This window comes from Eleginops maclovinus, chromosome 20, assembly GCF_036324505.1.
Source record: "Eleginops maclovinus isolate JMC-PN-2008 ecotype Puerto Natales chromosome 20, JC_Emac_rtc_rv5, whole genome shotgun sequence".
Classification (NCBI taxonomy): Eukaryota; Metazoa; Chordata; class Actinopteri; order Perciformes; family Eleginopidae; genus Eleginops; species Eleginops maclovinus.
In genome coordinates this window covers 27,552,877-27,622,340 of record NC_086368.1, presented here as the reverse complement: position 1 = coordinate 27,622,340, position 69,464 = coordinate 27,552,877, and the positions used below count along the sequence as shown (strand labels likewise).

Here is a 69,464-nt window from a genome sequence, read left to right as displayed (position 1 = left end):
AAAAAAGCCAACAATTCTAATGGCTAGGAATAGTTTTGTACTTATTTTTGGCCATGATGTAGTGAGACAGGTGGGTTTCCAGTCAGAGACGGAAGAGTTCTTCCTCATTGCCCTTTATTTACTATAAAATGTGTTGAGTTCAGTCCCTTCCTTCATCAGAAAACAATCGTTAAAAACAAGCTAGATATTCTCTCCTCAAAGCCAACAAAACCCATGAAAGAAACTTTAGTTTTATATTCCAGATCCTCAAATATAAATCACCAGCTCTGTTCTTAGAGACTGATTAAGTATCATATAAAACTGCTTTTGGTTTAGGGTCAGGGTTAATGTAGGTGACATCAAACATGACTCAGGAATAAGCCTTTACCTGCAAGATCTGTCAATAAGAAAGTAACTATAGCCTGTTTAAGCGATGTTCTCCACATTTGAAAAGGAGTGCATGTACAGTATGTGCTTATTGTAGTAGGAAATCTATGTGTGCTGCATGTGTGACTGACTGCGTGTCTCTTCTCCAGGTCCAGATCTGTAAGCGCAGTGTGGAGGTGATGGATGCGGTGCGTCGTGGAGCCCAGCTGGCGATAGACGAGTGTCAGTTCCAGTTTCGCAACCGTCGATGGAACTGCTCCACGCTGGAGACCATGCCGGTGTTTGGCAAAATTGTCACGCAGGGTAAGATTATAGACAGCAGTGATTCTGGTCCACCAACTCCACACAGACTTCAACAGAGACACTGAGCTTGATGAACCACTACAGCGGACTGACCAATACTTTACTTCCTGCATGCATTTACTAAATCGGACCCACATTTTTTGGATATCACAGAGCTGATTTGAAATGGATTTAGGAGTAGTGCAGTGCTGATATTTCTGTAGGCCGACCCTGGAAGGTAGCATCGTAAAGGCTCCTTCAGCAATAAGCCTATGGGATTTATATGTACACGTTAGCAGGATACACTTCACACATTAACACAACTTTTATCATTTTTGAAGCTTAAAATCATTCGGCAGAAGTAAAAAGTTTTTGTCAGGCTTTAAACAAACTACATCACAGCTGCATATCAGCGCCGCGAAGCTAACGGCATATTCGTGGTCTGCATATTAACATTAAGATGTTTGATTTAGTCAATTGTAAACAACTATTGTCACATAGAAACTTGAATTAATTGACGTATTTTATGTCGCAGAAAAAAACGTTGAAATCTTATTTCAGTTGTCCAACCACAGAAGACTTCCAGATCAGGGACTGGAATTGGAAACACTAACTCATTTCCAAGTTTTAGTATTCATTCCTGCATCACTTTTGTTTCTATTCAATTTTGAAAGATTGTGATATTTTTGAGCTGCTTTCCATTTGTATTGACTTCACAGGCTCATACATGTCTGGGCCTCTTCCGTGAGACTTTAAACAACCTTTATCTGTAGCTCTTCTTTTGCCATACAGAAGGAGAAACTCTTTACATAATGTCACAATATGTCTGTGTGTGTGTCTGTGTGTGTGTCTGTGTATGTTTAGGCACCCGTGAGGCAGCCTTTGTGTATGCCATCTCAGCAGCCAGTGTGGCGTTTGCGGTAACGAGGGCCTGCAGCAGCGGAGAGCTGGAAAAATGTGGCTGTGACCACAATGTACATGGAGTCAGTCCAGAGGGTAGGTTAGCTTTCTGATTCACACAAACACGCATACACACAATCATGCAAAATAAATAAAGTAGGTCCGACTGATCCAGCGTATCTGAATGCAATCATTTGAAAGATTTAACATTAAGTTTGTTTTAATTGATTATGTTGTCTTAAAGCCACCTCTTTAACATTAATGGATATCACGCTTTGCTACACAGAACCACCAATAAAGAAGCCCTGGAGTCCATGTTAAATAGTGCAGTGCTGTAAAAATGTTTTAAGTGCCATAAATGTAACCGCTTCCCGTATTTCCACAGGGTTCCAGTGGTCGGGCTGCAGCGATAACATTGCATATGGAGTGGCCTTCTCCCAGTCATTTGTGGACGTGAGGGAGAGGAGTAAAGGCCAGTCCGCCAACCGGGCTCTCATGAACCTGCACAACAACGAGGCCGGCAGGAAGGTAAATCATGGCAATTGACATACATTTTAAACAAGTCCAATTAAAGAACACTGGACTCATTTTAGGATGGAGAACCCAACATTTTGAAGGTGCAAATTGTAAGATTTAGCATAATCCAAAGTAAAAACATTACAATACAATAAGGGAAGATGATCAACATCTGCATAATAATAGAATAGATAATAAATAGAAAGGCAATTCTAGAAAGTACTTAACAGAAAGTCTTAAATATTTTTGTGCAAATAAGGTTTAAGTCTTTTGAGAGGAGTCCAAGTAAAGTCTTACATTATTCAAGACATGTCCAAGTGTTGTGTAACTCAAATTTCGAGACAATTCATATTTCGAAGTGAAGTTGAATTTTCAAGTTATTTAAGAATTCGAGTCATAATAAACAAGTCAGAGTTGAGTCTCAAATGAATCAAGACAACTCAAAGGTAAATCTCAAGTAATTCAAGAGCTCCAGTCAAGTCTCAAGTCACATAAGATGAGTCTTCAAAATATATTACACAGCAAATATTTTAGGACGGAGAACCCAACATTTTTGAAAGTGCAAATTGTAAGATTAAGCAAAATCCAAAATAAAAACATTAGTAAAATAAAGCAAGATGATCAATATCTGCATAATCCAAGGCAATTCTAGAAAGTCAATAACAGAAACTCTTAAATATTTTTTGCAAATAAGGTTTAAGTCTTTTGAGAGGAGTCCAAATCAGTTCTTGTGTTATTAAGGACAAGTCCAAGTGTTGTGTAACTCAAATTTCGAAGTTGAATTTTCAAGTAATTTAAGAATTCATATGAAACAAGTTGGAGTTGAGTCTCAGATCTCCAAGGTAGGTCTCAAGTAATTCAAGAGCTCCAATCAAGCCTCAAGTCTCATAAGACAAGTCTTCAAAATATATTACAAAATGTGAAATTTCACAGTAGTGAATTCAAAATCAAATCCCACCCCTTCATTTTTTGTGACACAAATCTGCCTTGAGTCCAAGTCTCAAGTCTTGGGAGTAGTAGAGAATATTGTTGACAGAAGTTGGCCACTATGGATAGATTCAAATCATGAAGTTCTTTCTACTAACTAAAGGTTCTCTGCTATCCTTGCAGGCCATCCTGTCCCACATGCGTGTGGAGTGCAAATGTCACGGCGTGTCCGGCTCCTGCGAGGTGAAGACCTGCTGGAAAGCCATGCCGCCCTTCCGCAAAGTGGGCAACGTCATCAAGGAGAAGTTTGACGGTGCCACTGAGGTGGAGCTGCGCAAGGTTGGCACCACCAAGGTCCTGGTGCCTCGAAACTCCCAGTTCAAACCGCACACAGACGAAGATCTGGTCTACCTGGAACCCAGTCCGGACTTCTGCGTACACGATCCCCACACGCCGGGTATGCTGGGCACGGTCGGGCGGCAGTGCAACCGAACGTCAAAGGCCATCGACGGCTGCGAGTTGATGTGCTGCAGCCGGGGCTTCCAGACGCAGGAGGTGGAGGTGGTGGACAGGTGCAGCTGTAAGTTCCACTGGTGCTGTTACGTCAAATGCAAACAGTGCCGCAAAATGGTGGAGATGCACACTTGCCGGTGATGGGAGCGGGGGGCAAAGAGAACAAAACAAAAACGCCCCACACTCTGAGGAAAGAGAGGGATCAAGGAGGACTGTTGAACCTCCCTCTTCTCCTGCTTGAAACCACCCCACCCTCCCACTACTGGAAACAGACTTTGTGGTCGTCCTATTCATGTTACGCCACCTTAACGGATAGATTATGCATGGGATTTGCTCCAGAGCTCCAGAGGCAGTTCTTCTCAAGTAGAGAGCATCTTTTACTTCCTGTCTCCCTCCCTCATGTGCTTTGTCATTGATTGCTTCTTATTTTTTGTATTGTTTAACTTATTTGTTGAGACTGAGGAGATGGACGGGAGCGTGGACCTAAGAAGGAGGAGATAATAAGGGATGAACTGGACCCATGGGTGGGGTTAAAGGGTTAGGGTTGGGGTCAAGAGGAGGGTTGTTTTTGCCCTCTATCCTTGCTGCTTCTGCTGCTGCTGCTTCGGGGACTCACTTGGGAGTGCTGGATGTCAAAAAGGGAGACGCCAAGTCTGTCAGAGGACGGACTTGACCAACAAAGGGACAAACGTGTCGTAACTTTCTGTGATTTGCTTCTTGTGTGTACATGGCTGTGTCGCGCTGAGGTTCGGTTGCTTGTGAGTCATTTATTTTGCCCCCTGCAATGCCCTGATGCTGCTCCACTCACGCAAAGACACTCACACTAACACTCTCACACACAAACACACACACACACACACACACACACACACACACACACACACCACACACACACACACACACACACACACACACACACACACACACACACACACACACTCACTGTCTTTCTATCAGGACGATGGGCAGGTAAAAGCCACTGTCAGCTATGTAGACCTGTAGCACTGGCAGGTGATAGCTGTTAGAAACACACACACACACACACACACACACACACACACACACACACACACACACACACACACACACACACACACACACACACACACACACACACACACACACACAGCAAACATTGCTCCAAATCAACACCTGTATTCATGCTGCAACCAGAGACCTTGTGTCATAAACATTTTCCAGATCACATTTTAAATGACACAGTCCCATTTCAGAACATGATTTTGGGACATTTTAGCTCGTTCCGATTGATGTTGATCTTGGCCTCCTCCTGCACGTTGCCATAAGCCAAAAGCTAGTTGGCTGAATGCAAACAGTAAACAGAATCATGCATGCACCAGTCAATGTAAACACACCCGGATACACAAAGGGGTCTGCCAAGCATGTTCACCTCGCATGATGACTGAAGCACTTTCTCTCCAAGCGCACATAGAGCCCTCACCCCTCAGCAACCAACATCTGACCGCATACTCAAGTATACCTGATCCTCTCTCACACACACACACACACACACACACACACACACACACACACACACACACACACACACACACACACACACACACACACACACACACACACACACACACACACACACACACACCTTTCCCATGCCACTGTCAGGACTGTGTTGTTGTCTTGTACTACCACCATAAAGCCAAGCTTTCCTATAATAACGTGCTATCATTATAGAGACATACTGTAGATCTGTAAAGACTTATACACTGAAGAAGACTATACTGCCTATGAATGTATGTTAATAATGAATATATGCTGTGTCAAAATGACTTTTGTTGCTTCTTTCTAACGATACTACGTGTGTGTGTGTGTGTGTGTGTGTGTGTGTGTGTGTGTGTGTGTGTGTGTGTGTGTGTGTGTGTGTGTGTGTGTGTGTGTGTGTGTGTGTGTGTGTGTGTGAGAGAGAGAAAGAATGCCACCAAAACAATGTTGCCCAGAAGGAAAGAAAGAGAGGATAGAAAGATGGAAAGTGAGAAAGGGCAGATTCATATTTCACCACCAAGCCCTGACACACACACACACACACACACACACACACACACACACACACACACACACACACACACACACACACACACACACACACACACACACACACACAGAGAGAGACAGAGAGAGAGAGAGACCAGCTGACAGACATACACATATTTCAATAAAATCGTCCATTTCCCGTGTCTTTCAGCTGCGTTATTATGTGGCCACAGCGTGCACCCTGCAGTATTGTGTGGTGTGTGTGTGTGTGTGTGTGTGTGTGTGTGTGTGTGTGTGTGTGTGTGTGTGTGTGTGTGTGTGTGTGTGTGTGTGTGTGTGTGTGTGTGTGTGTGTGTGTGTGTGTGTGTGTGTGAGATTCTCTAAGCCACCAGGGTCAATTCCATGCACCCCTTGACACCTATAAACACAATTTATGCACCATATATCACTGCGTACAGTACATCAACCAGAGATAAGTGGATGTGTTTCCCGCGGTCCTGGGAACCTGGCTTTTTGGAAAGCACCAAAGCGGCCGCTCGGGTTTCAGCAACTGCCTCAATGTGTCCGCGCTGAAGAGGGAACAGAGGCAGGAACACCGGGCTCGAACAGGGATTACAGCGAAATGCAGACCACATGGCACAAGCTTTTTCCCTCCTTCTGTCTCTATCAATATCAAACCGCCCCCCGCCTGCTCCGGCTTTTCGCCCTTTCTCCTGCCATATCTTTGACTCACGCTGGTTCCAGTGCGCTCCCCCTCCTACGGAAAAGTGTAACCCTAACCATTCGGGTCTGCGACGGAGGGGATCTGTCCTTCATTAAGCCACCATGATGGCCTACATGAGGTGGGTGGTGGTGGTGGTGGCGGTGGCCACACTGATTAGGAATGTCTGCGGGCTTGTGTGTGTGTGTGTGTGTGTGTGTGTGTGTGTGTGTGTGTGTGTGTGTGTGTGTGTGTGTGTGTGTGTGTGTGTGTGTGTGTGTGTGTGTGTGTGTGTGTGTGTGTGCTCAGTCTGTCAGACAGCCAGATGTACAGGCAGTCAGAGAGCGCTAATGCCTTTCGTGGTTTGCTGCGGTTGTGGCGAAGACAAGAGGCTGACAGTAGGGTTTTACCACTGTGTGTGTGTGTGTGTGTGTGTGTGTGTGTGTGTGTGTGTGTGTGTGTGTGTGTGTGTGTGTGTGTGTGTGTGTGTGTGTGTGTGTGTGTGTGTGTGTGTGTGTGTGTGTGTGTGTGTCAAAATTAAGATGCTGGTACACGTGTCTGTAAAACTAGTCTGACTTATTTACATGCTAATGTGAAGCATCCCAACCAAGTACACTTAAGAGTGCTTAACAAGCAAGGGTTAACCTCTAGACACCACTAAGACATAGCTTAGCATTAGATGTCCTTTTCTTTGACATGTTTTTCCTCGAGTAGAGAAAAATACAAGAAATGACCGTGTTTATTTGAAGGTTTTTATACACATTTGGCTTTTAAACAGAGAAGTATTGAATTCATAGGAAATGAAATACAGTAAGAGGTTGGCTGCTGCATGATCTGGTAAGACCGTTAGCTTATGGTGGACAACGTTAGCTAACATTAGCAAACCATATTTAGAAATTGCTGTGTAATTGACATCACTTTTTGCTACCTGTGCTTCTAGTACGGTCCCCACTGGTTAGCAAAAGTGACATTATCAAACTTAATAAATATGTAAATTGGAAATAGACAGATATCTAGACCTATCGACCTACAGCAGACTATTGAATCGACTTAAGTTCACCAATGAGATTTGGCATGAAGTCTTCTGGAACAAACTTGGTCTCGCTTCAGCTCTCTTCAGCAATGGTGTAACCGTTTGGCTTTAAAGAAGGTTGCTAAGTGGTCCGTCCTGTAAATGAGTTTCGACTTTTGGTGAAGCTTTTCCTGGGAATTTAAATCAAAGAGATTCTGCAGATAACCACACAAAGTTGAACCCATTTTTATTCAGTAAGTTAACAAAAACATGGCTCGTAAAAGAGGCAAAGCAAGGACTGATTACTTGGGAGAGTAATCGGAATCACACAGACTGTATACTGCATAATAAAAATCCAGTAAAATAAATGTAATAAGTACAATTTGAAGGATACTTTGTCCAGCATTCCTTGTCCACAACCCACAGAAGCACAGGTACTTCTCTGGGAAGACTTGAAGGTATGCGATAAGGATGGTGTGATTTCCCCCTCTCACATAAATCTTCCAGACGATCCTTCTCCCAGACAGCCGGCTAATAGTTCAAATTACACCTCAGGTACCTCTGCATACCTCAGGTTAAAGGTTTTCTGATGTTGTCTCTCTTTCTGTGTCAGTGTGTGTTGTGTGTGTGAAGGGTTAACCGTGCAGATTGGCTGGATATTAATGCCACTCGCTCAGGAGAAGGCTGGCTTTAGCCCAGGGCCCGGCCCTCCCAGGCCTCTCTCAAACTCCCAGATCTCTTCAGCATACTTCTCATATTAAAAGAAAACAAGTTACACAAATGAGACAGATGGTTCTTGTTTGTGATGACAGTTGCAATTCTTTCTCTCCTCCAGCACCTCCTCCCCTCTCTCCCTCTCGCGGCTTTCTTCTGGTAGCCTTTGACCTGAAACAGCCGTGTTGTACAATAGGAGCTCGTTGGCATCAAGACATGGACAACAGGCCTCCACATCTACCACTGCGTTGGGCAAACTGCGTCCTCCAGTGTTAAATTTCCATTCAATCCTTTACCCATCTCTACATAAGAATTAGTATCTTCTATGAATTGCTTTCTTATCCTAAGATTCTGCACAAAATATGTTGGCAGCACAAATAACAATACGGTAAAGGACATGAACCGTGGTCCTTCACACTCCTAACTTCTGTTTCTGCAGATTCCTGATGCTCCAAGGGTGACTAGCTAACACTGATAAGCTGCATATGAACGAGCTGACAAGGAATACTTTAGCAGATGTGGTAAAGATGGTTGATCATTGACTGATTTGAAGTCGTTGTTGTGGAGGGAGGGGTGACACAACCCACAGGAGAGGTGGATAAAGGGGGTTTGCGGTTGACTTTGAAGAGGGATGTAGGTGACCCACAGCTTACCGTCTACATTCCTCAACCGATAGACCCCTGTGGGCCATTGAAAGACTGACAGAGACGCAGATACTCACTCATATGAAAACTGTAGACCGTCCCTCGATGGGATAACACCAGCCGACAGCCTTCCTCACTTCCTACCCTACTACTTTTTCCACCTTTGGAGGGAACACACCCATCTTCAAACTCATCCTTCCTTTTGAATTCCTCTACATATTTGCAAGCTTTTGTAAGAATCATTGGCTGCATGCCATAGAGCACCAGCATGCATAACGTTTTCTAGACTAGAAGAGCAACTAAAGGGCACGGAATCACGATTTCTCCTCTGGAAGGATCGTGTTTTCTTTACCGAAAAGATAGCTGAATGGCACTTTACCAGGTTTTTCTCTGCCAAAAGGGAACCTAAAGGGGATTTCATCATGTATTCTGTACTGGAAGAGTACCTTAAGGTCACTTTATCAGGTATTGGAAGGCATCTGAAGGGCACTGCACTATTTCTTCTACCATAGGAGCATCCAAGAGGGCACTTTTGCTGTGTTGTTTTCAAACATGGGGTCTTAGTCTTATAAATTAAACTGCAAATTTAATGACAGGAGGATTTCAGACTTGCTCATAAGCAAAGGGTTGACATGGACTTGAAAGGACCTGAAAAACCAGGGTTAAAATGGTTCATTTTCTGAAATATTTACAGTGAAATTCAACCAGTTCTTTATCCATCTGTACAAACTCAATTAGCTTTTTAGTCCCGAGGTTGCTCACTCAATATTTCATCCCATCATGGACAGATCAGATAAGAGTGGATCAGTCAGGAGGAGTGAAAGTGTCAACACACACACACACACACACACACACACACACACACACGGTGGATCAGGCTGTTGATGAGGGCTGTAGCTGCCACCGCTTCATCTCTCGATGCTGGTATAGAGGATAAATGTGAGCTCACCTGTCCTCACATAACAACACCCACTCTCGATCGATGGTTATAACCATGCGTCTGTCATCGGGGGGATTTCAGCTGAAGTGCAAAGAACTTTCCCTTAACACCTGGACACCGAACACACACACACCTGAACATGTGTAGGTGTGTGTTTATGCGGGTGAAAGGGGCTGGAGCGTGAGTGTTACATGTATCTATTAGCCAACAGCACCCTGCCGTTTCAAAGTAATCCTTGCAGTGTCCAGCAGTACTGGACGGTCGCCTGGTTGTCAGGTACTTGAAAGACATCATGAGCAGAATGAGGCTGGGAAGATAAAGGTCTTTGTAACAGCAGACACACAATGCAACCACAACTACAATACTAGTATGTGTTTGCAACCTTGAACATGTTTTGCCATGGTTTTGTTTGGGCAAAAGGATCTTTCTAAATGTCGATTTTCTTTTTCATTTCCGATTTTTTTTTCAAAATGATCAAATTTTTCCTACAATTCTGATTTTTTTTCTAAATGTCGACACTTTTTGTCTCCCAGTCTTTTTCCTTTTAATTTTCCTTGAATCATCACTTCTAACAGATCTGACTTCAGATTTCTGACTTTTTTCTAAATGTCGACTTTCATAAATGTCCCAATACTTTCTGATTATTCTGACTCCTTTTTCACGTGGCCTTAATCAGCTTCTTTTTAAAAACACACTTTTTGTCTCCCAATGTCTTTTCTTTTTGGTTTTCTTTTCAAACTTCTGCTAATTTCACAGTTGTGAGTTCTAACAGTATTCGTGATTATTACATTTGGGCGATTGGCCTATAAGGGAGGCCTCAAAGGACCGACTATTGGAGCTATTGCTGCTACATGTCATTGGAAAAGGAGTGGTATTAATGGAACATTGACTCTCCTATTGTAAGCTTTAGTCTGACAACATTAGGGAGAAGGACCATCATCTCCCGCCTTGGAAAACTTTGAAAATGTTTCAGATAACGCTTTTCATATTTTGGATAACACTAAACTATGATTTTTTTAATGGGTTAGTACACAGGTAGATAACAGGGGATTTTTTATGTGGCATCCTATGAAAGGAAAAAACAAAGGACTTGTTTCGTAATTGGCCAAGCTTTCTCCAAGTAGCTTGAACCACGTATAAAACATTAGAGAAAAAACATTGCAATGATGTTCTCTATCATTGAACATTGAGCAGAACTGGTGAAATATCATTGCTTGAATCATATATCATCCCAAAGGACGTTTTTATAGGAGTATATCACAAAGCTTAGACCTTTTCTAAAACTACGATAATTGCTAGTATTTTTCCATTTTTTTTTTCTGTTACTTGAAAACATTGTGTGTAATAAGTAAGACAGCTTAGAGGACAGGACACTTTCCCCACATGATTACTGAACAAACGTTTTATTCCTTTTCCACCTCCTGCTACCTGATGGAGAGCATGGTAGACCGGGCCAAACCTGCCCCTCTTCCCCACAGCCAACATCGACAGTAAAACCACGTTGTGTTTCATGTGTTGGCACAATCTTTGGACACTGGAACTGTCAAAAGCTTAGCAAAGGCACGGCTAGGCAGGCTGCGTCCTCTCTCCGGCAGGAAGATTTATTTTCCTGCACATGCCCTCACGCAGTATAGAGCTGCATCTGAACGCTGATTTACCGCCGGGCTAAGTCAGTTTCTGTGCAGATCATCATAAAATTGTCTCATAAAAGTGGGTGCAGCTCACTCACAGCCAGCTCTGAGTGTGTTTCAGTTTTCTCAAGTGTCCAGTATCTCTTTTCCACTAATATAAGTGATGTTCTTTGTATTTGGTTTAGCTTTAAAACTAACTGAAGAACCAGTTTACTTTTCCACTGACCAGAGCCCGGGAGGAGCAACGCCGTCAAGTCACCGTTCACGTTTTCCTGCAACACCAGCAGCCAGATTGAATCCCAGGGACAACATCTCCAACTTTATACTCCTCTCCAGAGTGACGTGGCAAAAAGAATCCTGCTATGGTTGTCAATCACTGGAGAGGTACGCAATCTTCCATTGGCGTTCAGCTTATCTTTTCCCAACACCATCTCTCGCTTGAAAGTAGTAATGTCTGTTCACGCTGCTAACGTCCCCTGATCCTCATTTTGTATTTCATTTTTTAAACAACGTAGTTTTAAGACACAACACACTTTACACAAACGTACATCAAAAATGTGAAAAACAGAGGCAAAGACAAGACAGGTTAAATTTGAAGAAATTCAATTTAAATGTATAATAAAACAATTAAAGGCATAAATTGAAATACAATAAATGATAAAAGCAACAACAATTGGGCAGTATTATCCTAAGAAGTGTTGTATTTTCTTTTCACTTTTAACTGACAATGTCTGGCAACATAGCGCCCATAAGCAAAGGATGGTCTAATCTGTTTCAGCCCATAAAGTAATGAAGTATTTTTGTAGGCCGACCCTGAAGTTAGCATCGCAAGGGTAGCCTCCTCAAATAGACATTGTTGGATTTTGGTATATTGCAGAAAATACGCTTTGTGGCCAACACACGTTTATGATGATAATCACATTTTCTTCAGCAGGATAACCCCCCCAACCCCCCCCCCCCCCACACACACACACACACATTGTGAAGCTTAAATGTGATTGGCAGAAGTAAAAAGCTAATGTTTAAAACAAACTACATCACAGTACCATTGCTGCGCACCACGAGCGCTAAGCTAAAGGCTAATGTTGAGCGAGATGACGATGAATAATATATTTAGTCACCTGACTTCTCTCTAACCACAAACACATTCAAAAACCATTGCCTTTGAGACTGAGGGAACCGGAAGTGGTCAATTGCTAAGTGATCTCCAGGTTTTAGGACTCATTACTGCACCACTCGGTTACATAGATGATGTTAGCCTAGCCATTGAAGCCTTTTTGACTAGTCAATAAGAAGATTACCTGGAATACAACAAGAGAAAGGTTTATGCTGCCCTTCAAAATACCATAAAGATAGCAAATGGGTAGTCATTGAAAGTATGAGTAATAGTCAATAAAATGACAAAGGTATGGCTGGTTGATATTGCACAATCTTTAGAGTGTGTGTGTGGTCGAGTTCTCACTATTCGATCTCTGCGCTAGTAATTCTGCAACAACTCTGGCTATGAACTGTTCTTGTTGAGGTTAATCACCCCAGCCTCTAACGTATGCATTTCTAAGTTCTCAGTGCCGGTCAAGCAACTTTATTGCCCGACTTCAACCAATTTTTGAGGCCGATAGCTCTGCTGCAGTGTACACACAAAATACACCGGCTCGGTTGAACCACCTCCTTGGAAGGCTGGTACTGTTGGGTCATCAAATCCCCACCTCTACCTGCTCATCCCACACACAGCCTGAACTCTGATTGGTCGATCCCAGAGGACAAAACATTTAGACTTATTTGTCAAATATGATGAAGACCAGGTGGTATCTCGCTGAGGACATAGAGGGCTGAATACCGTGTGTGTGTGTGTGTGTGTGTGTGTGTGTGTGTGTGTGTGTGTGTGTGTGTGTGTGTGTGTGTGTGTATTTCAGCAGAGAGGAATGCCCTTCGTTCAGCCTGTGTGATAATTAATGGCTGTCAGCGTCTCTTTAGCGGAAGAAGGCGCTGACAGACAGCACTCCAGAAACGCAGGGAATGTGTGAACGCCTCATGGGGGGGGGGTCTGGTTCAGATGATCCAGGTCACCAAACCTGGGATATCACCCTCATTTGCTGCCACTGGAGGAATGCCTGCAGATCTGGGTAAGCTGGGTGAAAGTGACACTGATCGCTCAACACCAACATTACAGAAACACACTTTTACTGAATCAGTGAACCAACCCTGAGGGGGAAAGGAAAAGCAATGGCAAGGGAAACACTGTTACGGCCATACAGACTTAAACAGATCCCTAATTTATATCCAGTACTGTCATATTCCAAATGCCAAAAAATGTGAATTAACACATGTCTGTCTGATAACATCTCACAACAACCAGAGAAATGATTTTCTTTTTCAATAATAGGACGTAGGACTGGGCAAAATATTAATAACATATTGACATTGTGATAGGAGACTTGATGTCGTCTTAGATCGTAATATTAAAGGTGCTGTCTTCGCTCTAATGCAGCCTTTAAAACCAGTAAAAGTGAAGTCATTTTCTGAATGAACGAGACTGATCTTGCTTTTGTGTAATTTGCTTTTACTCATGTGGAATTACCAATAGTCTACATTATTTGAGTATGTGATATTTGATGTTCTATGTATTGTCCAGCCCTTTGAAGATGTACCAGGATAGTAACTCCTTTTTCTATTCCTTCTTAAATCCCAAACTTGCTAAAGCACAAATGTGCATCAATTGATGATCAGTTATATCTTGCACATCCTGGTGATGCTCGTTAAGAGGGTCAAGGTGGTATAATGACACCAATACAATTAATTACATACATGATACATTATTTTTATATCAACATAAGCAAGCAGTTTGAATCTTAAAAAAATGAAAGGTTAATTTACAGGGTTCACTCTTAAACCGCTTGATGATCAATATTCGCTTTAGCAGGTTTGGGTTTAAGGACTCTGTTCAAGCAGAGTTTAATGCAGATCAAAACACTCTGTATGTATGGACCTCTGTGAACAATTCTGCCCCTTTAAAGTCTATCAGTTTAATTAAGAACACACTTATGTTTTCATTATTTTTCACACCATAGTAACTGCTCTCGGCTGTTGTTTCATATACGTTTTACGTCTCCTGATTGGTGATTTGGTTTCTTCTTGCCTCTTGGCTCTGGTGACAACAATCCACATTTCGATATCTAACTATCATGTTTTTAAGTAGAAACAAAACTACTTCAGTGAAGGGACAGAGACACCACCATCAGGACTGATAACGTTCTGGTGGACAGCACCCCCTGCTGGAGGAACACCTAATGACCGGCTCCTCCGGCTCTGATGCGAATACAAACTGGATGCTGTGCCACGTATTGCTTATTAAATGTTTCATGCCAGCAAAACATGAAAGGCACATGAATCAGTTAATAAACTAACTTATCGTATCAACCATTTAAAACAACAACTCTTCTTCATTTGATCCAATGGATGAATGAATGGTCCAATCCAACTGAGGTTTGTAGCTCTGGTAGAGGTTTTGTTGATGAACACAGCATTACAATATCCTACAGAAACTTTACAGTCAAGATGGTCGGAATACATTTGTGTTTGTAGCTATGGTTATTCTATTGTTCGGCAGTCACAATATAAAAAAGAATGGCAAGGGAAACATGGTAAAGGCAATTAAGGTATAAGTTTAATATTTTTTTAAAGAATGCATATACAAAGAACAAAGACTTTAGACAGAGCATTTGGTTTCTGCACCAAAACAACAACAGGTTATAATAATTATACTGACTTTGGGCTGGAAATGAACCCAACTCTAAGCCACCAGTTAAAGAAAAAACAAGGACCACCCAATCACAAACAATCTTGAACCAAAACAGTCTCTCTGCCGTTGGAGGTTTTCTTTTTCTTTTTATTAACTGAACCAATCAGAGCGTGTTCTTGGTATACCTGGCAGGTAAAGAGTTCATATGACCCTTAAAAATGTAAAAAGGAGTGAAAGTAACCTTTTTTTTAATATATTTATATATATAATAAAAAATAAAAACAGCACAAACAGAAAATAATGAAGAAAAAAACAATATTTTGGTAAAAACACCTGGAGCCTACATCAACATCGTGTGCCATCTTACATTATAATTACATCTGTTAAAACTAGCATGTAGAAACAAAGATCCAGGGCTCAGCAGCCACGTACAGGTCGAGCGGGTACAGGAGAGAAGGCGCCGAAATCTGACGGAAATTCATTCATCTAATCTGGATCTGCTGATGTCAAACGTGTGTCTCTGCTGTACCCGCTCTAAGTGTACGGGGATGACCCTCCCTTGGTCCCTGGCATCGCATGAAGAACACACCGCTCGTTCCGCTAACACTGTTTGAGTTCCCTGCATCTAAAAAAAAATAAAAATAAAAAGGCTAATTCCTTTAGTGGAACCATTTCTACCGGATGCCTTTTAGCTCTTCACGTGGTTACGACTCTCCTTCAGAAAAACAGAACTGGATACTAAATGGCAATATGTTACATTTCTCTGGATGTGGAGTTGTATTGCCGCTTGTTTCCTTTAGTGGTTAAGAGCGCGTCTTTCCAGAACATGGAATAAATATCTTGTCTAGTGAAAAAAAGAAGGGGGGGGGGGGTATTGGCAAACAAAACACTACTTTGTTAGCATTTCTATTGGTGGTGCTGTTGTCAGCAGTGTGATCAGCACCCAATCAGACAGCTGGGATGGGCTAGGGGGGGGGGCTTTATTTCTATATATCCATGGAACCCTTTACATTGGCTGAAGATGTCTAAATGACTTCTAAAAGTTGACCTGGCTGCTTCAAAATCTATCAAAAGCTCGACAGAATGGATTCTACTTGTATGTAAGCTCGATATCTGGACCCCCGCCGAGACTATGTCCACCTGCTTCTTCGTATTATTGCAGAGAGTTATCTGAGGGATGTTTCACTTCTAGTCTTCTCTATGGAGGGCGGGGGGATGTGTGTGGATGTGTGTGTGTGTGTGTGTGTGTGTGTGTGTGTGTGTGTGTGTGTGTGTGTGTGTGTGTGTGTGTGTGTGTGTGTGTGTGTGTGTGTGTGTATTTAAGATGTATGTGTAATGTGTGTGTGGTTTGAAAAAGGTGGGAGCCTCTCATAGCAGCACGCATTTGCGTTTCTTCTTGGGCTCTGGGGGCTCCAATGCAGCCAATATCGCCTCATCAAACACATTCTTTAGGCCTTTCTGTGAACACAAACACACAAACAAAAATAAGCTAAATAAGGAGGCAACGCAAGCACAAACAACTCAGTAAATAAAGAAGGTAGAGGGGGAAACAATAGCAGCTTAAAAAGGAGGTAAAAGAACAAGTGAGTCGTAAGAAACAGTCGGATAACAGTGCTGGAAATGATTTGAACAAAAGACGAAGGTTGTGTGAAGCTAGGGATTAAGTGTCAACAACAACAAATCACATGCTTGTTTGAATGCAACGTGAAGCTGAAAGCAACAGGCAGGTCAACGAAGGAGGAGGAAAAAGGAACCAAAATCACCATTCCGAAAGCAGCATTTCGTTTTAGCTCACCGGCTCTGCTGTTCAGATTAAAACTGCTGACTGAGTCACTATGAAATAACAATCAGCACAAACCCCGCTGGACTCGACTTTGTGTTTGGCCCTGAGCTTACACCATGAGCTCGGTCATGTGAGCGTGAGCAGAGTTCCTCACACAGTGTGGCACTATGTGCAGTAAACCGGTAAGCCCCTCAGCGCCGCTTAACTCCAATACTAACGTGTTTTCTGACAAAGCACTGGGGAAATAAGTGAGCCAGAAAAAAAGGAGGGCAAGTTAATTTATCCTTTATTCATTCTTTTCACATTTCACACAATTATAGATTCTCTTTTTTCCGGTGACCAAGACGGCATGATGCGCAGCAGTTACGTGTCATACATAGAGAGAGTTGGGCCAATGAGACAGCATATTTCAAGCTATATCTACATCAATAGTATCATTTAGTTCACTTTATTAAGTATTATCTGGTAAAAAAAGGGCCAAACATTCCCTATATATGACAAGTTCTTAAAAGCCCCAGCTTAAGCCAGACTTCAAGTTTTGTTTACATCAACAGTAGTACAAAAAATACATCAGCAGTAGAAATGGAAGCTCTGTTTATGGCTGAGATCAATCTCAGTGTGGAGCTGTGTTAAGCCTCCACCCTCACCTAAACCCTCCCCGCATTGAATACTACGACAGGACAGACGGGAAGGATTGAACTCAAACAATGGCTACATCCCAAATTACCTCCTACATCCTCTGTTAGATAGCGCTCCACTGTTGGCCAGGAGCCATGCTATTGAGCCAAAGGGAAACCAGTGCTAATACAGAGTGTAGCAAAGCTGATACAAACCACAGAAGAAGAAGGATGTGAAGTAACATCAGCTGTTACAGGTTAGAACGGGCAACACCATGATCAGATGGTTAGTAATCAGGCCATACTGAGTAGTAGTTTGGGTCTGGAGTTTAAGGAAGAAGATTAGGGTCACATGTGAATTCAATTTTTGAGATCTGACCAAAAGGTTGGGGTTTTTTTGTTCTGAGGAAATGATTTGATCTCCTCAAACTCTCCGATTTAGACTTTTTTCTCAGATTTAGACTTTTTTTTTTTAGACTTTGAGTTTTTGTCAGAGATTTTCAGAAAACGTAGAATATTTTTTCCCTAAAATTTTGACTTTTATTCTCAGATTCCTCAAATCCCTGATTTCTGACTATTTTCCCCTAAATCTTTCCACAAATTCAGACTTTTTAAAAACAGATGTCTGACCTTTTCTTCAGAATTAAATAAATCAATCATCTTCCTTACGAGTTATTTTGGAAGCAGACTGATGGATCTGGTTCGTTAAGTGACTGAGATTGATCTAGATTCTGAAAGCAGCACATGTAAATACATAGTGACAGGGAAGGAGAAAGACGGGGTAAAAGAATGAAAATGCAGAAAGAAAAATGGTGTTTAGAAAAGGAAGAAGGAGGAGAGCAGTGGCACAGAGAGACTTTAGAATAAACAGCATTTCCTCTTTCTCTGCGTCTCGGGGGGCTCTAGGGCGGCTAGGATAGCTTCATCAAATACATTCTTCAGCCCTCGCTACAACGACAGAAGAAGATAGAGAACAAGAGTACAGTTAGCAGCAGCAAACACAGAAGAGAGGGATGGAAGAGGAGAGAGGAACATGGAAGAACAAGGAGGAAAATGTTAGATACAAACAGGAGTTGGGATGGATTGTACAGCAAAGAGAGTGAGTTGTCAGGGAGCTGAGATCCCCGACAGGAAACAGGAAATGACATCGGCAGCTCTGTAACGGTCGTGCCAGGGAGAGAGTCGGAGGAGGAAGGAAGGGGCAGAGCAGAGAGGCTCCACCTCGACTCCATCAACACTATTGTTCTCCAGCTGAGCGAGGCCCAGCTCATCTGTCCTCCTGTGAGGCATGTTCCCTGCTTCAGTTTCTAACAGTGGTCCGCTAGAGCCAACACAAGCACCAAGCCATTTCACAAGTAATTTCTTTCCTGCACCATTTGTTTCTCTTTCTCTGCATTTCAACAACGGACGAAATGGACAACAGGAGAACATCCTCTGCCAAAATATGCTCTTTATCTCCTCACCAAAAAATCTGCATGTTCACATTTCCAGAGGATGACTGATATCTTACCATGTTCACTAGCTGATGAAAGTGACCGTCCTTCAACACTACACTGTGCCCGTTCTATCAGAACACCTTTCACTATCCGAGGATCAGAGCAGGGCCACTCTTCCAGGAAAAAGGTGCAAAAGACCTGACTCTTTTCAATCTCACTGGACCTTATTGTTTGGGAAGATACCAAGTGTACTAACCGTCCTTACAGAAAACCCTACAAGACATTATTCTAAACGATTACGGATTATACAACCTATTAACGTCTCTTTAACAGTACTATAACGTTTTTACAGATACCAGGAAGCACCCTGACCTGAAGTTGTTATGGCAACACCACTGAACTCATGAGAAACAAAACTCCTAGAAAGCAAACCATCATGCAGACCAACAATTAGGCGTATATATGGACATGTTCCTCTTTCCTCCTGTATCCTACTTCTCGCCATTGAGATTTGAATCACGTGTGTCCAATGGTGTGTATAAGTGTGTGTTGAGAAATTACCTGCGTGAGGGCTGAGCACTCCACATATTTCACAGCCTTGAGGTCTCTCGCCAGCTTCTCGGCCGTCTCCGGGGGTGATGGGCTTCTGCTTATTCTTGGCCAGCTTCTCTATAGTGGAGGGGTCATCCCGCAAGTCAATCTGAGTCCCAACTAGCAGGAAGGGGGTCTTTGGACAGTGGTGGGTGATCTCTGGAACCCACTGGAGACACAAACGAAGGGTTAATGCAACATTGGACAAGATGCATCACAAGCTTTGAACATTTGGTATCTTTCCACACTAGCTGAGATCCACCACAGTACTGAATGCATTTTCTCCACACACGTTCTCTTCTGGACAGCTACAACATGTGGCCGGGTCTTATTTCCATCTGTGTTACTGATCGGTTTGTTGTCTTTGGCTAAGCTAAGGGGAGCAGTGGCTTTCCAAAGCTAACACTGCAGTACAGTAGCAGGTAGCTTTGAATATTAAAATCAGAGCCTCAAGCTATCTAGTTTGTTCCAGCTGACGGGGAAAGGTGTTGGCATTTATTAGCCGTAGCTCCTACAACACGGTTTGTATCAAATGATATAATAACGGTGTAAAAAAACAAAACTCTGAAATGATCAAACTATTAAGACAAAATATCCTTGAAAGGTCTGTGTATTTGAGATATAAGAAATAGTGAATACATATTTCATTGGGGAAAAAAAGCATTACTCTTTAGAGGGAATACAAAAGGAATGGCTTACCTTTTCTTTGACGTTTTCAAAGGAGGATGGGGACACGACGGAAAAACAGACTAGGAAGACATCTGTCTGGGGATAACTCAGAGGTCGTAACCTGTCGTAGTCTTCCTGACCTGGAGAAACCACAAACAGCATGATTAAGTCACACAGTCTGGTTTCTAGCGGTGGTACACTGAACAAAGCGAGGGGTCTCGGATGGCACCAGAGGTTTGAATGAATTTAATGTGTTTTATAAAGCAGATACCCTCGATGAACAAAAGTGTAGATGAAATTAAGAACATACCAGCTGTATCAAACAAGCCCAAGGTGTAGGGCTCGCCTCCGATCATTACAGTTACCGCATAATTATCAAACACCTGCAAAACACAGACAAAAAGAATGATGGTTAACTCTTTCTTACCAGTGGAATATGTTAACACTATACTAGTGGTAATATTCAAAATGCTCATTTTCACTTTCAGTATCTTCTAAACTGCCATGCATCAGGCACTTCTTCATAATTACTTTCAAACTGACTTTGTGTCCATGTTTACAATTATCACTAGTGCAAGCCAAAAAATCAGTTTTGACCTGACGAGAATTGATTAACGAGAACCGGATCCACATTGGAACATAGGAATCATGTGTTAGATTAAGCAAACAAAACGTTATGGTCTATCGTGAGGTTGTGCGCCGTTGTCAATAAGAATTGTGAAAGCTAACCGATATAAAAAATGAAGTATTCCTGATTAGCACGAAACTGAAATTACATTGATACCGGATTAGGTTAAATAGACGTCCACACACTTACCGTAGGTACATATTCAGAGGGGAACTTGTTTGTGGTGTAAGAGATGAGCAGGCATGTTTTACCCACAGCACCGTCCCCCACTACAACACACTTGATGGTCTGCATAGCTGTGATTTACAGTCTTCGCTACTCATTCAAGATCTGGAGGAGAAAAACAAACACAAAACGAAACTTTGTTAGTTTACAAAAATACCCCCTACAGCCTTCTGAGCAATTACACACTCATTCCTCCACATTATCAGTGCTTTGGGGATTGCGTAAGCCCTTATCCCATTTATGTAAAACCAAAATATTCTAGCTTGAATACTGAAAAACATTGTAATACTGTTTGTGATTGTGCTTACTATCTGCACAGGCCCAGGCTTCAGACATGCAACGTCACAAAAACATTAACAACTGAGGCCAAAATGAAGAATATAGCAATGTATCTTCATCCACTGTCCTGCGTTGGACGGTGTATTGAGAGCTTTTAGATATATATGGTGTAAAATCACATCCTGTTTTAGCGTTAGGCAGTTGTCGTTTGGTTCCCGGAACACAGGAAAGCTGGTAAAATAATGAATTATAACAAAATGACGTGTTTTATTAGTCTGTACTGAACAGGATAGTGTAGAGATGGTGTCTCAGGTACGCAGATGTAGAAGAGAGACTGAGGAGGGGACAACCAATTCTCTGGGGGAGACCTTGGAAAGCTCAACCCCAGATGTCATTTTCATTACTTGCCCATGACAAACTGTTAACGTTACGACAGAATGGACTTTGGCGTTAATCTGGAAGTTGAGGGGACCCGAGCCTCGAGTGAAAAAAGTCATTATCTACTTGACGTAAGAGTGTTTATGGTGAGATAACCCCGGCCCGTCACAGATTAATAGTTAGACCTCTGTGATAAACCACAGGGTCAAAGGAAGTATCCAGATGTCCAAATGAGATTTTATTTTTTAAAGGGGTTGAGGGGATGTATAGACCCACAGTTGAGGACACACTTGAGTGACATATCACCCAGTATAAACCTGCTTCACACGAATGCATCGCCCACTTTGTGTTCTGCTTGTATGGTGTGTTTGGGTGAAGAAAATGGGGAATAAAAGGACTGAATGCTAGAGAGCATGTGATCCTCGGCAGCATATTCAACAGGGTTTTATATTTTCAAATAATAAAGCATTGACAATAAACTCAGAACAGTCCCAGTACGGTCAAGCCCACGGCTTCAGAAAACTCAACAAGCTCCCAAAAATGGACCACACTGTTACCTCTTATTACTTTAAAGCAGGGGGAGTTTTTTAGGCCAGAAACTATTAAACTAAAAGACAGATGGAGCAGGGACACCATACTATACTATATGTATAAAAAATAAGCATAATAAACTAGGCCCAGACCGTGCTGTACAGTCTTTATAACATAGGTTTTCTCGCTCAGGCGATTAGACATGGATTCATGGGCAACAGTTTGACTATCATCAATGTTAAGTGAATAAATGTTTGGTTTTTTTATATAAAACATAGCAGGAGTTGACAAAAAACCACGTCACAGCCACTAAATATCCCCTTGTAGCCAACTACAAGTCCACACTTGGACAACAAAATATGTGCTTTGCTGCCGTAATGTAGTAGCTTGGTTGCCCACAGGGCCAGCGCTTGAAAATGTTAGCATTATCAAACATTCATTTGGTTTCAATGAGTACATTCCCACCGCTGTCAGAGGATAACAATGCCTACAAGAAACCTTAAAAGGACTTCTTCCAAGGAGACATCTTGACATATTATAGTAGGAAATAACATAGTTGTTAATATAACATTAGCAGGGGCTCTGTTCTTTGTGTCCCATTAAGCCATAACAGACAACCGGCAGGAAAAAACCCCGATCATGAACAAGCATGTACAGAATTCATGTTGGAAACGTTCAAACCAGCTGCTTTTTTAGCCATATATAGCAAGTCTTTGTGTTTAGGACTGTCTATGTGTTTTATCTACACCCGGGCTTTTCTTTCAGCAACATGTCAAAATACCTTAAATCTGTGTCTACAGTCGTGTCATGCATCCTGACGCATTGTGCATTTAGAGAGAGCACGCTATATGTAGTATGTGGACCACAGTATTCCCCTGTTTCTACTGCACAAGTTACAGTGTGTCAGTGCCAAGCCACTGCAGAGCTCTGCAGCAGTCTGTGGGGGTGGGGATGTCATTGAGTTGAGGAGGAGGAACAAAACTGCAGGCGCAAATTATTACAGTGTGAACACGGTTTAACAAGGGAACAAAACACAGGTGGATGTCCTGCAGACGCACAGGGAATTTTCCTGGAGGGAGTTGGTAGAGAAGGCTGAGGGGAACTTTAAACCCCCTGCAACTTCATACCCAATTTACTGAAGGTATACTTTGTAATCAAACTATAGCAGGAACTTGTTGTGGTAGTTTACTAAAGACAAATGTATGCAGTATGGTCTGGTTGCTTCTGGTGATGGTCAACTGATAGATTACACAGGTGGAAAAAGCCTTGGCTGAACCATAGACTCAACAGCTTGCAACCTTGACTTAGAGCCCGTTTATTTACTGACTAAACTGCGTGCGTAGCTATGATGGAAAACTACAGTTGTGAAATGGTTGAAGCATGCCACTCAATAATCAATAAAGCAATGCATTGCAGTTTAAATTAAGCCCACTAGAAAAAAAACTCCAAACAAGACTCTGTAATGTTCCAGAAATCAAACCGCACAATGTATAATAACGCTGGGGAAAATGAATGTAAAACCAAGATTACAGTCTTCTACAATTCAGAATAGATAGACAACTTCCACACATCGGTTTTTGTATTGCTTCTACAGTGAAACTAAATACTGCTGCTGATGTAAAGCAATCCCATATATTAGGTCAAGTTGTGGCAAGCGTTATTCTATAATTACCAGATTGGAATATTGTTGTTTGGCATTTTTGGAGTATAAATTCAGAATCACATCTTTTTTTTCTGGGGTGAAAATTCGGGAATCAAGGCAACTGTATATATAAAGATATCATTTGCATTACAGGCAACATTTAGTTTTAGTCATTTGAACTACTATTCTCAAAGAGAAATGCAAAAAGTGATCACTTTTCATCACTCCTAATAACTTGCAAGTTTAATTGATACGTCCTTTTGAAATATAAAGACTGAATACTTATACAAACATAACTCTGCTGTAATGGCATACTGTGTCACGCCCCCTTTATTATTACACAGCTGACTGTAGTACATCATGAATGAAGCACCCCTACTTACTTAATTGAGAATTGTTTTAAATTGATAATCAGATCGTTCCCCCAAGACTCAAATCAGAAGGTACCAAAAATATTCTAACTCTTACTACGTTTCTGTTTCTGTTAGGTCTGTATGTCATGTAGAGTTGTAGAAAAATGGAGGCACCCCCCAGATGATGAAAACCTGTACATACATGATATGTACTAGATATGTGTGTAATAAAAACACTGAAATGAACTCTAAAAGTTGAACCTGCATCACAGCGGGACATTTTATAAGCTTCTTATCTTTTGAAAACAGATGCTTCTGCTCACCTAGAATCAAATATCACGCATTCACACTGATTCAGATTCATTCCCTCAACGATTGGTCACAGTTGCCTTCTAAAATCATCTGTATCATATATGAAGTGATGCCCTCCTGCACAGGCTTGAAGAGCAAAGTGCTTGGACACCTGGCTCTTTGAAAGTTTGAGAGATAAACCCAAAGAGGTTTTCTTTTGATACTGACATAACATCCATGACAAGTTATCCAAAGATGGACTTTCTATTATATTACAATCCACAAAACGTATGACTGTGTAACGACAAGTAGGGTCAGATGTTTTTACCATCATAGGTGGAAGAAATACTCAGTAAAAGTAGAAATACCAAAGTGTAGGAATACTCTGTTACAAGTAAAAAGTCCTGCATTCAAATTGTTACTAGAGTAAAAGTACTGGCAGCGAAATATGATTAAAGGACCAAAAGGAAAAGTAGTCATTGTGCAGATTGGGCAATTTCACAATCATTATATGGTATGTTTTGGTTATAAATATTGATGTATTTATGTGTTCATCAAAGCTAGTAAAGGTGCAGCTTGTGGATTCACTCCAGGTTTTACTAGTCTTGAAATATATATTGAAATGGAGTAAAAGTACACGCTTTAGCTCTGAATTGTAGTGGAGTATAAGTACAAAGTAGCATAAAGAGGGAAAATGTAACTACCTCAAAAATGTACTTAAGAACAGTACTCGAGTAGATGTACTTAGGTTCTTAACACTGGTTACCAGCCGCCTACAGGAGTTAGTTTCGTCACATTTTAGGATTACACCTGAGAGTTGGCTACCAATAATGTTACTCACTAGCTTTAGCTTGGATGCCTGAGCTGCTGTATTTCGGCCACATCCCCGGCCTCAATCTGGCCTAATTTCCTGCCGACTGTTTACACGAACAATACATCAACTAGCTGACCCTCTTTTAACCAAGTCAGTATTGGAAACCTTTACTCAAGCACACAAACACTGTACTGTACCAGTAACGCTATAAACCCAGTTTTAAAATAAAACAAACAGCGAGTGTTACGCCTTCTCGTTAGCCGGCTAGCTAATAATGCTAACAAAATAACATCTACTATTTAATGCTTTAATCACAAGGCTTGGGAAACTGAATCTTCAATACTCAAATAACCAATATATTAGACATGAAAATATGGCTTCTTAATAGCTAAAGAAAGATGTAGTATTAGGTCCAATATTATAGACGGTTTGCTTTCTTAGCTAAATACGGTCCTTCTAAATAAGCTTTCTGGCTAAGCTAACCTTAGCGGATGCTGTAGCTGAATGAGAAATGCAATTTGACAATAAAAATCCATGTGCAACCAATGTACAGCATAATTTATACATACTGTGAGCATAAAAGCAAACCATAGTAATAGCTCAATAACAGTTTAAACACATTTCTCCTTACCGTATCTTCTATTTGTGTCTTTACGCCGGGCGTTGGCAGCTCCGCGCTAGGGGCTTCCCAGTCAACTGAACAGGGGCACGTTGCGTGCCTAGAGATGTACTTCGTCATCACGTTGATCGATGTTACAAGACTTATTTTATCAAACTAGGTCAAAAAGAGAACAACCAAGCAGCAAAATGTTGTAAAACCCACGTTGTAAATTAAGTACTCTCAAGGAATGCGTCACGATGATAGCTATCCTATAATATATACATATAAAAGGTACACATGATCACAAGGTGCTTTTACAAAGAACATGGGTGTATGAGTCGTGCATCCCAAGTTATTTTGCATTTCATTCAATCTGTTTTACGCACTAATCATTTTAACCTGTTTTCCCTGGGCGAAAATGTTCATTACTAATCCATTCCCCAAAAGTAATACAACAGCGAATGAAAATCTCTCACTAAACAAAATGGCCTTTTTAAATCCCTTCAACTTGTGTTTTGAATCGATTTCCTGTTGTGCTTTATTTGAAGCTGGGAGTTTGACCTACTTAAGTGCACAATGATGTTGTCTGCCACTAGATGGCACAGCTCACTGATCAAAACTCATACAAAGTACAAGGAATTGAGATACAAACTAAGAAAAGAAAACGTTTATTTTCAAAACCATTTTGTAGACAGAAACTAACACAATATTCAAGTTATACAAACAAACTCAACAGCATTTGCAACAAAAAAAAAAGAAAAGAAAAAAAGGAAAACATTTCTTTCTAAGAACAGTTTGATTTGTAGGCCCCAAAGTTGTCCTAGGTGGTCACACTCTGCAGTAAGGTAATGTTGTCTCCTTTCAACATGATCCTCCCTGGGAGACAGAGGAAGAAACACAAGTGGAGATGCGTCAGGAGAGCAAGATGATGGATGGAAATGGATACAAATGCCACTTTACTTTGGGACAAAACCCACTCAAGCTGGTGAAGGATGATGGGAAATCAAGTGTTACAGAACATTAAATAAAATGTCTTTACAGGACATAATATAAATTAATAAAAAAGACACTTGATAGACGCTGTGTCACGCCCGAGAAAGAACAGTATAGGAGAAATTAATGTAGTTTTCCATTTTATCAAATTTGGGTGAAAATGGCATTTTTCTACAACATGTAGGCTACTCTTACCCAGCGGCTTCCTGTTCTTAGTCTTCATGTGGACCTCTTCGGCATCATCCAGAACCAGGTTCATGTACTCATCAAAACCCTGAAAGAGAAAAGACAGTCAGGCCCAAAACTCACTTATCAATTACAATGCAAGCCCAGCATTTGCATTTCGCTCAGCTGCGGACAGATTTCATTCACTATCATTAACCTCAGAGTAAAAACTGAGCAACGTTCTGATGGCCGACATCAGCAGAAGATATACAAATAAACAAAGTAAAAATAGATAAGTATAAAACGAATGAGGGATCCTAAAATAATTCAAACATTAATACAGATATCTCATAATAGCAGCACGATAATATGCTCAATATAAATGTTTGAATACTTTTTGCATAATAGGACCTAATTTTCTCTGCATATACACTTTTGTCCACAGGTGCAGCTTGTTATGATACCCCTTCCCATAAACTGTAGCTTCAATACATTGTTAACCATTTTTTTTGAGTGCATCTTCAAGTACCATTTATCGTCAAATTCCAGGAGCACTACATTGTCCATTTGCACCATTTTGATGAAATGACTGAGATGTGTGTTCAAATTCAATAAAAACAGTAAAGAGCAAAAAAAGATGACTACTTACAATAATGCAGCCTTCTATCCGCATGTTCACCTGTTCGTACAACCAGACCTGGATCCGTGAGCGCTGGGAATGAGAAGAAAGAGATATTTAAATCAAATGTATTCACACAATTATAAATGAAATGAGTAATCAAACGATTGAAAAGTATTTAAATGAAATACTTACATTTTGAAGGTACCTAAAAATTAGGTTCTGACACTTTGAGTCAAGGAAATTATAAGTGTGAGATCAAGTACATACATTGATACAAGATAATTTGCACGCTATAGGTTTAACAATACAATGTTGAAACAAGATTAGATAGATATTGAACTGGCAGTGTGATCAGCAATTTAATTAAAACGTTATTTAACAGTTTATAATCTGGGATGGTGTCATGTAAAGGCAGTGGAGTAAAGTAAGTACATTTACTCAAGTACTGCAGCGTTTCTGCTACTCTGTACTTCTACAATTCAATGGTTAATAGTGTACTTTCAATCCACTACAATTATTTCAAACCTTTAGTTACTTGCACACAAATAACACTTAAAGACTAGTGAAACCTGGAGTAAATCCAAAAGCTACTCTAGAGCATCACATTAATTAAAATGATCTGGACCTTTACCAGCTTCGATAAAGACATTAATGCATCAACAATTATAATCAAAACATATTAAATAAAGTATTATGAAATGGGCCGATTTGCATAATAAGAACTTTTACTTTCGGTACTTTAAGAATATATTAAATCAGGTACTTCCACTTTTACTCAACTACAAGACAAGGGTACTTCTTCCACCTCTGTAAAAGTACGCTAACATGTCTAACATTGCTGACTGCAGTTTAGCGGGCTATGCTAACAAAGTGGATACACACCAGTCGTTTGAATGCACTTTGAAAAGCATCAGAAAAAAGGTAGAAAGGGCATTTTAAAATAAACACACACATCCTAGTTGTTACTCAAGTGTTAATCACACCCTAAAGCTCGGTTAAAACTGGAAATGAATGACTAGCTTTATGCTAATAAGAACGGTTAGCCTAGCTGCTAACTTACTGCAACACACAATTCAACGGAATCAAAAAGGATACAATGGGCTGCACCATAACCTTCTGGACCTTCTGTCCTTGTCCCCTGTACGCCATCCTTCCAAGAATATACCAGCGTTGGGTATATATAAAAAAATTGCACCTTTAAGTAGAGTGCACAACAACGAAACGCTCACGTTCTGAGGTTAGCTTGCTTTAATGGCGGGTTTCTTCCGCGTGTAGTGGTTGGTTGGCTGTTATAAAGAGGTCACATGGATGTAGAGCAGCGCCCCCGCAGGTAGGAGGTCGTTACTGCACCATCCTTTTTCTCACTACAGTAAAAAACAAGTAGGCCTATATCCAAAAGAATACACAATATAAAATATTCTGGATAAATTAGAATGTTCTATAAAAGCAACACAAATATGCATATGATTCAGAAGCAGAAACATACATACATAGAAAGTATATCAATTACAATTTTGCAAAATAGCTGTTTGTTCATGGTTATTGAGAGGAAGAAACCCAAACTGTGAGTATATAAGTACAACAAACATTATATAGACACAAAACATTGACTTCAGGGTTGGTAGAGTAAAAAAGATATACATATAAAGGAATAAATCTAAAGAAAATAGTGATAAAAACAAAACGTAACATTTCAGGTAAAATATTTACATTTTACCTTTTAATAGTGGTGCCATATTTTTGTAATCTTAAGTACAACAATTGAAAATCTGGTTTATAGTCAATCCTTTTATTCTTGTAAACGTGAAATGTTAGGGATTTTGCGAGGAAGTTCAGGGGATGTAGTTAGCTGTTTTTTGGATTTAGGGCAGTTCAAATCTACACTCCACTCCAGAAGGTGGCAGTAAATACACCCAAAAGCAGTTTGATACGCACCATTAAAACAGATAAGAAGAAGTGAAACATGGCTGAGAGTGAAGTTGGTGACAGGTCTGGCTCTAGCCATTCAACAGCCAATGATGACCATCCAGGGGAAACCGTATCCCTGAAACCAGCTGAGGATGGAGGCCCGGAGACTCCTGCAGCCCAGCAGGACCAGGACCTCAGAAGCATCCTGGCCACCAGCGTGTTGAACCTGGAAGAGCTGGACGTGGACCTGTACAGGTAGATGTGAAGTTTGGCATATAACCAAAGTTGGGATGCATTCATATCCTACTGTGATTACGATGTTCCTACATGCATTCAGCGGTAACGTCAACGTTCAATGCGTAATTTCTAATAAGGGAAACCCTGGATATCTAAGTGCATCAAAAGTAAAAGTTTTTATTGTGCGTAATGGCCCATATTTCCGTATCATATCTATTCAATGATTGGATTATTATTATTAGTATTCATGCATTAATGTGTTCATCACAGCTGGTAAAGGTGGAGCTAATTGAAGTCCTTTGTTTACTGCCCCTCAATATCTTTACCTATACCTTTGTAACATAGCTCATGTATTAGCTTAGGATGTGAATATGCAAAGGAACTAGTAACTTATGTTGGTAGTAGAGTAAAACGTGAAAGATTGTACGCATTAAGCCCACCTACACTACACATTTGCAAAGTTTATGAAGGATAGTTATGACATTACATTTTTCAGTCATTGTAGCCTTCTTTAATGCTAAGTTCAAATACTGTCTGTTTAAACCTCACTGAAATCTACTGTACCTCAGCAACATCTAGAGGCTATGTTAAATACATTTCAAATTCTTCTCTATTTTTCCCCAGAGGGACGCACCACTGGGTGCCCCGCAGTCAGCGTCTGTTTGGGGGTCAGATAATCGGTCAGGCCCTTGTAGCTGCTGCCAAATCAGTCAGCGATAATCTCTATGCCCATTCCCTCCACTGCTACTTTGTACGATCAGGTAAGATAGCTTTGTTTTAAGGGCCAGCAATAGTGCTGACTGAATTTATGAAAGGGGGCTCATAAATCCCACACATTAAATGTGTGATGTGTGTTTATTAACATTATTATTTTAATATAATGACATTTTCATTTCATTTTTTATGATATTTTTGACTAATGTGTAATTATTAACAGCTATTAATCCAAATATACAATGAATGAAGTATATGCGTATAATCTAATGTAAATATATGTTTTATATCCATGGAATAATCAGGTTAATTGTCAGTTTTCCCAGCAGTTATCCTGTATATTTATTATTGTGTGATATTTATATATTGACTTTTTCTTTATTATTTATATAATTACATTTGAACTGATTGTATTATGTTGTTAACTCGTGTAATGCCCGTTACCCTGCTGCTGTGAAATCCCGCTCTGTTAAATCAGTAGTTTCCTCACAGTTGTGTTTTGGGCGTGTTTCAGGGGATCCTAAGGTCCCCGTGCTGTACCAGGTGGACCGCACCAGAGACGGACGCAGCTTCACGGTGCGCTCTGTCAGGGCCATCCAACACGGACAGCCCATCCTCATCTGCCAGGCCTCCTTCCAGATGCTGCAGCCGAGCCCGCTGCAGCACCAGTTCACCATGCCGGTGGTCCCCCCGCCCGAAGACCTCCTCACTGTGGAGGAGCTGATCCGCCTTTATCTCAGGTAAACATGTCAATCCTATATCATCAAAGGAACAATGAACAGGTATCCCATATATTCTTGTTCTGTAGCCTTTCCTTTAGCCTTTACTTGAATTACCCTGGTAAAAAAATACATATGCCTAACTGAAATAAGTGCAATGATATGATAATAATGATGCATTTCTTATAATCAAAAACAGCAAGAACATAAAGGTCAGAGTATTAAGAAATAAAATCAATAAATAGCTTCAACGGAAACAGACCATTACCTTTTTATTGTTATTGGTTATTTCATTATCTGCTTTTCCTTCTGTTGTTTCACAGTAAACCAGACCTGGCAGAGAAATATAAACTAGGCCTGAACAAACTGCTGGCCAACGAAGTCCCCATCGAGATAAAGCCGGTCGACCCCCCAGTCTTTTACAAACTCACAGCGAGTGAGCCGAAGAAGCTGTTCTGGGTGCGAGCTCGAGGACATATTGGTAAAAAGGATTACACATTTCATTACAATTCATTTAGCTGACACTTTTATCCAAAGTGACTTACAATAAGGGCAAAGAAGCCACTAAGATACAAACTCAGAACAAGAAACATGCAGATATATATGCTTCAAATTAGCCAAAACCAAGAGATGTGCTACTTTTTTTGGGGGGGTTAGGTTTGATAGCCAAGATGCAATATAAACGCATTTTGCATCACACATATTGAATAGCATATACTCCACTAGAAGTGTATCCCAAAAGGTTGATCAAAGGTTGCGGATGTGCTTAAACATTTACACCACATCAAAGTGAGTTCTCAAATGTAATACTTTTGATACCTAACAGTGTCTCTGGTGAATATTTGTGAGACAAGTTCCATGAACTCTTTACCTAGGCAAAAGTAAGATCTGCTACAGTGCTTTTGTTAAAATATAATGTGTCACTTAGATCTGTTTACTCCTGTTACTTACCACTACACAAACAATGTTCAGACAACACCAGGATCAAATTCCACGAGTAGAGGTTTCAATTTATGACACAAGGCCTTCTTAGTTAATATATGACATGTTGATGGCAAGCAATGAAGCATTTAAAGGCTATTTTTTAAATGGAGTCTGATGCAGTGCTCACTATGCTACTGTGTATTCCTGCAGGTGAGGGAAACATGAAGTTGCATTGCTGCGTTGCCGCTTACGTGTCAGACTTTGCCTTCCTGGGCACGGCACTGCTGCCCTATCCCGGCTACAGGGCTCAGTTCGCCGCCTCCCTGGACCACGCCATGTGGTTCCACAGCACGTTCCGCAGCGACGAGTGGATGCTGTACGAGTGTGAGAGCCCCTGGGCAGGTCAGTGTGTCAGAAACCCCCTATTGTGCTCTCTGTCAGACAACCACACCTTCGGGTCTTTATCACTGTAGGAACTTTATGACTGATGACCTGGAATTTAATTTAAAGCAGTTCAATTTGATTGGATCCAGATTTCTTTCACTTAAAACTTTTAGAATTTTCTCAACAAACATAAACATAACAGCTTCAAGTATAGGTTAAGGTAAAGCAGGTTAACACGTATAAGGAATTTCTTAAATTCTGCATGCACAAATTCAGTGTAGGGAATTCATTTGTTAAAAAAAAAGGAGAACATATAGAATTGTTTTAAAAAGCTATTGTAAAAACATTATACATTTCAAAAAAGTTTATAAGAAAAATAAATATATGAAAAAATAACTTCAATCACAATGTGACAAATTACTGCAAATAAAATATGTGCAGCATATCATAATTCTATAATGATAAATAAAATAATCAATAAGGCTGCATTAATCATGCAACCTGAATTTGACCTGTTTACTGATGGGATAAATGACTGTATGTCTAACAGACCTGTGTTTGCTTACATTGAACTGATCTCTTCATATTCCTGATATTACGTGGGTTTTTATTCTACTGGTATGACTTGTTTCTTATTTTCTATATGCAGGCGGCAGCAGGGGATTGGTCCAGGGCCGGCTGTGGAGGAGGGACGGGGTGCTGGCTGCCTCGTGTTCCCAGGAGGGGGTCCTGAGAGTCAAAGCAGTCACACAGCCCAGCAAACTATAAGCACATTCATCAGATTTAAATGAATCATATAACTGTATCTTGAGCTGTATACATAAGTGTGTAATTTTATTATTAGTATTAAAAAAAATGTAATATATTTTTGAATTCCAGTCAATAAATAATGAAAATGTTAGAATGGGTGAACGCTTGTAATTTGTTTTCCATAGCCACAAAATGTCTCTGCATGTTCACTCATAGTTGTTTGTGAAATTAAACCATGTGTAGTTAAATTCTACTGCAAAGACTTGGTTGTTATCTTGCATGTTGTCACTGGTACCACCGTTTCTAAATGTCGAAAAGGTCCAACAAAGTTGTCATCAGGATGGAATAGCGCCTATCATGCAAAAAGTCCTTTCTGTAGCTCTTATAACGATTCGGGAAAGCTAATGCAACCTTCTCTGTAGTTTGAATCTCAAGGTTTGTTTGCACAGCTAATGAAATGAAGCACTTTAAAGTGGGACTGGATTAGGACATTCAACAAAATAAACAATTTGATCCAGCAACGTAGACTTAAATTAGAGCAATAAAGATAAACGGCCTGGAAGAGGAAGAGTGTGATCCTTCATGAGAGACTCAAAAACATAATGATTGTGGGGCAGGACAGTGCAAAACTGTAAAGATTGTTGACAATGCAATAGGACCTTTGGATCTGCCACAAATAGTTTACTTCTACACGATGGCAGCCTTAAAATGCAGTCCATAATGGACACAAATGTGAGCCAATGCATTGTAAAAAATAACTGGGTGATGAGGAGGCCACCTCAGGGAGTATCAGGACATTCTGATGTACAGTTTCAAAATAAAATACCCTTGAAATCTCTTATAAAGAAAAGAAAGAAAGATGTACTTTCATTAAATCCCCGTGGGGAAATTTGAGAATTCTGGCTGCCATATGTACGGCGCCGGGGAGCAGTGTAGGGAACGGTGCCTTGCTCAGGGAGACCACGGTAGCACTTGGTCTTTCAGGTCTTCTTATATGAGCTATCTCGTTTGTAGATTATAATAAATAAAAAAAACATGATCCAATATCAGGACATTTTGATATTTCAAAAGAAAACAGTAGAATCAAAATACAAAAAATGATCCACCCGACTTCATGGTTGCTAAGTGGTTAGCGCCCATAGTTACCACTGTTCTCCCATCATGCATCACGCCTAGGAGACCAAAGAATGTAACTTGGGCAACGACAACCATATATAATGAACCTTTAATAGGGTGGAAATTAACTTTATCTTAATTCAAATGGATGAAAGGAACACGCCTTCATAGCAGACGTCAAACGGTAACGTAAGGTAGCGACGCTAAGCTAATTATTACTACACGGCTAACGTAACATAACATGTAAGGAGATAGCTTTGTTGGCTAACAGTATGCTAACGCTTGAACCGTTATTTCAGAGACCTACTAACGTAACTACAGCTTTATCAAGTTAATATTCGGCGAATGTTTACTTAAAAGTCACGTATAGCTAGCCAATAAAGCTGTTAACTCAATGCATAGTTAGAGAAGGCAGCTAATGCATCGAGGGCAGTTTATCTAGTTGATCTAACTTGGAGTTCCAACCTGTTTCTAGGTGTATGGATGCTTTAAGAGAGTGAATAATAATAAAGAAGAATGGAGAAGGAACAGCACAACACTGTGGTCTTCAATGTCTCGAAGAGAGAGCTGTTTACTACGAATAATGGATACAAAACCATGCAGAAAAGACTAAGAGCTCAATGGAAAATCCAAAGGTAATGTTTTTTAAACAATAACAACCTCTGCTGTCTTTGGAATCAAGAACATTACATTGTATTGCAATAATCTTAAGAAGACACTCAGTTGTGAAATGAATGCTGTCACCTCCAGTTTGAAGGATGAACTTTCTCTGGAGAAGCTGAAGGGCGTCAAACTGTGGATAACTGCAGGACCCAGGGAGAAGTTCACAGCTTCAGAGGTGATGTACCAAAAGAGAGAACACCTATCATTGATTTTTAAAGGGAAAACACACATTTTTTGGTATTTGTCTTAGCTCTAGGCATGGTAGATGGTTGAAATGTGAATCCACAGCCACATCAACATGGATTTTGTGTATGCTACTTTTAATTTCTGCACACAAAAGAATGTTTTAGAGAGTTGTCCCCATTTCCTTTCAGCTGGAGGTGCTGAAGCACTACCTGGACGCAGGAGGAAATGTCCTGGTCATGCTCGGTGAAGGAGGAGAAACGAAATATGACACCAACATCAACTTTCTTCTGGAGGAGTTTGGAATAATGGTCAACAATGGTGCATATTTAAATTGATTGAAATGACATAGTTGATGCAGTTCTGGGCCCTTTTGTTGTAATTGTTTTGCAATCGGTGGCATGTGTTTTTTCTTCATCACTGCTGCAGATGCTGTTGTGAGGAATGTGTACTTCAAATACTTCCACCCTAAGGAGGCGCTTGTGTCCAATGGTGTATTGAACAGGTTTGTTGCTCACACATTTTGTTATATTCAATACAAATCAGTGACTTTTTGTAGCTTATATGTATATGTTTTTAAACTTAGTTGTACTAATTGAACTAATAAAGTCATAGTTTGTATTATTTAAAGTGTGGTTGTATAACGTACTCATCCCTAAATCCCACACCACGTCTAGGAGTCATTATGAGGTAACTTGCGCAATGCTAACCTTTCAAATTTAGATCTAAAGGGGCATGCCAACTGCCATTAACTAAAGCTAATACAGTTGAGTATGGATGAGTATCTCATACAACCCCATTTCCCCTTTTAGATAGTTTGTAATCAATGAAGTTGTAATTGTCTTTTTTCTTGTTTAGAGAGATTAGCCGGGCTGCTGGGAAGGTGGTCACAGGCAGCATCGAGGATGAAAACGTTGGAAACAATGCTCAGTAAATGATTAATAATCCTATCTTCTGCATTACATACTCAGCTTAGTGTTTTGAAGAGGTTTTTAACCCACACTTCTCTGTCTTTTTCGCAGGGCTCTCACATTTGTGTATCCGTACGGTGCCACACTGAGCGTGATAAAGCCTGCTGTGGCTCTGCTTTCAACGGGTTCTGTCTGCTTCCCCCTCAACAGACCCGTCCTGGCCTTCCATCAAGGAAAGGTAGATTTCACACTCCTTCCCAGATCATACAGCAACATGTTTACTTGTGAGATGATGTTAAAAGATGTCTTGTGTCTTATTTAGGAGGCTGGCAAACTGGTAGTGCTGGGTTCCTGCCACATGTTCAGTGACCAGTACATAGACAAAGAGGAGAACAGCAAAATCATGGTGAGTTAAGTTGACATTTAAATATAATTGTAAGTCATATAACAAATTAGAAGGGTCTCTTGTGGACCTGTTAAATAATTCTGCACAACATCTTGTCTTTCTTTTTATTCCAGGATGTCTTGCTCCAGTTGCTCATGGCTGATAATATTCAGCTGAATCAGATCGATGCGGAAGACCCAGAGGTGAGGAAGTATACTTGACTAGAGAATGGCACCACTCATATTGTCTTTTATTAAAATAAGCCGCCCATCTTGTCCCTCAGATCACAGATTACACCATGTTGCCGGACACAGGGTGTTTGTCGGATCAGCTCAGAGTGTGCTTGCAGGAGGGCGATGAAAACCCCCGGGACTTCACCTCGCTCTTTGATATGTCTTTGTTCAATTTGTCAACTGACACCTTACCCCAAGTCATCAGGTGAGAATGCATAACACACACATGAGAAGGGCTGTCCTTGCTTTGCTATTCATTCCCTCCACAGCTTAAAATAATTTGATGTTTCCTGCAGCGCTTACAAGCAGCTGAATGTCAAAGACGAGCCGCTTCAGCTGATCACCCCGCAGTTTGAGACGCCGCTGCCTCAACTCCAACCCGCTGTGAGTGTTAGTCCTGGATACTTGGTGCAGCTGATTTTTATTTTCCATACATGCAGATTAATCCTAAAGTCATATACAACTAAAATATTAAAAAGGAGGCATCTGAAGTGGTGCAGGAGTCCTCAAACCCAGAAATTAGTCAGCATTTTAACCCTTCCAGTCCCCTCGCTCAAAGTCAAGTAGGTTGTTGGTTTTGAAGATTTTAATATTTTCTTTTTACAACAAATGAGACTAGTACAGCTTGGCAACGGTGACAAAGCCATGCTGTAGTTTGGTTATATAATAACTTATTACTTATGGCCGTGGCAGTTAGTCTTCAAAAAAATAAAATATATTAAAGTGATGTTTAAAAACGACGATCACTAGCTGCAGGGGTTATTTCTGCAAAAGCCAATGGAAAAATCCCATTGCTTTTTGTTGAGAGAACTTGTGCAATGCCAATTTCCTACAAAAATGTCCTCCCTGCACTGCTATATTATGCCCATTTTAGATTCATAATATTTTTCGGGTATCTACTAGAACCTGTATACATGCTTTATTGCTCACATTCTCATAACGTATTCACCCTTAGTCTTAAATGCTCTTTTTGACATCACAACCTTAAGGTGGACAGTTTGTTTAAGGAACAACCACTAAATCTGGTCTGTTTGCATTTCTCTGCGGATTGATTTCTTTTAGCTCCTATACCTGCTTTAATAAAACAATGATTGGATATCTCACTGTTTGGAATAAGAGTCTTTCCAGGGAACAAAAATGTTGCGTCAAGCTCCACAATGTGCTTTTTTGTCTTAGGTCTTTCCACCTGCCTTAAGCGACTTGCCTCCCCCCATGCTTGACCTGTTCGACTTGGATGAAACCTTCTCGTCGGAGAAAGTGCGCCTGGCACAGCTCACCAATAAATGTAAGTTCAGTACTTTACTGGTAAACATTAGGACTGTTAAATCTGTCAGTTATTAACTGGTTCTGTTTACAGGTTCGGACGATGACCTGGAATTCTACGTGCGGAAATGTGGGGAAATCCTGGGGGTGACGCCCAAGTTGGATAAAGAGCAGAGGGATGCCAAGCACATCTTAGAACACATTTTCTTCCAGGTGGTGGAGTTCAAGAAACTCAACCAGGTGAGAAATGTACAACTCTTACACAGAAGTATATGCATTGAAGGCAACGGTCTGACAATGAATTGCCCTCTTGCAGGAGCATGATGCCGACACAGACGCACCGTTCACTCCGTTGTGATTGGAGTCAAGACAGTCCATCTCTGCCTTTTAACACACTGCAATATGACCAGAGGACTTCATAGTTCAGGAAAAAAGGGGGACCATAACAGTAGTAGTGGACTACCACCATAATTGTATAAAGATTGTTTATTACCTTCTATACCTTTTCATTTTGGCGGGAAAACAAAGACACTGCAAGCAGGTGAAGTCATGGCTACATTTATTTAATTATACTCTTTAAAAAAACATTGTAAACAAGACACAGGGCTCTGCATAAATCCCCACACATGGATCCTGGAAAACAAAGAATTTCAGAAGTTGGAACATGGATTTGCAGATTTTGCTGATGAATAAAAAATGTGTATCTGAACTGAGCATCTTACCTTAACATGACTTCCAGTTTTTGAATCCACTTTGATTAATCTTCAATGGAGACAATCAAAAACCATGTTCTCGGCCACATCAGGGGGAAACTTCAGCTCCTGAATGTTGCGTTTGGATTTTTGGACTCCATGTTGCCTCCAGAGCACTGGACTCCATGCCGGGTCTTGGACTATTGTTTTCAGATTTAATCCCGGACACATCCCATGACATTCGAGAGGCAGTGAGGTCACTGTAAGACTGGTCAAACACAGCAGCCTGTTTCAAGTGGGGAGTGGAGGACTTTCCCTGTAGAGGCACAGCCAGGTAACAGTTGTCGGTCTCTTGAGCATGGTTCAAAGCCTGACAGGGAGAAATGGAGCCCGAAGACATGCAGAGAGAAGCCAGGATGGACAGCCTGGGGTCAGATCCGTCAGCCATGGTGTCGTTTGACACTCTCGACGTGGACAGTTCCAGCGACGAAGCGGACAGCAAACTCTGTTCCCCAAAAAACTTCCTGTCAAGCTCCATTGGAGACGGACACTCGAAGCTTTTCATGTCTTGTAGAAAATTGTTAGATTTTATTTAGAATCTCATCGTGTGATCAGAATGTATCTTGAGAATAAAACCAGTTTTCTTACCTTTAATGACTGAAGCTTCTTCCATTGTTTCTTTGGGCCAGTGAGTGTCAACTTAGCTCCAGATGGGTTTTAAACTGTGGAGGCAGCTTGTTAATTGGCCCAGCTGGAGGCTTAACAGGTCATCAGTCTGCAGGAGGTAGGGGAGCCAACAGCCTGGTAGAGGGGCAGATACATTTTAGTCATGATCACTTTTTATCTTTTATTAAATGTATATGTATAATATTAAATAAATGTTGTGTGTTGATTTTATCTTCTGATTGACATTATTATAGTTTTAAAGTCCAACATTTTCCCGTTTTAGGAACTTCTCCTGAGCAATTCACAAAATTAAATTGGGTTCCAGAGAAAAACTATTGACTTCTTTTCTTCAAATCGTTTTTTTTTCTTCACATTTTGAAGAGAAACTGATAAAAAAAACAAGGAAAGAAATGGCAAATATCCACATTTGAGAAGTTATTTCTGAGGTATTTCTAATTTTGCCAATCAATATATGGTTTTGATTTAAATCATTATATTTGTTTGTGTTTTGTTACATTTTTTTTTTTGTTTGTCGTTTTTATAATTTTTTTGTGACATTTATTTGTATAAAATTTGACACACCTTTTATTTTGAAACTCCCCACCGGACGTGTTCCATCTTCCTGCTAGTACCTATGCGCATCTCTAACGCGCATCTACGTCACCGCCTGACATCCACCATAGAGAAGGGCGGGAGATAGAAATCCAGGAGCGCGGATCTCAAAACCCGGGCTCTCCTCTCCTCCAGCTGGTTCCAAGCTGCAACCCTACATCCAACAAACACCTCAACACCGGGCCTCCACACACAGGCACAGGCAGTCCCTTAAAGACAACATAAACGAGGAATAATACGACGATATAAGTGGAAATATTAACGCACATGTCTTGAAGCGGGTGCAGGAAAAATCGTAAACAACAGAAAAACAGAGGGAAATGTCTTGGAGGCCGCGCGGGTAAGATGTGCATCTTTGTTTTCTGGATCAACAGTGGCACTATGATCACTTATTGTATTTCTTAGTGTTATCATTTGACATTACAGCAATAAATGCATACATTTGACTATGAAACATTTGCTTTTTGACTGTTTGTGTGCTTGTGAGTACTTCACTGACTCCTGTTTATGCCGCCTTTTCCGCGGATTCCCGACAAACAGGATGGAGTATTTAATTTAACGCAATCTGGTAAATCTCATACATCTAATAAATCTGTGTTATACTATACTGACATTATACATCAGTGTTTGTATAACAGATCGAAGCCAAGTGCTAGCTAACCCCAGAGGTGTAATGTCACAATGTACTCGAGGACTTTGCTTTACATTTTACTTACTCATTTTTTTATCTTCTGCTACCTTATACCTTTACTAAACTACATTTTGCAGGCAAATGTTGTGATTTTTATTCCATTGAATCTTCATTTAGATTATTAATAGAACTTATAAATAGACAGACATTGTAATATACAATTATAGGTTATGCTGCCCACCAGTGTATGAAGTCATTCCAATAAACCCCACCTATACATAGTGCAAAATTCAACACATCAATGCAACAATAACTATAATATAAATACAATATGTTTTAAATTTGTGGCGCTTAAAATGGCCATTTTGCATAAGGCAAACCTTTAAGTATTTCTTAATGCTACTGCTTTTTTTACTTATCACACTGCAGTTTTGCTTCTTCTATTTAAGAAATAATCAGACTACTTCTTCGATCTCTGGTTTACGATGACACTAAACCTGATAATCAAGTCTCCCCACCATCAGGGCGGGTTAGTGGCTAGTTTCTGCTCCTTCCGTCAGCTTTATCGTCTCAAATAACACTTATTTTGTCTCTTCAGTGATGATAGTGAAGAAGCCATGCATCAAGACACCGATTCCGATGTAGCAGAACGAGGAGACGGTGGGAAAGTGAAGGTGAAATGGACCCAAGAGGAGGTGAGTGTCCAGACTTGTCCGAGCAGTTCACACGTCGTCTCCAGATCTCCGGACCCCGTCAAAGTAAACAGTGGCTCTGTAAGACAAGGAGTCTCAACATGTTTGTTGTCTGTGTTTTACAGGATGATAAGCTCAAGTCGCTGGTTCAGAAAATGGGAACGAATGATTGGAAACACATTGCCAACTACATACGAGTGAGTTTGATTATTTTTCTCTGTGTTGAATGTCTGCTTCAGGGCCTCCGGGGGTTGCTTTATGTCAATGAGTGTTTTTTAAAGCTTGTTTGTCCTGTTTAGAATCACAGTGAACCCCAGTGTCAGCACCGCTGGTTTAAGGTCTTGGATCCAGAATTGGTTAAAGGCCCTTGGACCAAAGAGGAGGATGAGAAGGTAGGTGTCTCATTAAGTATTAAAGTTACAAAATCAGAACTATAGAAAGCCTCTACCAAAAATAATGCTAAAAATTCACAATTTTCTAGTGAATATTAATATGTAAAAAGTATTTTCAGTAGTGAATACACTGCTATGGACACTATTCTGCAGTGTGGATAATGTATGTGTATACATATTTTTATATATATTGTATATTTAATACATCGGGACTGAAAAACAGCATTTCGATCTTTCTGTCTGTACACGCAAATTGAAAGATTGACAATAAAGTCGACTTTGAATGCCAACTGTACTTTAAAGAAAATGTATATGTTCATTTTCGTTCAACATGCCACTCATCGGGTCTTCCTCCCTGAAGTGTCACTCGTATCCATATTTGCCTACATTTTATGGAAACGAAATAGGCTTTTGTACATGGGAAAATACTACTCTGTGGTATGTTAAAAAAAATAGCCTGACAAATCATTTGACCACTGTATGATACCTCCTTTTCATGTTTCACATTTGTATATATGTATATAGGTTTAACACCTGTATCGACTCCTAAGCAAAAGTTATGTTGAATGTCATAAATGATAATGTTAATATTACATGGGTATCAAATACATGTTACAAGACAGAGGATTATTGATATTTTCTGTGGTTTTTGAAACTTTTTTTGGGAGGATCATTGTTGTATCTGGTGAGAAAAAACATATTTATATTTGAAATCTGTATGAGTTGTAATTCAGATGCGTACCACTCCCTCCTCAGGTCATAGAGCTTGTAAATCAGTACGGCAACAAACAGTGGGCCACGGTAGCCAAGCACCTGAAGGGCCGACTGGGGAAGCAGTGCCGAGAGCGCTGGCACAACCACCTCAACCCCAACGTGAAGAAGTCCTCGTGGACGGCGGAGGAGGACCTCATCATCTACAAGGCCCACTGCCTGCTGGGAAACCGCTGGGCCGAGATCGCCAAGCTGCTCCCTGGAAGGTAAATTAACGTCACCTTGGAGGACAAGTCGTGTGTGGAAACGAGACCAAAGTGGCTCATGCTGTGATGTTTGTTTCCCCAGGACGGACAACGCCGTGAAGAACCACTGGAACTCCACCATCAAGCGCAAACTGGAGATGGGTTTCTACGCCGGGGAGGTGTTCGGGCCGAATGAGCTTGAGGAGCTGCTGGCTCGTGTTAATAAAGACGAACAGGTGAGCGTCCTCTCCACGGTGTTGAAGCTGTACCGGATGTCTTTTCGGTTTTGCATTTTAATCTTCTATAGAGGTTTTGCATGAGTCTGTGGAGGTTTGTCGTCATGTTTGAGGATGTTTTCTCCTAAACTAAAGGGGAAAAGGTGGATATTTGTTATTGTCTCTTTCTGTTAAGTGCAGCATCAGTTTTTTCATTTTAGTTTTTAGAACTTAAATGCCGTGAAGCATAATGTTTGGGAAGATAAAAACGGGTCGTGAGTTTTGGAAATGATCACATCAATATAAATAAATAGAATTTAAAACAAACTCTGGAAGTGTTTGGATCATCTGAGTTACTTTTAACCTCCACTTCTGGATCAGTGTAGCCTCATTTTACATCTACAACTGTGCAGAAATACAATGATTAAGCACATTGAGTAGACATGGCAGAAATAAGGAGCTGCACAGCATTCGGACGATGACTCAAAGTTAAAAGGTGCTTTGAAAGATGTATTATTGAATTGCTGGAACAGTGTTTGTAACTCTTGTTTGGTTTGACACAGGGGCTCAGTTGTTCCCAAGACGGTCCAGAAAAGGAGACGGAGCAGAGAACACATTCTTCAGTAAGCAACCAACCACCTTTTACTAATGTAAACACAGGGATGGATGGAATGTGTGTCTTAGACTGCTGTTGTCATGTTTTAATGTCCCTCTTATTGCAGGAAGCACCCGTCGCCGCCTCTGTTAAAGTCGTCCCCGTTGAAGCAGGGCCAGCGATCGCTTCGTTGTCTCCAAAGCAGAGTTTGAGCCCGAAGAGCGAAGCACAAAGCCCAGGGGAGAACAGCACCAGCTGGGTGGTGGACAGCTCCGGCTTCCTCTCACCCACCGGCCCCGTGCTGAAGGAGGTGCTGGACATGGTGGACGGGGTACGTAATAACCAGCTCTGTTATATAACTGAAGAAGAAAAACAACTGTGACATCTTGCCTATCTCTAGATTAAGGAAAACACACGACAAGTTTGGAGTAGAAGTCAAACTAACAGATCTAAATGTCCCCTCTCCTCTCAGGATATCGACGGCTGGTGCAACCTGGAAGCCTTCGACCTCCCGGTGGACAGTCCGAGCCCGGAGCGCCACCAGTTCCGCCTGGAGGGCAGCGCCTTGCAGGAGCTCAGCAAAAACAGCAAAGGGGAGCTCATCCCCATCTCTCCGGGGGGAATCACCCCTCCCTCCATCCTGAATCACAGGAGCCGGAGACGCATCGCCTTGTCTCCGGACGGAAACAACTCCATGACTCCCAAAAGCACTCCGGTCAAAAACCTGGCCTTCTCTCCGTCTCAGGTGGGTTGTTAGATCCTGTAGAGTATAAACCGCTCTGTCGCTGCTGGTGAGACGGTTTTGTTCATTCTGATCCCGTGTCGTTCCAGTTCCTCAACATGTGGACCAAGCAGGACACACACGACCTGGAGAACCCATCGCTCACGTCCACGCCCGTGTGCAGCCAGAGAGCGCTCGTTGGCACGCCGCTGCAGCGAGACAAGACGCCCCTCACCCAGAAGGAAAACTCAGTGTGAGTGATCTCTTACCAGCAATGGGCTGCTGGATCCAGGTTCAGGCTAAATACACGGCTTTCATAAAGAGAACTTCAGGTCTTTTTTTAAAGCTGGACCCTTTGTCCCCCATCAAATTATCCAGTTTTAAACAAGAGAGTTCTACACCTTCAATGTACGACCACTCAAAGTGCTTGGTTTTCCCACTGACAGCCATAATTGGTATTATAAGTGTCTGGTAGCATCATGGGAAGGACATCCCAAGTCTTGACCCCTGAGAGGACTTGTTTCAAGTTGTGTTGGAGTACAGAAATCATGTTTTTCAGTTTAAAGTCGGAATATTCAGCCGATTGCAATTTTCCTTATTCCTCAATTTGGACCAATTTCCAAAGCTTCTTATCCCTATTGGTCACTTAATACACTGGCTCCCAACCGGGGGGAAAGGGGACCCCTAGCAAAATATGTTGAAACTGCTAGAAGTGAGTCTTATATGTTATTAATGCATTTGTAATCATTTATGCTAAGGGTTTTCATCGAAGGAACAGTTGGGTTAAATATGATTACAAAGGGTTAAATACAAGAGTAGGTGACTCATCTCAGAGGAGTGAGGGGGTTCTTATAGATTGGAGACCAGCTCAACGGTTGCACCAGACTAAAATGGTTGGGAACCGCTGACTTAAGACACAGAACCATGGGGATTAAGGTCCAAGTGGAATAGTATCAAAGTTTCCCGCTAGCTCAGATGCTAACATGCTAACAAATCTGATCACTTAGCAAACCCCTTTCCCCGTTACTCTCACCTAAGAGCAACGAAAAACAGGATTTTAAGATGAATGGTGCTGGCAAGAATCACAGACGCCAGCAGCAGCAGCAGATTGATCGGCTTTAGTTTATTGAAAATGAATTGTCGTCATGTACATTCAGCAAAAGCCCAAGCCATTTAAAGGATATAGACAGCTTTCAGTTGAAGTTATTTTAGCCTTTTTTAAATATTAAATGTGGAAGTTATGCCTAATAACATTTGATAGAGTAATTGGATTCAATACTGGATCTAAATGTTGTGTTGACGTCTTCTCCTGTAGATTTGTAACACCCAACCACAAGTTGCACCTGTGTACGACCCCGCGAACTCCCACGCCGTTCAAAAACGCCATGGAGAAGTACGGGCCTCTGCAGCCTCTGGTGAGTATCTCTGACCGACGGGAAAATAAAACATCCAGTTCAACTCCTATGGTTTTATGAAACTTCATCCTTCCGCCGTCTCAGCCTCAGACGCCGAACCTGGAAGACGACATCAACGAGGTGATCCTGAGAGACTCCGGGATCGACCTGGTGTCGGCGCGGTCCACCCCGCCTGAGCAGAGACGCAAAACCATGGTAACAAAGTCAGCTTCAATACTGACTCCTACTTTAACCCTTAAGAGTCTACCGTCAGGCCGGCGTGATCAGATCACGTGAACTGTTCAAGCCGGCGCCGCATAAAAACAACAGTCCGGAGAACATTGCCGACTGCTTCTGTCGAGAGTACTGGCTTGAAACTCTATGCCAGTCGTTGTTTCATGCAAATTGACCCAGTAGGAACTTAGATATGGTTTAAAGTTTATACAATTATATATTTTTCAAGATGATTAAAAATGGAAGCGCATATTTTTATATCTTTGCCGTGCGTTATCATTTTACGGAACGGAAAATTATGCTGGGACCTGTAGACCCTGCTCATGATGCATTCAGGGGGAGGGGTTCATATAGTATGTAAAAATTAACTATCAGGTTATATAGGTGAAGTTGTCCTTAAAAAAAAAGGTGCTAAACATTTCTTAATGGGGTTTAGTAAGAACAATCAAAAAAAGGAGCCTGAAAACGGCCAAATTAGCCCCAAGACTCTAAAGGGCTAACCTGTGAACCCACACATGAATTAAAAACGCTTCTGGATCCGATAGAGCCTGCGCGATGTAATGAAGGGAAAGAAACTTCATTCAAAATCAGAAAGACATCTGTAATAATGCAAGTTATTTAAAAGAACACGCCCTTGTACAACAGTAAATGGAAATGCACCATTTGAACAGGCCAGTTTAGTGGTGAGCCATTAGAATAAACAAGGAATGAACGGAGAGTAAACAGCGCAGAGATTAAACTGAAGGAGAGACGGTCTTGTGTACTTAAGCTCCACCCTGCCTCACACGGACGGTTTCACACCTCAGAAATAAGCATCTGAAAGAAAGTCCTCCCCTGTTGGCCAGCAGAGAGCTGCACCGGAGCGGCTCAGTGTGAAACCCTTTGTTCATTCACCTCCCCCCCAGCACATATTTTCCAGGCTACCATTCAGAAAGCTTTCAACGTAAATGCTCAGGCTTCCACGAGAAACTGTAAACTCAAACAACTCAGTGCTGGTGTAGCCGGTGTTCCCCTCGCCTTTTTGATGGTGACTTCTGTGCGTTACGTTTTGAGCAGTATTAAAAATCAAATCAAAAAGCAATATAACAACAAATAATAGTACTCTTTATAAAAAATACTTGCACTATTATCTGTTGCACTAACATCCTTTGTTTGTGCTTTAAAATGATTGCTGACGGTATTCAAACCGATGTGTGTTTGTTTCCCCCCCAGCACCGGGCTCCTATGAAGAAGGTGAGGAAATCCCTGGCTCTAGATGTAGTGGACTGCCATGTGTCGAAACGCAAGGCCATCAAACTCGAAGCCAAACACAACATCAAGGTAGATAAATAAATAATCTCGGTTAGCAAAAAGTCTCTCTGTGTGTTTGACGCGACTCCATTATTTATTGTCCTCCCTTTACGCCCACAGGACGAACCCATGATCGTGTCTCTCAGCTCCTCGTCGCTCTGCAGCAAGCAGGACAATATCTTGGATCAGGGCTTCCTTATGGGACCCAGTGACAGCGCCATATTCCCCAGCACCACGCTGCCAGCTCTGGTAAGACCCAGCTTTAATCATAAAGGATGATTCAGGATCGAATGACATGCTTTCCTCTTCCCTGTAGGGCTACTTATCAAGGTAAATAGTTTGGGGAGTGATTTACTGAATGTTGGATACAGTCTCTTTCCAGAAATCCTAGCCGGACCTTTTTTTTTAAGAGCAGTTTTGTGTAGGAACTATATTTTTCCTATCTATAAAATCTGAAGCGCCATTGTAGCAGTTAAACCAAAACAAGCAACAAAATAAATAATTAAAAATCAAACTGTTAACGAAGCCTATTGTCCATTATTACTTTCTCTTCCAACAATTGAACAATACAAAAACAGGGTAATAAAATAAACCTTTACCGGCGCACAATCGCTCCTCTACCTCCAAGTAACCGAATCACCCTGAAGCGGCCTTCAAAATAAAAGCATAGACAACTCAAATAAATGTTAACCTATTAATACTATTTAATAATACAAATAAGAAGTCCCCCTTTAATCTCGTTCTGTCAATTTATAATTAAAGGTTTTAAGAACATACTACTTAATGTGGTTGTACCAAAAAAAAGTTCAAATTAAATGGACAAATAATAATAATAATAATAATAAATGGACAAATAATAATAATAATAATAAATGGACAAATAATAATAATAATAAATGGACAAATAATAATAATAATAATAATAATAAATGGACAAAAATGCACGGCATAAAACACCCCGGAAAAACACAACACTTTTGAGTGTTTTAAATATATATTTTTAAAGCAAAAGTCTCCTTTTATTGGAGAGACAGGAAGACGTCAAGGAATATAGATGAATAAATAACTCTAAAGTTAAGAGGGCAAAATGTGAATTTATTTTGGGGTAAACTGAACCTCTTTGGATTCATATTTTAGGAATTGTTAACACAGCTTTTCCTGCTCGTTCCCTCTCTGTACAGATGTCTAAAGAATGGGAGACGGTTGTTTGTGGGAAAACTCAAGACCAGCTCATAATGACGGACAGAGCACGGCGCTACCTCCGCTCGCTAAAACCACACTCCACGAACCGGGCTCTCATCCTGTCCTGAGAGCTGTTCACACCAACACGCACACACACACACTGATGTTGTTGTTGTTGTTGTTGTTTTCTCCCTGTACTGTTTACTGTTGTAATATGTCCTCGGTGGAAATGAAACATGTCATGTGTACTCCATTTCTTTGTTCCTAGCAGTTTTAAACATTGATAAAATATAGCTCTATCTGTAATTTCAGAGAGAAATGTGCTCTTATGTTTAATCTCCCAAACTCCAAAGGCTTTAAAAAACAGAATCAATCACACTTCGTTGTACTGTCACTTAAATAGAACAATGGATGTAAAATTGCCCAAAAAAAATCACGGCTAAATAATGTTGGTATCAGAGCGAAGACAGGGTTTTTACGTAATGCATAATGTGTGTGTAATTTAACAGATTTTAATGTGTCAACAGTACAGAGAGCCTGCGTATCTTCAGTACTGTTTGTATAAAGACTTGAATACGGAGGGAATTCAGAAATGAGTCGAGGGGTTCGTGTTGAAAAATGTTAAGTTAAAGTGGTGTTGTAAAACATCAGTTTGGCATGCGTGTAGATTTATAACAAGCATCTCAATACACATTTGAGCCTGCCTGGAATGTGACTGCAGATCCCTTTCCTCAAGGGGACTTGCTCTCTGTTGGGATGCTACAGAGTGATGAATATACGTAGGAAGGTTTGTGTTGCTGTATTCGTGTAGTTTCAACATAATGGAGGCGTGGATGTTGTACCACCATCGATGGCAGCAGCATTATGTCTTTTGGCACTGTTTGTACATATTTAGAGTTGTGTGTTTTTTATCAAGAAGTTTAATAAAACACAAATAAGTCCAATACTTTCTCCGATCCACTTCCTCAGCTAAATCAGACCTGATACAGGTTGTGATTACTCGCTGGCCTGCTGTTTCACTACTTTAAAACGGAAGAAGTTCAAGAACAAGGTAGGTTTGGTTTTAGAATTTCTTGTAGCCTTTCTTAAATGAACTATCAGGCTCAATGTAACCTGCTATGATTACCGAATCAGAAACAGGTTTACTGCCAAGAAGGTTTACACCCACGTGTGGAAATTGCCTTGGTGCATACATAACCCTAGCTATAGAAGTTAAGCTGTAAGAAAAAGGACCAAAATAATTTAAATAAATGAATAAAACCCTCATTTTGTAAATAATTACTTTATTTTTGGGTCCTTTTCTTACAACGTATCTTCTTTAACTGTGATTATGTATTATTTCTGTATTAAAATATGAAAAGTACAAGTACCTCAGAAATGTACTCTCCACCACTGGTTATTGCTATCATTGTTATAAATCAGGGGTGGGCAATTATTTTTTCCATGGGCCACATGAGAAACAACAAATATTGTGGAGGGCCAAAAGGCTGAACCCCATTCTGCATCATATTAATTGCATTCCTTTATAAAAAGCAGTAAATAGCATTGTTTTGACAGCTGGTAAGAGTATGTGTTCTAGTTAAGCAATGAAAGAGTGAGGTCGCCTTACAAACAATGTCATTTATTCAATCAAATTTCCCAAAACAACGGTGAACAAAATGTGAACGTTTTTCCATTTGTGACTCATTAGTGAACAGTTTCAGTCCCATTCACTACAAAACACATTTTGAGTTTCATGTACTGTTGGAAAGTTGTGTAAAGGTTCTTAGCATTCTAAAAGACATCACAACATTGTCTTTGTGCTCCAAACATTCAGCAAGAAACATCATTTTGAACCGTCACTGAACTGTGACTTTGAGAAAAAGGAAAGAAAGACAGAGTCCCAGTTCACTGCTAGTTGGTATCTTTACATGCCTACATTTGTAGTCTAACCACCTCATTTGGTGTTTTTAAGTTCTTTTTTTCTTGTTCAGGGAGAGAATTCTTGTCTCTGCTGGGCTTTAACGAGGGCATCGAAGTCAGGTTGAATGTCTGAGGTGGAGATGCGAAGCACAGCTGACAGATGATCATCAGAGAGAGAGGATATATACCTGGATTTCATTGAAAATGTTTGTTCACGTATGCAAGTCGAGCCAAAGAGAACCAACATCTTCTGAGCATGTCTCCTCATGTTTGGAAAGTTTTCCTCCTTGAGTGAAGAGTAGAAATCCAGCAGAGATCCTGACTTAAAGTGCCCTGCCAGTAGTGCATCAGACTGCAGGTCAATGAGTTCCAGCTGAACGTCACTGGGTGCATTATCCACACTGCAGGTAAAGGGAGAGGAAACCATGAGCATTTCATCCTCGATTGTTCGGAAGTCTTCAAATTGCCTTGAAAACTCACCATGCAGTGCTCCTAACATGGATGAGTACCTTCGGAGGTGATCAGCTGATGGTGTGACTTCTTTCAGGGTTTGCATGTGAGTGAGAGTGTTGCTCTCCAATTGGCTTGAAAGAAACTGCATCTTTCTCATGAAAGCTTTCACCAGGCTGTGCATTTCATGAACAAAAAGGCCCTTGCCTTGCAGTTTGGTGCTCAGTTCATTCATCAGTGCAGTCACATCAACAGCAAATGCGAAATCTGCCATCCAGTCCTCATCTGAGAGCTCTGGGATGTCTTTGCCTTTCCTCTCACAAAACTCTCGAATCTCTGCTTTCAGGTCCCAAACTCTTTTCAGCACTTTGTTCAAGCTGAGCCCTCTGACAGCTGTGTGGTCGGCGATGTCACTGTGCTCAGTCTCATGCTCCTCCAAAAGTGCAACAAACGGTCTGTGATTCAGAGCTCGTGCCCTGATGAAGGTTACTATTATAGTAACAACATCAATGACATGGTCTATTTTTAGCAATGACTTGCACAACACATGTTGGTTTATAATGCAATGCAAAAATACCAATTTCTGATCAGCGTCGACTTCAGTCACTTTATCTTGCATTCGTTTCAAAAGTCCAACATGTTTACCTGTAAGATTTGGACAACCGTCTGTGGTGACACCTGCCAGTCTGTCCCATTTCAGTCCCAGCGTGTCCATGCACGCATTTACCTCCGTGAACAGATCGCTCCCTGTCGTCGTCCCTTTCATCGACCGCACTGCTGCCAGCTCCTCCGTAATCTTGAAGTCCGGCGTTATCCCACGGACAAATACGAGTAAGTGGGCTGTGTCGCGGACATCACAGCTCTCGTGCAAAGCCAAGGAGATAAAGTCAAAACTTGCCACTTCATGTTGCAGCTGAAGCTCCAGATTCCCCGCGATGTCCTCGATCCTTCTCGCCACGGTTCGCCTGGACAGCAGGACTTGCTCAAATGCTCCTTTTTTTTCAGGGCATATTAGTGCTGCAGAGTCCACCAAGCACTCTTTGACAAACTCCCCCTCCGAGAATGGCTTACTGTTTTTAGCGATTTTGTGGGATATCACAAAGCTGGCCTCGGTTGCTGCATCCCTGGATGTGTGAAGCTTGGTAAACAAGCCTTGCTGCTTTTGCAGCTTAGCTAGCAAAGCTTCCGATGTGCGCGCCCTTTCAGCATCAGTAAAGTTTTTGTATTTCTCCGCGTGTTTCGTCTCGTAATGTCGACTCAAATTGTAGTCCTTAAACACGGCGATCTGCTCCCCGCAAACTAAACACACGGCTTTACCTCCGACTTTAGTAAATAAGTACTTAGCAGTCCAATTGTTGTTGAAAACCCTGCATTCGGCATCTACCTTTCTCTTTTTAGCATGAGCGGACATTTTTGGGGGCTGAAGTCGTTGATGACAATGATCCAATCATGCGCGCGTCTTGATATACGTATTGCGTCATTGTGTACGTGAATAAAAAACAACTTCAAAATAAAAGCAATGCAGCTTTAGTCCATGCATGAGGTAAAATTATAAAATATGTTTATTTTGTAATTTCACCTTACACGGGCCTGGTCAGAGTCAACCAAATGGCCGTATGTGGCCCGGGAGCCGTACAATGCCCAGGTCTGTTTTAAATAAACAGATAGCATAAATGAATGTATTCGACGTGTGTGGTTGGAATGTTTTCTTACTCGACGTGTCATTACTCGGCTTTTATTTTGAAACGTCAAACGCCTGACCGGACGTTATACCTTTAGTGACAGCTCATTCTGAGACACCGGAAGAAGTCGTCGGTTTTGGTGACGCTGCATTAGAGACTGCAAGACATGGACCGGTCTAGTAAGTGGAAATATTGATATATTTTTGAATATAATGGTTAATACGTGTGTTTTTCGAGACTATATACGTTTTATGTGCTATATGTGAATAGCTGGTTTTGAAATGGGTGTATTAATCACGCACGGTGCATGCTTCATACTGACGAGCGCTAGCTAGTTAGCCTAGCTTAACTTGCAAGGAAGGAGCGAGCTTTATCTCAATGAATGAATCAATATCGTCAAAAGGGACACAGATATATACAACTATTGATTATTAAAATGATATAAGCCATTGTTTTTATTATAGTCATTAAAAACCCTTTCGACCAGCTTGCAGGTTAATGTGTTTCCTGGGTTGTAATGTATTGAAGTACATTTACTCAAGTACTTCTATTCCACTACAATTCAGAGGTAAACGGTGTACTTTTACTCCACTACATTTATGTAATACCTTTAGTTGCTGGGCAGATTAGGATAAATGATGGTAAATATAATCAGCCCTTAAATCAGACTTTAGTTCACCTGCAGTAAATCCAGCAGCTACCCTGCAGTATACAAAGCCATTCAAACTAGCTGCACCTTTACCAGCTCTGAGAACACTTTAATGATCAATCATTATAAAACATATCAGAGATATTATTCTGAAATGGACCAATCAGACAATGACTACTTTTACTGTCTCTACTTTAAGTACATTTAGATGAGAGTACTTTCTACTTTCACTGGAGGAACATTTAGAATACTTTTACTGTGACAGAGTATTCCTACACTCTGGTACTTCTACTTTACTCAAGTACAAGACCTGAGTACTTCTACTTTACTCAAGTACAAGATCTGAGTACTTCTACTTTACTCAAGTACAAGATCTGAGTACTTCTACTTTTACTGAGTATTTTTCCCACCTCTGGTAGTGAAGTACATTTACTATAGTACTGTATTTAAGTACAAATATGGGGTACCTGGTCTTTGAGTATTTTCATTTTATGCTACTTTATTCTTATACTCAACTACATTTACTTATCAGATTTATTTACTAGTTACTTTGTAAATTCAGATTGTGACACACAATACTTAGGAAGAACTTTTAAAATGTGATTATTTGGTATGGAGTAAACCCTCCAACATTATATTTAAGTAACTAAAACTAACACTTTTAGTATATTTTCTTAATCGTACATAAATACCTTTATTTGAGTATGATTCTTCAGACTGTACTTTAACTTGAAATGGAGTATTTTTACAGTTAATTATTTCTCAACTGATACATCTGGTTATTCTCACACCCCTGCCTGTTTCCTTCGTGTGTCTGCAGGACTGTTCGGTTTGTTCTCTCTCCTGAGTTTGGCTCTTTCTGGAGCTCAGGCACTCACACCGGCGCACTACCTCTCCCTGTCCGATGTGGCCCGCCTGCAGAACCTCCTGAGCCAACAATTCACTGACTTGGACTCCGCCTACTACTCTGTTGTTGGTCTGACCAAGCTCGGAGCATCTATTGCTGATCATGAGGTAAGAATCGCTCCATTAGGACACACAAATAACAACTAGTCATCATTCTGACGCTGTATTATACATATATGATGTTGATCCTCAATGTGTTTTGGCTTATAACTTGCTTTTGTTTGCAGGGAGTCTGCCAGTTTCTCAAATCCCAGCTGGATCCCACGAGCATTGACTCACTCTTCTTTGCCGCTGAGGCCAGTCAAGCCATTTCAGGATGTGAGGTATGCATACCTCTGAGTTCTCTGCTGTCCTGCATGTCATTTGCATATGTTGTAGTGCTGGAAAATGTAGACCAACAAAGTAACAAGAAGACCTTCTTCTTTAACAGATGGCAACATTTGTTTTGGTATTTGAAATCCTATCTGAAGATCAACTTTGCAAAGTGGACGATGTTAGAATTCTAACCCCTGAGAATATATATATATATATATATGCTATTTTCTTTTGTTTGTGTACAAATATTTGTCTTATATTTTGTCTTTTTATTGCACATTTCTAATTCACCTTCTTTTAAATTCATACACACTTTTGATTTTGTTACTCTATTTTTTTGATTGAACATACCAAACGTTTGTATGCATTTTTTTTTATTCAAATTTTCTTTTTAATCTCCTATTTATTTCGGTCTTAAACATGAAACCCTAGTATACATTTCTTTTTCTTCTGCCTGTGTCTTCCTTAGATCCCCGTGTCCAACGAGACCCGGGACATCCTGCTGGCAGCCGTCAGTGAAGACTCCACCATGACTCAGATCCACAGAGCGGTGAGCGCTCTCAGCTCTCTGGGCCTGCCTCTGACCTCACAGGAAGTAGTCGGTGCCCTCACCGGTCGCATCAACAAGGAGGACAACGTCATGGCGTAAGTAGAGAGCAATGTATGTCATTCATGCAATGCTTATAAGCACATTTTATTTACAACAAATGTTTGCTCTCTCCGGACAGAATCACTTCCGCTTTGCTGACAGCAGCCCGCCTGTCCCAGCAGGCCGAACTCGGAGGAATTCTGGAGGAAATCGAGGTGAGTTTGTTTTGATCAATTCAATTCAAATAGCTTCATTAGCATGACCTTAATGACATACAGCATTGCCAGAGCATTGATCAAATAGAAAATGACACAATGGACCCTAAAGGATACACACATTTAAATTATTTCTTAGAATAAATGACATCTATTCCTTTCTGTTTTCCTCCCAGGATCTGACGGCTCGTTTGGATGATCTCGGAGGCATCTACCTCCAGTTCGAGGAGGGACTTGAGGCGACCGCCATGTTTGTGACCGCTGCATACTCCCTCTCAGATCACGTGGACATGGAGCCCCCACTGAAGGAGGTACGATCCCCTCTGTCTGCTGCTGGCAAAGTACTGTCAGAATAACTCCTCCATTCAGTCTTGAGTCTTTGCAGACCATTTACATGCACTAAAACAAATAAGTTGTGGGTGCAGGAGGAGTCATTTATTTCCTAAAGAGCAATCCAGTTTCTCAGTGGTTAGTGACATTATACAAAGTGACTTAAGTGCAGTGCAATTCTTTTAATAAAAGGGAAAAGTAACATTTTGGTTTCCATTTTCTTTAAGTCAAAAAACAATTCTGTTCATTTTAACAGAATTCCTAAACCCCCAAATCCCCAACCCCTCGAGTTCTGCGAGGATTTGATAGCTTAAAAATGATATATCCTCCATATCCCATATATCCCAGCATTCATTTAGTTATCGTGGGCTTCCCTCTCTGACCCGATGTGTCTCCCCACAGGACCAGGTGATCCAGCTGGTGAACTCCATCTTCAGCAAGAAGTCCTGGGACTCTCTGTCCGAGGCCTTCAGCGTGGCCAGCGCCGCCGCCGCGCTCTCCGCCAACCGCTTCCACGTGCCCGTCATCGTCAGCGCTCAGGGCCCGGCCACCGTGTCCCACAGCCAGCCCACCCTGCAGGTACGCATGTCGAAACTAAACCCAGCTGCAGCGGGTTTCTTAATTGGCTCATCGTGACGCTGTTCCTCCGTCTGATTCACAGCTGCTCGTCACCGATGTCATGTCTCAACCTCTGACCTCCGCCAACGTGCTGGTGGAGTCGGCGTTCGCTGTGGCCTCCAAGAGCATCGTCCTCAGCCAAGCTCCCTTCACACTTAACGAGTATGTATCACCAGAGAGGCGAGGGTTAGCTTTAGGATATATTATGCCTCTCTACTTGAAAATGATCCCAAAAGTGGAATACTCACCCAACTTTTTTTACAACCTTATTGCTGAAACCTTAAAGAGTTTGAAGGATAATAGAAATGATAACAATAGAGTGGTGCAGGGATGACGTGCTTTTCTAGGCCGACCCGGATGTAAGCTGCGCATGGGTTCCCTCAACAAAAAAGCAATGAGGTTTCTCCATAAGAATTTGGAATATCGTAAAAAGTAAGACCTGTGGAAAACGAACCTCTTTCTCTTAAATTTGTTTCGACCTCAGACCTTATTTCAAGCTATTTTCCAAAATCCTACAGAGAAACTCCACTGACTCTGAGACGAGGGAACCGGAAGTGGTCAAATGCTAACTCACTTCCGGGTTTTAGGACTCGTTCCTGCACCACTCTATTGCTCCATTTCAATGAATGCATATTTTAAGGCTGCACAAATAATCAGAATTTGGCCTAAATGTGTGTTAAAGTATCACTTTGAATGAAAAGTGTTGTGAAACTATGGGCTACATATTCTACAGACTTTAAACACATTTCTGCTTAAAACAAATCAACCCTTTATCATTTTAATATAATTATCAAGGACAGTGAGAGTTATGATTCAAAACTAATCAATCCCAACGATATCATAAGTCGTATAACAATTGCTTTATATTTTTACCACATTTTGCAGCCCTGGCTTAACCACTTTTAATTCCTTTAGAACATTTTGATTATTAGGAATATTTTGTCGGCATTTCTTCACAAGTTGTTTTTGGTAGAAGGTGTACTGTGTTAATCAATATTTTCCTATTTTCAGCGGCGTCTTTGAACTGAACTTCATGACCAGCCAGCCAGCCAGCGGATATTACCAGTTTACTGTGGCAGTGACCGGGGACAGCCGGCTTGTGGCCAATCATGTTGAGGTGAGGTCACAGTCAGAATTAAGGAAATAACACTTAAGTGGAAATGGATTAGCCAGTTAATATGTGTGTAGTCTTACCTTTTTAAGAGTCTTTTGGAGGAAGTGATGTTGAGTTTGAGTCAAAGGTTGCCTGTCTTAGTTAACGGTCAATGTGACTGTAGTGTTTCTTTGTCTGAGTATTGGTATTTAACTGATGTGCCTTTGTGTCTCTGTCCACCTGCAGCTGAAAGTGAAGGTGTCCACTGAGGTGTCCGTCATCAACATGGACCTCTCTGTGGTGGATAAGGACCAGAGCATTGGCACAAAGACCGTCAGGTTAGGAAACAACATGAATCAGTGAAGCCTTTCTGTCTCTGAGCTTTAGCAACAACAGAAAATGCTCCTCTCTTTAACTCAGGGTGGACTATCCTTCCAAAGCCAAGAGCTCCTTCACTGCCGACAGCCACCAGAACTTCGCCATGTCCTTCCAGCTGGTGGACGTGAACTCTGGAGTGGAGCTGACCCCCCACCAGGTACGTCATCAGGATGGGACATAAGCTTATGCTGCCTAAAGTACCGTCCCCTGATCCATATTTCCTCCTTTTGAATTGACCTTTTTTTTGTGTCACATTGCCTTACATAGCATTTTTCATACATGATCAAAAGTTCCTCTCAGGTCTGATGTTCAAGACCAATTCAGAAGCATGCAGCATAGCAACAAAATATAACATTTCAGCAGGTTAAGACGCGTTCAAGTAAAAGGTATGGTAATATAATAATAAACGATACAGTTATTTAAAGACCAACTTAAAAGTAATGTTGCTAATAAAACTGTTCAATAAACAATACAAATTAAGACCAATAAACCATTTAAAAGTAGGTTAATAATAAAGACTAAAAGACCATTTAAAAAGGAGTGCATCGCTAATAAAAAGCTCATCTAAAGAGATGTCTTTAGCTGTCTTTTAAAAATGAATGGATGGTGTCCATTGTTCGGCCACAGATTCATTTGGCAAACCCAAAGCCCCTCAGACAGTCCTGTGTGCCAGGATTGCCCCCCCACTTAAAAAAAACTCTACTTAAATGTTGACAACCCGTACTATGGATACATGGTTTGCACCAAAAATCTGCTTTGGACTTGCGATTGCACAAAGACGTTTATATATCTCTTTCAATCTTATTCCTATTTCTGCTGTAACACCTGACTGTTCCTACAGGGATCAATAAAAGCGTGGCTTTATTTAGCTTAGCTTAGCTTAGGTTAGCTTAGCTTAGTTTAGCCACTGAAGCTTGAAAGTCTTAGTCAGACTCGATGACGGACAAGAATGCGATCACACATGATATAAGCAGAACAGTAAATGACTTGCGGCATGTCAAATATTAAACAAACATAGTAAACAAAAATTCCAGTGGCACGAATAACGGTATACTCCAGGTGTCGCTTCTGTTTAGAAAAGAGGCTTTTCCCATTTTTTTGCAAATCATTTCCATGTATAAAGTGTTTTCAATTCGGACTATCCCCATCATCTCTTCCACAGACTTTCGTCCGGCTGCACAACCAGAAAACGGGTCAGGAGGTTGTGTTCGTGGCCGAGCCCGACAGCAAGAACCTGTACAAGTTCGAGCTGGACACGGCAGAGAGGAAGTCCGAGTTCGACTCCATGTCCGGCACCTACTCCCTGCACCTCATCGTCGGGGACGCCACGTTGGAGAATCCCATCCTGTGGAACGTGGTGAGCGTCCGATCAGACTCAGTAACGAGGACTTTCCACTGAAGTTAAAAGTGATTTCTAAAGTGGTTCTGCTTCCTCTCAAGGCTGACGTTGTTCTGAAGTTTCTGGATGAGGAAGCTCCAGTGGCCATTCAGCCCAAAACTCTCTACGTGCCCAAACCAGAGATCCAGGTCAGACTGCAGTTCTCCTTTTATGATGGAAAACCAAGCCGCATGCAGTCCAGCTGTATTGAAATCTCCTCTTGTCTCCTCCTGCAGCATTTATTCAGAGAACCGGAGAAGAAGCCTCCCACGGTGGTGTCCAACACCTTCACCGCTCTCATCCTGTCTCCCCTCCTGCTGCTGCTGCTCCTGGTAATAATCCACTCTCAGATGTTTTCAATTCATTTTACCGTATGTTCCAGACTATGCGTCGCACCTGTGTATTAGTCGCTCTTATCATCTTATATACACACACATATAAGTCGCTTCGGTGTCGCATTTCTGTTTTATGTTTGTATGTTTATTTAACAAGAAGTTTTTCTCTCACTCCAAACTTCCTTTCTGCTGGTCGATTACCGTTTCCAGCTGCATACTTTCAGTGGCGTTTTTATAAACACAGACGATCAACGTAAACTCTGCTTTCGCTCACCAACGCTCCAGTCGTTGGTCAACTTCTTTCATTTTCCGATTGTGTTATTTACCGCTGGTGATGGAGTCTCAGCTCTCTCGTCTCCTCTTCATGACTACACTTTTCACGGCACACACACTTCAGCCAATCACCTCTGTCTCATGAGATGAGGTGTTGGTGGGGCTGCGAGCGCTTTGCCCCGCTTTTTTTGCCGCGCACATTGAATAGAAAAAGACTCTGAGCATGCGCAGTGTAGTTTTCACAGTGAGAGAGGGGCAGCCCGGAGCTCGCCCCGCACCGCTCAGCCCCGGCTCGATAGACAAAATAGAATATATAAGTTGCTACGGGGTATAAGTCGCAGGACCAGCCAGACAGCTGAACGAACTCGTAGTCCGGAAAGTACGGTACTCACAAACTGCAAGTTAGATCATAAGACATAACGGAGGCATGTGGAATGGGACCACTAAAAGCTATATCAAGCTTAGGAATAAGTACTGAACAGAACATATATTACTAACACAGCTAGAATTTGGAGAGTTAATATACTACCACCTAACATTAACCAAATACCCTCAAACTAATCCAGCTCTCACTACTAAATGGTCCCAAAATATGACTTTTCTCAGTTTAAACATTAGTTTAATACGTAGGATATCACAAACACAGATATATGACAAAGGGAAAGTAATGGTACAAATTAAATCAATTTCAGAGTAATGTGAGACTTATTTAGAAGTCCCCAGCCACCGAATGTCTTCAAGCTTTGACGTATTTGCTTAACAACTCCTGCCTTAAGCTGTTTTTAAAAATCATTATCATCTTTCATTATAAAAATAGACATTTAACATTGTATCAGGAATACATCAATATGTAGGACACCAAACAAACACACGTTCAAATCAGTTTTATACCAGGGATAAACATAACAAGAATAAATATAGTAAACTAATACAGACAAAAACACATCATTTCAGGCACATCATTTAGCCAAAAAACAAATAACAAATCAACAAAGCAACATGAAAGTATCTAAACAAAAAATGGTCCTTTTTCCACACAGAAATTGTGGCTCTTGTTGTCCATTTTCAAATCAAAGAATTGTCCAAACCACACTAAAGTTGGTTCAAGTTGAGGTTGTTTTACCCTTTATAAGATGCTTTATGCTGGTCTTTAAGGTCCCCAATAATGCAAAATGCACTTTTTGCTGTCTTTTATACATAAATATGTGTCCCCACTGTGAAAGGAGAATCAGAAAACGGGGGTACAAAGGGCCGATCCAGATTTGCTGCCGATATGACGTCATATTGGAAATGTGGGCTGGCTTTACATTGAACTCCTGGCAACGTCCCGCCCACGTGACACGTCTCAACCTATCGTCCCCCATATACAGTCGCCGAGCTGAATCCCCTCCGCAGCAGCTCTGTGTGTCTGTGCAGGATGTTTGCAGGAGGGACTTAGAGTAGTTGTATTATATAATACATATCATGTCTCTGTTCTAGTGGTGAACTCTGAGAAGTGTTTCAGAAATAATGCTTGTAGTTTGGAACATGATATGGGGTTTCATCACGGCAGCGTTTAGCTGAGTTTCTCAGTTAGAAACTTCTCTCTTCAGACAGAGAGATCATGACGCTGCAAAGGGCTGGGCCAGCTTCAGCTCATTTGCATGAAAGGGAAAGTCACAGAATCAGCACTTTCTAAAATGGGGCTGAAACAGAGGGATAGCTGACATGCTAAAATGCATGATCTGTTAGGTGTTTTGAGCAAAACACGTCAGAGACATGTTTTTTTTATATATTTCAGACCTATAACATAGGCCATAAAAGAGCACAATAGGAGACCTTTAAATCAGTTGAAATCTCTACTATAAAGCTTCATTTAGACGCCGTATGTCCTATTTAAAGCCTCCCTTTACACTAACCTACTTCCATTATTATTCAGAAGTATGAGTCACCATCGCGCGCTCGTTTCTTTCCACAGAAAAAGCTCTTCACTCCGAAGCCGTCATGAAACGGTGAAAGCGGCCGCCAGAACATAATGCCGGTTTTTAATTTGAAATCACAAAAGCTGCGTTGTATTTCTGCGGCGCTGAGTAACCGTTATTGTTGCATTGTGTTCTCGGCGGTAAACAAACATTCAGCCTCTTTTGTTAGATGAAAATATCATTGTGTGTTTTTTTGTATCCCCCACCTCCTCCCCTCTCTCTGTCTCTCTGTAGTGGTTTAAACTGGGAGCCAATGTCTCCAACTTCAGCTTCGCCCCCAGCACCGTCCTGTTCCACGTGGGACACGCAGGTGAGTGTGCAGCGTCCATCACGCGTCTGCTCTGCAGCCTCTTCAGCCGCCGTTGTTCGGGGATGAGGGGGGACTGCCGTAATCACCGGTGGTGACATTGCACATTATCATAATGAATTTCAGACATGCATTATTCATAAAATTCCACACGACCATCGCTCGACCCGGAACAAGAGTAAGTCCAAACCAAATTCAGTGGAAATTGTAACCACATTTCCAGAGAAAAAACAGAGGATGTTGAGGTGATGAGAGAAGAAGGTATTAAAGGTGCAATGGTCCAACCTTAGACAGTGTAAATATAGATGCATTGGTATAATTATGGTATTTCTGTTTCATATGTTAAAATCTGGGGTTTGTCTGAACCAGGTAACAGGGGCGCTGCACCCTCAAACCAAAATACAGATTTTCCCCGGAAAACAATACCGCTGTCGACAGAAACGATTTAATGAGTCCAGAAATATGGAGGTGAGGTCAGATGTCTGGTCAGACGGCAGAGACAGCTTACGGAGAATAAATAGGGGATGGATGTCCGGTGGGTCTGCCGGTGGATGAGTGGCAGGCAGCAGGCTGACACTGAAACTTGAGATTTCTGATCCGTTCTTTTACTCTCGTTTTTTCTGGAGAGGAAGTAAGAAACTGGATCTATTTGTTGCTTGAGGTGCACTATATGACTCCGCAGCTTTAAGACGTGAAGACACTATTATTTCCCCCCTTTTGTCTGCTCGATGGCACGGGACAGATCTCAAACTGAGAGCAACAATAGCCGCCCTAAATTAAACAACTCTTTCTCCTTATTCCAGTGTTAGTCACATGATGGAAAAGCAGTCCTTCGACAGAATCTGTGAGCTGCTGATCCTGAGTATTTACAGACCAGACGATTCAAACATTATTTCTATGTTATTCCGAATCATAAGTCATAGTTTGAATGAATGTGGGTTTGTTTGTATTAATGGATGGACCTTATTTCGGGAGAGACATTATTTTCTGATCCCCCTTGAATCGATGTTTGTCAATCTTTAAAAAAATCATTTCCAGTTTGAGAAAGTCACAGTTTGTCGTAAAACTGTTGACATAGTAGACTATGAAAATACGCAACTAGAAATACTACAAATCCAAGAGTCGCGTAAGTGATGTCGTCATTCTTTCCCTCCACTAAATATAAGAGACATGAAGATAACTTTAACAAGACGCCTCGTTCTTCCGCTTCTGGTGCTGGTGACGTGTACTGTGCGAGACCAGAGATGTGGTTCATGGAGCGGTTTCACCCCAAAATAAGTGTTACTTCAGTTTTACGACAAACTTTTTTTTTTCTTGTTTTCCAAAATGATCTGTTAAATTGACAAACATCGAATGTGTAATTCATGGCACAATTTTTGCCCACCATACATATTTTTTCCGAAACAAGGTCCCATGGGTCGGAAGTAGAAGGTCGGGACTTAGGCTCTCTATAGCAGTGGTTCAGCTGGTGAAAGTGAAAGTGGTTCGCGACCCATTTGAGTGAGAGAAAAAAAATCAGGGGTCTTTGGGTCGTGATTTATTGACGCAGGAAAAAGTGGGTCCTGAGGCTTGACCAGTTGAGAACCACTGCTGTATAGCATCACTTGGAGGGAGGGAGACCTCTCCAGATACTCATCCAATTATTAGAGCACGCGCAAAACAAGTCAAGACAAATATCAGGGTTTTATTTCAAATGTTTGTGATGGTAGTGGAGTGTCTGGAATAAAAAAAATAAGTCTAATTTTAAACGTTTTTTTACATGGTGATTTAAATCTGGACTTTTGTTTTGGCTTATATCTTGCATTATTCCCCAGCAGCCATTGTGTGTGGTTGTTAATGCTCCCCCTCTGTTTGGTTGCAGCCATCCTGGGCCTGATGTACGTGTACTGGACTCACCTCAACATGTTCCAGACTCTGAAGTACCTGGCCATTATCGGCACCGTTACCTTCCTCGCCGGGAACCGCATGCTGGCACAGAAAGCAGTGAAGAGGTACGTCTCCTGATAGGGGCCCGGTACAAATGGTCCCCCAAGAGAGTCCTTATTACCCAGAGAGAAAGAGCCTACTTTCTGAGGGGCCTCTCTGGCTTCTTCTTAACCTCAAAACTCTGCTGAAAGTGCCGACAGCTTCTCAGCCGCTCCCGAGAGGTTGATATCAGGAGCAAGATCTGCAAGAGTGAGGCTCTGAAGTGGGCAATTTCCCCTCCATCAACATATAGAGCCCTCAGGAGCCACAGGGAGCAATCTCCCCGACTCAAGACGTCCCTCTGTAATTGTTCTCCTTTACTTCCTGCCCTTTTTAAATCAGTCTCACTATTAATGACGTGTTTCTCCTTCTGTCCTGCTAGCCTCTGTCTCCTCTGCAGCTGTGACTCTTTTTAACCCCCTCTTTCCACACCTCCCTTTTTTCAGGATTGCCGCCGAGCAAAGTAGTAGGTTGGCAAAGTATAGGAGCCTCCGATAAAGCCCCCCTCCCACCCCCCTCAATTTGTAACAAACAAGCCGCCGTGCTTCAAAGCCGAAGTAAGGGCATCCTCCAGAAAAACTGCATCTCCATCCTGGCTGCAGCGTGCATGGCTGTGCTGCTCCATCATTTTAACTCCGAGTGTTCACGTGTACTTGCCGCCCCCCCAAACCCTCCCCCTCCTCTGGTTTGCCTCTCACTCATCCCACCGTGATCATGGCCGTTTGGTGATCCCTCCATTGTGGACTAACACTCATGGTTCTGGTTGTGCCGTTTACATCGAGTGACATGTTGTGTGTGTTTAGATCTTAGGACGTCTCTCTGTGTTCCTGCATTACACACTGTTTGATGTGCATCTGATTGCATGGTAGAGCCTCTACATGACGTGTACGTACTGGAATATTTCACCCCCAAAAGAGCCGTTTATGTGTCCGTAACCAGAGTGTACAGTACTAATACCGCACTGCAAAAATCCTAGTACTGCATTGCAAAAGTATGCAAGTATGATCGGGAAAAAGTACAGATTGCAGAATAAAATACACAAATGTATTAAATATTTAAAATAAAAAGCAGAAAAGGTTTTTACACAAAAAGATCAAATTAAACAGTAAATTAAATTGCTGTAAGTTTACTTTTCGGTCAACCCACTCATTGTTTGTGGCGTACTTTAAATAGAATAATAATTATATTTATAGATCACTTTTAAAAGGTACTTAAAAGACCAAGACAGATAAGTTTTGAAATCAAAATAAACTTTAAACATTTAGAATTATTTAAATATAAATTAAAAGACTTTATCCCAAACTGGGAAACAATTCCATTGCAGCAGCGAAATACGATATGATATAACAAATAATTAGAAATAAAAATAAGATAAATATTTTCTTTTATTTTGAAATTGAACAGCTGTCACAAAGCTCAATTTCTCTGGTAAACAAAAAAAGAAGGTATTTCTGGTAATCAAACAGTCCCCCTTTTTAATTGATGGAGATATTTTAGATTTCTTTATGCACCTTTTTTTTGGAGTCATTACAAAATGAACCGTTTGTGGGTGAAATATTCCTTTAAATAACGCCTCAAAGGATGTGTTTCATGTATTGTTTTAATAATGAGTCTTTTCCTCTCTTTTTCCACAGGCTCGAAAACAAATAAAGAGCATGAAAATTAAAAGAAGACACCAACATTTTTTTCCAAGGAGTAAATTTCACCGACGCATCAAATCAGACTTTAAAACACGACGTTCAAGAACCCCAAACCGTTTGTTCTCCGCGTTGCCAAAACGGAAGACCGAGGACAAACGCTCAGCGACAGATCCTTACTACAAAGCTACTGATCATTGCACTTCCTGTGAGATTTGTTTTTCTGATGTTTTCTGAGTCAGCTGGGTTTTTTTTATCTGTGGTTTATTTGTCTTTTCTTTTTTTTGTACATTCCTCTGTTTTCACTCGCCGCCCGTCTCACCTCGTCACAGCTGTGTGTTTTTCCTCTGAAAAAAATAAAAATAATCAAACATCGGCAGAAGCCCTGATAAGTTGAGCGTGACTCACTCTGAATGTGTTTGCCTGTTTGCCGCATCAGACGTCTCCTCTATTTGATACGGAGTTTGACGGCAGATAAAAATGTTGATTGAAATGTCGGCGATCTGAGGAAAAAGTGATGTTTTTGTAATGAAGAGGAAATAAAAGAATTTGAGGTGAATCTTGGGGTCTTTTCTGTTTTAGAAAGAGAAAAACACTTCAATTTCTGCGAGATGGAATAAATCTGAAGTATTGGATGAATTGTGAGACGAGAGGCTGGAGGCACAGAACAGTCTCTTGCAGTTTAAAGGTTGGTAGAGGAAGAACTACTCCATTCTTTAACCTTAAAGTGATCAATAACACCTGCAATCTTAATATTGAGTCTTATTAAAGGGAAATTCCCTCTTTATGTTTCTCTTAAAGGGTTTCCTGCTGAGGGTTAGCTGTTCTTGTAAATAGAAATTATATATATATACTAATTACTACATTTCGGTTAATTAAGTACATCTAATCTGATCCGATATGACTTTGAAAAAGCCACCTGAACTCACTACTAAAGCCTTAATCATGGATGGATGGTTTTTTTCCTTATTTCTGAGACACTTTAGGACATCATTTCTCTGATTGATATGGAGCGAAACATTAAAAGAAAATCACATTTTTCGATCTCTTCAACATTTGGGTGATGGACAAGTGTCAAACTATGTTTAAAGAGGACATGTTGTAATAATTTACAGGTTAGATTAATATTTAGTGTCTCTACCGTGATGTTTCCATGCTCTAATGTTCAAAAAGCTCTTTAGTTTTCTCATACTGCCTGTGCTGCAGCACCTCTTTTCACCCTCTGTCTGAAACCAGAGCCCAGTCTGCTCTGATTGGTTAGCTCTGTTGTGATTGGTCAAACACGTAGAGATGTCCCGCCCCTTGGCCTATTACGTACATGGCATTAGAGCGCTAGCCAATAGAAGCGGGAGTGTTACAAAGTCATGTCACTATGTTTTTTCCACTGTCATGAACTGGGCTGCAGGGTTTTTTTTCACAGCTTTAATGGGAATTTAACAAAAGACAATAAACATCTTTGAATAACCAGCTAAAGGAAAACAAGCAGTGATGGTTATGGGAAGTGAAGTTGGCGAAGAGTGGCAGCCTTCAATCTGTCCGATCCACCGGTCTCAACTCAGCAGTCTGTGGAGAGGAAAGACTCAAGTCAGCGAAAGATAAACCCAACGTTATAATTGAACTGAACTGAGAGTGTGTAGTATTTCTTTACCTGGGCCTCATGATGTTCCCGTGCACTCCTCTGTATCTGTGGTTGCTCTGGATGGAGGTTAGATCTTCTTTAAAGGTCCCTTCGTAAATGTCTGACTGGCGCTTCATGTAGCTCTCACTTTTATCTCTGTGAGAAAAACAACAAAGAACATATTTAATTGCTTATTTCTGTGCTTTAAAACACACTTAGTTTCTTTTGGACGTTGTACAGGTTGAAGAGACAACACCGAGGCTGACCAGGAAGTTAGCATCAGCCTACGGAAACAAAAAGCAATGGGAATTTTCCGTTGGATTTGGCTGAAAACAAGATCTGTGGCAAACAATCATTTATGTAGGATAATCTCCACTCATTAACACCTCTTTGTGATTTTGGAAGCTAAAATACAATAACGTTAGGCTAAAAAGGATCTACATCACAGTCACATAAACCCCGCTAAGCTAACGGCGGCTAATGTTTGACCGTTATGACCTTCAGTATTCTCATTTAGCCACTTGTTAGCATCCACTGTTTTCTGACACATATAAGCTGAGCACTTTCATGAGTGGGGTATTCACTGATGTATCTTACGCCGTAGAACAAATCATTTTAGCCACAGATCTTATTTCAGTTAGCAAAAAACGTTCCAAAAACCATTGATTCCAAGACAAGAGAACCAAAAGTGCTAGAATGCCAACTCATATCCCGGGTTGTAGGACTCATTCCTGCACCACTCTCTTGCTCTCGTGCTACCCACCCCAGGCGTTTGCCCATGATTGTCTGAAGGAACTTCCTGGCAGAGATTTGTCCCAGGACCTTCCTGTAGCTGTTGGTGAAGATGGCGTCGGCGTGGCGTCCCGAGCTAAAGTCGAAAAGAGGACAAGGAGAGAGATATTAAGCTGCCGTCATCATGAAAAACGTTAGAAAATAGGGAAACTTCTGTGCAATAAAGCAGGAACATGAAAACAACACATAGGTTGTATCTGTTCTGTAGTCCAGTTACAAAGAAAGCACATTTCTGCAGATAGTGTTGCTTTGATTTGCTCAGATGTTAGAGCTGGAAAGTGCATTCACTCACACACTGTACTCTGTTTCCACTTTAGGCTTCTTTATCGTTTATCTTCACCACAGTTGGAAGTCCACACTGTGCTTTTCACTCAAGTACACACATTTTACATCATTTACTTTAATCATTTGAATGCAAAATATAAATGAACCTACAGATCATAATGTGCATTTACAGATGTATCCACTAAGCAATATAACAAGTAGTAGAAATGAGCGTTAAGAGCTGCAATATCAAAATAATGAACACACGACTGCATCCTGATTCAAAGCAGTTGTATATTTAATGTACATTATTATCAAAAGTACCTTTATGTCTGTATATTTTGAGGCTTTAACTTTTACACAGTTTTTGGATGCAGGACTTTTACTTGTCACCAAATATTTACTAACAATTACTTTTTTTAAAACTTTGTTTACTGGTGCTTCTTCCACCACTATCAGATTTTACCTTTCTTTCGAGCTACATATTGTCCCTATAACATCTGTTCACAGGAGTTCTGTAAATTATTCACAGTGACCTCCACACCTCTGTCTGAAAGGATATGCAGATGTTACTACTGTGACTGTTGTGTCGGGGTGGAGGCAGAAATCTGCGTAAAGAAATGTATCTAGAAACCGGTAAAAGAAAGTTAGAAACAGATATATGTTTTCTTATTTGGGGAAACCAACCCTTTCCAGCAAAGACTTGACTGACCGTAACCCCGCTGGCTCTCTGGGACCTGAGTCTTCCTCCAGCTGCTCGTCTGGATTCTTTAAAGACGACGTCATCAGGATGGAGGTGTCCCTTCGGCCAAACCTGAGAAATATTCAATAATTAAAATATAATAAATACATGGCATTTAAATAGCACGTTTCACAATGCTCAAAGGCGCTTTGCAAGCAAATAAAAAAATCACAATAAATGATAAAAACTCCTTTTCCTTAAATAAATGAGTGTAGTCATAATAATAATAATAATAATAATAATAATAATAATAATAATAATAACAATAATAATAATAATAATAATAATGATGATAATGATAATAATGATAATAATAACAATAATAATAATAATAATAATAATGATGATAATAATAATAATAATAATAATAATAATAATAATAACAATAATAATAATAATAATGATGATAATGATAATAATGATAATAATAACAATAATAATAATAATAATAATAATGATAATAATAATGATAATAATAATAACAATAATAATAATAATAATAATAATAATGATAATAATAATACAAATAATAATGATAATAATAATAAAAATAATAACAATAATAATCATAATAACAATAATAATCATAATAATAATAATAATAATAACAATAATAATAATAATAATAATAATGATGATAATGATAATAATAATAATAATAATAATAATAATAATAATAATAATGATAATAATAATAATGATAATAATAATAATAATAATGATAATAATAATAATGATAATAATAATAATAATGATAATAATAATAATAGTAATAATAATAATAATAATAATGATGATAATAATAATAATAATGATAATAATAACAGTAATAATCATAATAATAATGAAAACATGTAATATATAAATAAGCAAATAACATAAATGAAAATTTAA

General features: G+C 40.7%; 9 protein-coding genes across 10 annotated transcripts in view; 5 read left to right on the top strand and 4 right to left on the bottom strand.

The window, feature by feature from the left end:
- The window catches only part of wnt4 (wingless-type MMTV integration site family, member 4), a 21,911-nt gene extending 17,548 nt beyond the window's left edge, over positions 1-4,363 (top strand). Inside the window, exons 3-6 of the mRNA XM_063911838.1 lie at positions 516-669; positions 1,513-1,644; positions 1,934-2,076; positions 3,175-4,363. Coding sequence (XP_063767908.1) covers positions 516-669; positions 1,513-1,644; positions 1,934-2,076; positions 3,175-3,645 — 900 coding nt within the window. The 3' untranslated portion in view covers positions 3,646-4,363. The remainder of the gene's footprint in view (positions 1-515; positions 670-1,512; positions 1,645-1,933; positions 2,077-3,174) is intronic.
- Positions 4,364-14,794: 10,431 nt separating this feature from the next.
- On the bottom strand, positions 14,795-25,853 carry LOC134882685 (cell division control protein 42 homolog). Its single transcript, XM_063910542.1, is given in 7 exon segments — positions 14,795-16,349; positions 19,289-19,360; positions 19,362-19,487; positions 20,018-20,127; positions 20,298-20,370; positions 20,805-20,945; positions 25,760-25,853. Coding segments are annotated over 6 exon segments (576 nt in total). The 5' UTR covers positions 20,910-20,945; positions 25,760-25,853; the 3' UTR covers positions 14,795-16,259.
- A 528-nt stretch (positions 25,854-26,381) lies between these two features.
- snrpe (small nuclear ribonucleoprotein polypeptide E) lies at positions 26,382-28,803 on the bottom strand. The gene is made up of 5 exons (XM_063909931.1): positions 28,605-28,803; positions 27,702-27,728; positions 27,537-27,599; positions 26,918-26,996; positions 26,382-26,605 (listed from the first exon to the last, which is right to left on the bottom strand). The coding sequence occupies exons 1-5, from the start codon at positions 28,656-28,658 to the stop codon at positions 26,550-26,552; spliced, it is 279 nt and encodes a 92-aa protein (XP_063766001.1). The 5' UTR covers positions 28,659-28,803; the 3' UTR covers positions 26,382-26,549.
- Positions 28,804-29,438: 635 nt separating this feature from the next.
- acot8 (acyl-CoA thioesterase 8) lies at positions 29,439-33,686 on the top strand. The gene is made up of 6 exons (XM_063911357.1): positions 29,439-29,672; positions 30,279-30,415; positions 30,883-31,108; positions 31,411-31,568; positions 32,222-32,413; positions 33,045-33,686. Exons 1-6 carry the CDS (start codon positions 29,473-29,475, stop codon positions 33,161-33,163), a joined length of 1,032 nt encoding a protein of 343 aa, XP_063767427.1. The 5' UTR covers positions 29,439-29,472; the 3' UTR covers positions 33,164-33,686.
- A 621-nt stretch (positions 33,687-34,307) lies between these two features.
- ift52 (intraflagellar transport 52 homolog (Chlamydomonas)) lies at positions 34,308-39,245 on the top strand. 2 transcript variants are annotated; one of them, XM_063911776.1, is made up of 14 exons: positions 34,308-34,455; positions 34,737-34,896; positions 35,012-35,099; positions 35,299-35,428; positions 35,537-35,612; positions 35,966-36,037; positions 36,130-36,256; positions 36,341-36,424; positions 36,538-36,606; positions 36,687-36,841; positions 36,933-37,020; positions 37,813-37,921; positions 37,994-38,139; positions 38,216-39,245. In XM_063911776.1, the coding sequence occupies exons 2-14, from the start codon at positions 34,778-34,780 to the stop codon at positions 38,255-38,257; spliced, it is 1,305 nt and encodes a 434-aa protein (XP_063767846.1). In that variant the 5' UTR covers positions 34,308-34,455; positions 34,737-34,777; the 3' UTR covers positions 38,258-39,245. The 2 variants fall into 2 exon arrangements, with proteins under 2 accessions (XP_063767846.1, XP_063767847.1); XM_063911777.1 differs by having other exon boundaries at positions 34,311-34,445.
- A 644-nt stretch (positions 39,246-39,889) lies between these two features.
- On the top strand, positions 39,890-49,115 carry mybl2b (v-myb avian myeloblastosis viral oncogene homolog-like 2b). Its single transcript, XM_063911775.1, has 15 exons — positions 39,890-40,209; positions 41,099-41,195; positions 41,318-41,389; positions 41,492-41,584; positions 42,341-42,561; positions 42,644-42,776; positions 43,319-43,378; positions 43,478-43,681; positions 43,823-44,095; positions 44,182-44,324; positions 45,387-45,486; positions 45,571-45,681; positions 46,912-47,019; positions 47,110-47,238; positions 48,171-49,115. The coding sequence occupies exons 1-15, from the start codon at positions 40,190-40,192 to the stop codon at positions 48,297-48,299; spliced, it is 1,893 nt and encodes a 630-aa protein (XP_063767845.1). The 5' UTR covers positions 39,890-40,189; the 3' UTR covers positions 48,300-49,115.
- A 656-nt stretch (positions 49,116-49,771) lies between these two features.
- Positions 49,772-51,980, bottom strand: LOC134883636 (general transcription factor II-I repeat domain-containing protein 2-like). Its single transcript, XM_063912099.1, has 2 exons — positions 50,554-51,980; positions 49,772-50,474 (listed from the first exon to the last, which is right to left on the bottom strand). The coding sequence occupies exons 1-2, from the start codon at positions 51,932-51,934 to the stop codon at positions 50,338-50,340; spliced, it is 1,518 nt and encodes a 505-aa protein (XP_063768169.1). The 5' UTR covers positions 51,935-51,980; the 3' UTR covers positions 49,772-50,337.
- A 322-nt stretch (positions 51,981-52,302) lies between these two features.
- Positions 52,303-65,713, top strand: rpn2 (ribophorin II). The gene is made up of 17 exons (XM_063911722.1): positions 52,303-52,384; positions 53,675-53,868; positions 53,988-54,083; positions 54,545-54,720; positions 54,804-54,879; positions 55,056-55,190; positions 55,612-55,788; positions 55,871-55,989; positions 56,839-56,944; positions 57,167-57,258; positions 57,341-57,455; positions 58,461-58,655; positions 58,739-58,825; positions 58,913-59,008; positions 61,480-61,555; positions 63,414-63,543; positions 65,152-65,713. Exons 1-17 carry the CDS (start codon positions 52,372-52,374, stop codon positions 65,165-65,167), a joined length of 1,899 nt encoding a protein of 632 aa, XP_063767792.1. The 5' UTR covers positions 52,303-52,371; the 3' UTR covers positions 65,168-65,713.
- A 1,085-nt stretch (positions 65,714-66,798) lies between these two features.
- Positions 66,799-69,464, bottom strand: part of ghrh (growth hormone releasing hormone) — a 4,690-nt gene continuing 2,024 nt past the window's right edge. The window contains exons 2-4 of the mRNA XM_063911852.1: positions 68,541-68,642; positions 67,536-67,640; positions 66,799-66,928 (exon numbers count right to left, since the gene is read on the bottom strand). Of these exons, the coding sequence (XP_063767922.1) occupies positions 66,799-66,928; positions 67,536-67,640; positions 68,541-68,642 (337 nt within the window). The remainder of the gene's footprint in view (positions 66,929-67,535; positions 67,641-68,540; positions 68,643-69,464) is intronic.

Coding starts and splice junctions, on each gene's coding strand:
- acot8 (XM_063911357.1), top strand. CDS start 29,473: ATGGCTGAGAGTGAAGTTGGTGACAGGTCTGGCTCTAGCCATTCAACA. Junction 31,569..32,221: donor GCGAGCTCGAGGACATATTG/GTAAAAAGGATT, acceptor GTATTCCTGCAG/GTGAGGGAAACATGAAGTTG. Junction 32,414..33,044: donor GTGTGAGAGCCCCTGGGCAG/GTCAGTGTGTCA, acceptor TTCTATATGCAG/GCGGCAGCAGGGGATTGGTC.
- mybl2b (XM_063911775.1), top strand. CDS start 40,190: ATGTCTTGGAGGCCGCGCGG. Junction 43,379..43,477: donor AGCAGAGAACACATTCTTCA/GTAAGCAACCAA, acceptor CTCTTATTGCAG/GAAGCACCCGTCGCCGCCTC. Junction 45,487..45,570: donor ACGGGCCTCTGCAGCCTCTG/GTGAGTATCTCT, acceptor CCGCCGTCTCAG/CCTCAGACGCCGAACCTGGA.
- snrpe (XM_063909931.1), bottom strand. CDS start 28,658: ATGGCGTACAGGGGACAAGGACAGAAGGTCCAGAAGGTTATGGTGCAG. Junction 27,600..27,701: donor TTTTTAGGTACCTTCAAAAT/GTAAGTATTTCA, acceptor TCTCATTCCCAG/CGCTCACGGATCCAGGTCTG. Junction 26,997..27,536: donor GGATAGAAGGCTGCATTATT/GTAAGTAGTCAT, acceptor TTTCTCTTTCAG/GGTTTTGATGAGTACATGAA.
- ift52 (XM_063911776.1), top strand. CDS start 34,778: ATGGAGAAGGAACAGCACAACACTGTGGTCTTCAATGTCTCGAAGAGA. Junction 35,613..35,965: donor TCCAATGGTGTATTGAACAG/GTTTGTTGCTCA, acceptor TTTCTTGTTTAG/AGAGATTAGCCGGGCTGCTG. Junction 37,021..37,812: donor TGCCTCAACTCCAACCCGCT/GTGAGTGTTAGT, acceptor TTTTTGTCTTAG/GTCTTTCCACCTGCCTTAAG.
- rpn2 (XM_063911722.1), top strand. Junction 54,084..54,544: donor AAGCCATTTCAGGATGTGAG/GTATGCATACCT, acceptor TGTCTTCCTTAG/ATCCCCGTGTCCAACGAGAC. Junction 54,880..55,055: donor GAATTCTGGAGGAAATCGAG/GTGAGTTTGTTT, acceptor TTTTCCTCCCAG/GATCTGACGGCTCGTTTGGA.
- LOC134883636 (XM_063912099.1), bottom strand. CDS start 51,934: ATGTCCGCTCATGCTAAAAAGAGAAAGGTAGATGCCGAATGCAGGGTT. Junction 50,475..50,553: donor CATGTTAGGAGCACTGCATG/GTGAGTTTTCAA, acceptor CTTTACCTGCAG/TGTGGATAATGCACCCAGTG.